Source organism: Liolophura sinensis, chromosome 7 (genome assembly GCF_032854445.1).
Source record: "Liolophura sinensis isolate JHLJ2023 chromosome 7, CUHK_Ljap_v2, whole genome shotgun sequence".
Taxonomy (NCBI): Eukaryota; Metazoa; Mollusca; class Polyplacophora; order Chitonida; family Chitonidae; genus Liolophura; species Liolophura sinensis.
The window spans coordinates 13965020-14037108 of NC_088301.1; the positions used below are offsets into that span (position 1 = coordinate 13965020).

Consider the following 72089-nt stretch of genomic DNA (forward strand, 5'->3'; position numbering starts at 1 on the left):
TGTAGATGGTCCATGTTTTCCTTCTGTTATTCTTTAACTGCCATTTGTATTTGACTCAAAACAATAATAATAGTAGTTTTAAAAAAAAGTTAAAAAAAAACCCAATCGGGCTATAGGAGAGATTGCACGCCCTACGCTTTTACCCATTATTAATTATTATTACACGCTTTGTTAAATATTTAGGCATAAACATCGATTTTGTGTATTAAATAATTCAACACACACTTTTGACGTTTTTTTATCCCTAGGTTATCACTGTGAGTAGATCAATTTTCAAAAATACAAACTTATGCTCCCCCCACACACTTTTGAAAGGGGGGAATGGCACCCTCCTCCCCCCCCCCCTACGCCCCTTTTCTACCCAAAAAGACACTCTGCATGGGATTTATGGCTGTCCACCTATAAAAGACAATTCTTCACAGGCAGCTACTTTATTTACACGTGTTTAAACTTCGAGCTTTGATTATGACGTCATAAACACATCAATGACGTCGCCTTAATTTCTAGCTGTTCTACCTTCATTCCCACATCGGGAAAGACGTGACGTTGGGGAAATACTGGTTTAACGCCTTTGAATTCATTTACTTTGAACAATTGCATTATGGATGCTGTAAGCTGTGGGTAGGGTTAACTAGGAGAATCAACTGCGATGAATGATAATGACAGCTTTTTGGATGAAATATTCCACGAAGCCAGGAGAGGGTTGAGCCCTGAGAGCCTTGATGGAAGAGATCTACAGGTAGAATGTTGTTCGTCTCTTGAAAATTTGAATATATCTGCAAGTGACACATGGCAATGCCAAGACGATGCCTTTAGGGTTGCCTGCCGGAAAATAAAAAACAAAGCCGGTGAGATAGAGAAACGACTAAACAAGATTACGTCTGCTGACATTTTAGCTTCTCTCAACGTGTCCGCTAATGCCAATGGAGTCAACGGAGTCAATCAAGAAGAATTAAAAAAGGAACCAAGCAATAAGAAAAGGGCTCGTTTCTTGTTCTCAGACAGCGATGCCAAGGAATCATCACCCGAAAAAAAGAACAAAGTCGAATCATTATTATGCAGGTAAGTCTAACCTAGATTACCATATGACATATTGTCATACCATTTAAAAACTATCTAAATTTCAGTACGGCAAATAAAAAGTCAAGTGTATTATACAGACCTATAACCACTTGAACACACAAATGTCCCATATCCACTAATCATTTATATATCTGAGTGGTGTTTTAAGCCGGACTTAAGAATATTTCACTTGTACAACGGCGGTCAGCATTATGGTGAAACCAAACCACTAATTACTTTGATTATATACCAATCTTTACATGAAAGAAATTTATAGTTTAGCCTAAAACAGTTTTCTGTAGGGGAACCTGATCTATTTGTCTGAGTGTGTAGGGTGTGAACAAAAGCGTATGCCCCTTGCAGACATGTATTTTGTTGGAGTCTATGTGATACCCTATATGGCATTATCCTACTATGTGTAATACTGAGAAATGTAGGCCTATTACACAATCGAAGAGTCGATGAATTCTTTATATAGGTCTATTCGCCGACATAATGTTATATGATAAATATTTATATTCATTAATAAACATTTTTACAAAAGGCATGTTTATTCGTTAATCATATGACACGCAGACGCATCATACATATAAGTGGTTCTTTATATCTTCAGAATACGTCAATGGCTTCAACCAAACACGGCAACGTACCAGCCACGGACTGACGTTTCCAGAAATAACAAGGTCGGTATGATAACTTTTGTTATTATAGGCACATGCATAAATATCTATCCTTTTCTATACGGCGCCGAAATGGTGATACCTTAACATGCCAAAATACAACCCTTGAAGAGAAACAACATAAACACACATATATTGTTTTCTTCTTAAATTATGTCTTGCACGTGAAATAATTCGGCATTTCTATATATGAACAGTCAACTATCATATAAGTTTATTTAACTGGCCTTCAAGTTTGTTATTCACAGGCTCTTTTATTCTCTTCTTTTCCCTGGTACAGATTTTGAGCGCTTACTGGGATGCCGTTCGAGTTGTTGGTCAAGGACGGGCGAATTCAGAGGTCACTGTGTATAACAACCCTTTTGACCCTAGACTGTAAGTTGTTCCACGTATACGGTGTTTTTATATTTTATATCCACTGTATTACTTGATCATACATCTTAATATACATCTATTCCTTTCAAATACAGTTTTTTTGTACGAAATTTTCGTGACACAGATGTTTATGTATATATGTAGTAAATATCATATCGTATTGTTTTTGCTTAAAGACAGTTCCAGGGTCTGGCTCATCTCGTGATCAGAGCTGATAATCGGCGTGAATTCGAAAACGATCCCGGTGGGAACGCCCTCTTGTGGTTGGATAAAGTCTCAGACATGGTGGACGAATGTTTGCAGAAGTACGCCAAATACCTGAAAGACCTTCGCCAGGAATCTGCTATTCTTCGGGAAGCCTTGCAGAAGACAGAGGTGGCTCGTACTTCAGCTTCCCAAGCGGTGTCTTCTTCATCAGTGGTAATAGGCTGTGAGTTTGGACCATACCACCAAGGGTCCAAAGACCTATCCGCCGACGAAGAGGTGATGATAGGAAAGCTCCGTTCGGTTAAGAAGCTGTGGGAAGAATGTGCAGAATCGCATGGGTCACAAATCCCGCGTCGCATCACTGCAAGAAAACCACCAGTAGCACCTAGACGACGCATGCAGGTGATGTCTGAGGTCAAAACTTTGTCATGGCCGACAGTAACCATACTTGGAAGAGGGGACGTCTGCTCTGCCCATGAAGAAACGACTGAGAACCAAACGCTAAAGAAAAAACCCTCAGTGTCTCCTGACATACCGCTTTCCAAACTGGAGGAGTTCGGAGAAAACGGACGAAAGAGTCCACATGTCTGGCAGCGAATCGCCGAGCAGCACATTGACGAGGAGTCTTTGAAACATTTAAAGAATGCCACGAAGGAAAGAGCCGGGGTCAAAATCATGCGACCGACAGTGACGTCTGCCAGCAAAGACACCACCGTGGCCAAATCGGATTCCTGGGCCGCCCGAGTGAAACAGCATATCTACACTACAGCAACGGCTCACACAAAAGCGATCGGAACAGTCACTCAGATTTCTTCGGGAACAAAGTGTAAAGTGGGCATTTCTACCTCAGATACCCTGACTGTAGTTTCACAGACAAAAGTGTTACAAAACCACTCGGCCAGTAACACAGACAACGCTCTTGTCAGTGAATCATCCAAGGCGACCGATGGCGCGAGTTACAGACATGAATTTACGACTAACAGTGGCGGTTCGACGACAGAAAACAGAGTGCAAGGCATTGATCAGCGTTCAGCTGCGCCAACAAGTGCATGGCAGTCGTTAGTTAACGTAACAGCATCAGCCACAGAAGCTCCTTCTAGAGATCCACTTTATCTAGCAAAGACGTCTTCATTGAATCCCCTCAATTCGTAAGTGTGTCCATATTTATTTTTTTGTTTGTTGTTATACAACGATATCAAGTATTGCAAAATGAATTTATTGGGTGAAAATAAACACCTGTATAATATACTTAATGAAAAATAGCTCATACAATGGCTAACGTGCAAGGTGAAGACGTTTGAAAAGATTTGAAAAGATTTTTGTTAATGATGTTGCTCAAATGGGAAGGAGTCAACTCCCTGATCTTACCGTTGCATATAGCTTCAGTTCAAGAGTGGAGTCGCAAAGGTAGAGGTAACGCAGTATTTTTCTGGGATTTGAACTCAATTTCTATTCCTGCCACTTTCTGGCCTTTACTGATTTTACCTTGCCGCGGACCACACTTTACGTCTGCAGCCACAAATTAAGCAACGCTCCAAATGCGTTCATACAAAAGGATGCGGCGAGGAGAGTAAAATAAGCACCGACAACAGCATGACAGTTGGCAAATGGTCACATCCGGTGAAAACCAACCTCTTGTCATGTCTTTACTAGTGAAGTAACTAAACGTACCAGCAAAGGCACGCTCCATTGCAAGCATCAAAAAGCCACACAAATGAAACTAAAGTAATGCAGGGCTAATATCCGCCAAGTTTTCCTGTGACAGTTATATCTATATCTCTTAATACGTTCTTAGAGAAAATAAAAACATCGAAAAGGCAGTAGAAAAATAAAGATGACGTTGAAAGTATTCCAATAATTTCAAATAGGTAAAAGGGTACAATTTGTAAATTAATGGTTTCTTGAAAAGGAAATAAATTTCAGGATGCGAACCAATGAAAACTTGGTACCAAATGAGTAAAATAAAGTTTGATTCCTTCTGATTTTTGTTTTCAGGTTGTCCATTTCATTTTTAGAACAGTCCGTTTGAAAGACACAAATATAGAACAGATAGTTATTGAATCTGCCGCCAGTCGTGACCAAGCCATTCCTCTTCCACAAAACTATACGGCCTCCACTCCCCTGTTTGATATTTGTTTGGCATATCTTTAATAGATTATCATAGATTCAAGATGTTTTCTTTCCTGTTCTCAATCGTCCGACGCAAGACCCATCTTATGATATTTAAAACATTTCTGTCCATATTCTTTCAGAGCTCCACTGTACGTATAGCTCTTTGAATGAAGGAGACCAAGCTCATTTTCATTATGAGCATGGATGTCAGTGAGAATTAATACGATTACCTATTTCTGATATTCTCATTACTCTATTTTGTGCAACACCAGCTCACCAGAGTGGCTGCGAAAGCTGATAGCCAGATCATCTGCAAAGTTGACGTTCGAAACAAAGACAGCATCCGGGATAAGTGGTATGACAGCTGTGTCCCGAGAAACGAAAGTTCCTGTTTCAACTCCATCGAAAGCAAGGTTTGTTCATGTAATTCTTTGTGAATGTGACGTGACACATCTTGCGATAGATGTATCACAAATCTTAACTCCATTCCAGGCATTGGTATATCACCTGTCAGCTAAGAATGTTAATTCCTAGCAGATAAGAACAACACTAATTTTCAAAATCAACTATTCGGGGCTTCCCTGGCTCAGTTGATTAACGCGCTGGCGCAGCGTAATGACCCAGTAGCCTCTCACCAATGTGGTCGCTGTGAGTTCGTCCAGCTTGTGCTGGCTTCTTATCCGGCCGTACGTGGGAAGGTCTGTCAGCAACATGCGGAAGGTCACAAGTTTCTCCCGGGCTCTGCCCGGTTTCCTCCCATCATAATGCTGGCCGCCATCGTACGAGTGAAATATTCTTGAGTACGGCGTAAAACACCAATCAAATAAATAAATAAATCAATCAATCAAAACAACCATTCTTATGCCTAAAAAAACTAACAAGAGAGAAATAACAATCTTAAACATGTTTCTGGTCACGTGATCTTGTCGTGTTTTAGTGAATACAGACCGCGTGAACAAGGCGGAGATGATGCTCAGCAACAGTCACATGAGACACGTTGCCGAGTTCCTCCTGGTTTTGAAAAGACCGTCTTGGAGACGAATGTTGGTGTAGCACCCCCGCCAGCTCACCAACAGCAGAGGACAGTCCACATACCCACGGCTCAAACATGGCAGGTAAAACAGACACAGGGGTTGAATGGTCTGCCGAACTAAAAGATTTTACTACCGATTCGTATTACTGAAGAAATTGAGCTTTATCCCATATGAGGGATAAGACTATAGCTAAAATCTCTCTCAGCTTTACACTCCTCGTAGCGCTTTCACAAAAAAAAAAAAATGAAAGGGAGTTCGATATTGTAAGAATTAAAATCTTCATGATCACATTTCTTGTTGTTTATGTTCACGTGGCTTGAAAGCCTGGTCCCTTTGCATTGTTTTAGTGTGAATGTGATGACAACACAGCATTCTGAGTACTTAAATAACAAAAAAAAATGAAAATAAATTGCAAATAACATCACTGCAATCTTTTTTCACCTAATTCTGCTTAAGCCATGGTGCTAGGGGACGTGTAAATTGCTACTATTTATGCATTTACATGAACAGTCAGAATAATAATAATATATTTCACCAGTTACACGGTACCATTAGTCAGCTATCACACTGTCGCCACTGCTCTAGTTTTACTCTCTATATACGTGTACGTCTTTAATTATATTGAAGGACAAATGGTGTATTTATTGCCTAAACATTTACTCCTTTAAGGAAGTAATCCAAGCGATCTGTATAATTTTGCTTCACCAACAACATTTCAAGCATGCATGTGATTTAAATAAGACACACTGCATTGAAATGTGTATGCGTTCCACATGCAACTCATCCAGAAGTATTTTTTTTTATTTATATCGGTGGACCTAACAGTTTTCAAGATGTAGATCCGCCTTAAGTCGACGTCTAGAATCTGTTGTGTAACACCTGTCCATTTTATTTAATTTATTTCACAGCAGCCACCTCCCAATGCCATATTTACAGGGATGAATGGGGAAACTTTCATACAACCAACAGCCACATATCAGGCTGCCAGAGTAATCCACCAATTCCAGAGACCCGTGGCTCAGATGGGTAGCAATATTGCCATCTGGCACCCACGGCCTCCCCATGGGGGTTACATGTTAACAGACATGAACGGTAAGGCTGTCGGAGTGGGAATTCCGGGCTGGAACCGGGTGGACATACAAGGAAGACCTCACGTCCTGGTCCACCAGCCTCATATAGCCGCCACAGCGATAAGAGCAACGATGAGACCCTCGCACGTGTTTCCACAAGTACCAACCCCTGCCGCGGCAAACCCAGAAAACTTCGCACAACAGGCGTTTAACGCTCACCAAGTTCCTCATCAGCAAGTTCAGCATGCTCCGTCAGGCAAGATGTCTGAGGCGCCAAACGGTGTGGCGGGTGGTTATGAGAGGGGTGACCACTACAGTGGCTTCGCAGGGGGCATTCAGCATCCGCAGTTGCATTACCAAAGCAGGTTTGTTCCACAATTCGTACCGGGAGTACAACACGCTCCTCCTATGATGCAAGCGGAGTATGCCGTCTTTACAACGCAGTACAAAGCACAAACCTTCGCGAAGCAACATAACATCAACCAAAACAATGGAAACAGTGGTAGCGGTAGTGACAACGGTTCCGTAGCTGATTCTTTGGATGTTCCAATCCTGAACGAGAGCGAGGAGACTTACTGGTCTCGCCCACGGCATGAAACACGAGCGTACAGGGCGTCAAGGGCTGTACACTCCAATCTGATTCAGCTAGCCTAGCCCTGTCGCCATTTCGCTTTACAACACCCCCATTCATGCAAAAGGACACTGTGGTGTGCAAGTCGACGTCTCATCCATGTAAATTGTACAAATGTATGTTTAAATTTCGCGAAAAAATCGTATCATTATTAGGCTTTCAAGTAAGAGTCAAAATATTCTTTTTGCATTTTTTTTTTTAAATATTGTCTTTCAAGTAGCATGGTGATAACAATGTTTCGCACAAAATGACATTTGTAATTGGGCAATATAATGTCCTATTTTGTGTATAATATATATTGGTTTACTCATCCAACTCATGGTTCTTCGTGCCCTATATAACTGTTTGTCGTTGACAGCTCCTTGTACTTTTGTGTTATAAAGAAGAACATTATCAGCGAAAACATGTTTTTGTTAAAAAATAACACAGGATAACCATAAACATCGTCGACTTCCCAATCAAGCAGTGACCTACATGTAGATGACATTTGACGTCACACAGTGACAGTCATGCAGACCCATTCAGAGCCCACTTTTACATAACTTCGTAGGACATATTTCTTGTAACTTTTTTCGTGAAAGACGTTGTTTAGGTTATACTGCCATAAGGCAACCGCATTTAGGAAAAAAAATCATAGGAAAGACTGATTCACGAAGTTTTGTGAAAGAAACCACACGTGAGGCGTCGCATGTCAGCTGCCGGGTTGGTAACGTCAGAGACGGTTTTCACTGCGCTATGTACGTCACAAAAAATATGTTGACCGCAGTACCAAGGTGGAAATTCCATAGTTTGAAACTGTGTAGTTATTTTGGAGGAAGGTCAGAATTAATAGGGGAAAATTATTACATGTAATATAGCTAATGCCGATGTATATACCTATACTTGTTTTTAACAGTTTTAGAAATCCTGATGTTTCCCGTTATGTTTGTTCCAGTATTGAAATTTATGTAGTTTAAGGAACGCAAGATGATATTCTTGCTTCCATAGCTCCAGCGTTGTAACTTTGACCACAATACCGTTTGTTTCCGTGATTAGAAAAAGACTTTTATCTTATTCATTGATTCAGGACTTAACTTTTGAAGCATTTAGATAACATATATTTCTGTGTCTCCTCATGCATGTTTAGGTTGTATAGTTATTATTTGTTGGAACTGCTAAGATTATTCATCAAATGTTAGATGTTGTACTAACAAGTTTTAGTATATTACGTGTACTTCAAGGGATTCTCAAAATTCAGAGTAAGTAAAAAGTTGTTGCCGATGCAAACTATGCCCTTGCGGCTTTGGAGGGTGGCCATGGGCAATTTACGACATACCCGATTGTTGAGTCATCGAAGCGATATCAAAACGTCGGATCGTCAAAGTGCTGAGGCGGCACTGTAATACATGGTGACCACGGCCTTCGGTCTAAGGGTTGGTCATTATTGCAGTCCCAACAGTTATCAATACTTGTATAATATTTTATACATATATTTAATATTTTTGAGAATTCTGTGTTAATTGTTTGGCTTGTTATTCATATTTTCTGTAAACCCAACTGACTACTGCAAGTTAGCGTTGTAAAGAATGAAGCTGATTAAACGAACGAAAACATGTTAATACATAAATTTCACATTTGTATTTAGCCTGTTCAAATGTTGTCCAATGCTTTGAGTTGCATTGAACTTGTACATATACAAATACGTGTTAGGAGAATGGAAAACAATGTACAATGTAAATGAACTCACTTCTTGTTCCTCTGACGTACCTGTGGACATGTACTGCCACATCACGCCTTGTGTACTCGTCAAACATTTTATCTCTGTTTCATGTATTCTGTGCTCACCAATGTGATATTTGACACTCGGGAGGTCCTACATGGTGTACTATTGCCACCAGTGTGTTACATGTATATTTATCTCGACAACTGTTAGGTATAACTTACAGGCAATAATTCTTATACATGTATATATTCTATCTGAAAACCGGATGTTTTGTAATAAAAAAAAAACATTTCTAGAAAGCGAACTAAATGTTCTTGCCTTGGCGTAAGCTAAAACAGTAAAACTGTTATCTCATTCAAACCTGGACAGGAGCTAAATGTGGTTTAAAGTTTCAAGAGTGGGTCACGTCAAACTCTGTCCATCTTCACAAAGCTTGCGTAGTATCAGTTCATTGTAAAATAGCATACATAGATGTGTTGCGATGATACTCGTCGTTATGGTTGAGTTAATATAACCCGTATACGAGAGCCATATATGAATGGCTCGCAGCTCAGGCCGGAAGTCATACCTAAACTCAGGATTGAACCAAGTTTACCGTTCTGTATACAAAGCCATTGCAGTCTAGAAGTCGAATGTAAGTTTATACCATGACAACGGATGTAAATACTTTCTGACGGAAGACCATACCTAGAAACCTGCCAATGAAGGCTTACTGAGCGTAAACTGGATTAATGGTCATTAGTATGAAAATATAAAAATAATATATCACTTCTTTTTTTGTATATAATTATTTTAATATTATAAGCACAAATGCATGTAAGTTAAATGTTGTGAAGACATAACGCAAATCAAAGGATGCATATACAAGCCTTTCTCGGCTGTCGTATATGCCCATTTATGCATGAAGTGTATACATAGACCAATATGGAGTAAGCCATGAAAGCGTTTCTTAATTGGCAAGCGGTGCGAAGCTAGAGCTAGCGGTTTTTCAATAAAATCACCTCTATACAGTGTGTGTGCGTTATAGTTCACCTGTCCATTAACTGGGAGTCTCACAGGTAAACATAAGCCTGTATACATACAGGTAAAATGAAGCTATATGCATTGTATAGCTGCATAGGCTGAAAGTCGAAACCGAGCGAGATTGTGGGGTGATGGAGATTAATAATTGGTAAATAAATATCTACATGATGTTATACATGATGCTGTGTATGTATACACAGACACAGACACGTGATGCGAAGTCTCGATGTCGTTTGTATATAATTCTAGTTCATATCACAATACAAACCGCGCTTATATGAACATATATACACACAGCGCCAAGACAAGCTTGCTCGCATGCGTGCTTTCTTTCTATATATGTAGGCCAGGCATGTGTACTGTACACATGTGCAATGAACGTATCAAAAGTCTATTACCTGCGCTTGACGTATGTATATTTGATGCTCTTTGGTCATTAAATATTATGTGCATGTACGGCCAGGCATATACATTTATAAATACAAAGGTGAAAAATAGTATTCTTTTTGTTTTATTATGGGTTTATTACAATTATTATAAAAGTGTACTAGTGTTCTTTCTAGTTCAATATCTGCATTAAAAAAAAATTCCACGAAGAAAATGCCCGATAAGTGCATACATGTCATTTTGAAGTGCATGGATTGGCATGTAAATCCAGATGGTAAAAGCTAATCTTTTAAATTGTAGGCCTAACAATACAATGTTTTCTGTGTATGGTGGAAATAGATGACATTGCTGTAAAGTACTGACGTGCAGAAGTTCTGTTATTCCAGCATAATACACGTTTGTTGGTGTAACGGGGTATATTGTGTTGCCATAACATTAACCCTATATGTTGCAATAATTCTGGCATCTGAGTATTTGACATTATTATGTTAAATTCAAAATGACTTTATAGCATCTAGAAAGAAAAGGAATACTTAAAAGATAATTGACATTCTCAATTTAGTTTTTAAGAATCGAAAAATATGTATGCATCGCGCAACATACTCGAACATGCATGCATGCCATTTTGTTCACCGGAATGTGCCGTGATTTTACTCCGATAATCTCTTTTTTAAGCTTGTATATACCGACAAATGTACTTGCAGGGTTTATAAACAATAATTAAATAAATCAATAAATCAGGTATCAAGTTCTAGTTTATAGACTTACAGCATAACTTCGGCGTAAGAACATAAATAAAACATAGTCTTTGAAGTAGAATTTTAAAAAGTCGACATTTACACAAATGTAGGCCTATATTTGTAGGCTGTACATACAAATACGCCACCTGTCAAGGTCTACGTGTTTTGCTTTAATTGATTGAGAATTTTATTGATCGAAATTCAATGACAACACATAGTCCGCGTTGAAAATAGTTAATTAAGTCTGTCAGGAATAGCATCATAATAGTGTGCTTTTGTAGCCAGTGTCATGGACGGGTACTATATAGGACACTATATGGTCCAAAAACGACGATCTACACACCCGTTACTGTACTGAGGGCTGTCTGTGCTAAACTTACCGGTACTGACAATAATTTTTAGCTCAAGGTTGTTGAGCAGTGAATCACACTCTTCGTAACAATGCTTTTAAGCGGAATATAATTTAACGGGTGTAAAACACTTACATCACCAACTTGTGACTGAATTTTTCACAGGTGCATTTGTCATGTCGGCTTATAAACATCGCGTCACGTGTGTTTATTTGTCTCACGTCCTTAGCTACTGAGAGGGCGCTCATCGACAATGCGCCTGCGCCTGCGCATTACCGACATTTGAAATTCTCAACGGACCAGGCAACCTGCAGGAAATGCTGAAGCGGCGCACATGAGAATCGTTTAAAAACGACTAGACGTTTGCCTTATATCTCGGATCACACAATAAACTCGCATCGATGATGGACCTGGGAGAAGTCAAAGTCGGTGTAAATGTGGACATCCAGCGCACTGACGGTGAGTGACCGGATGATGTCAGCCAGTGTTGCCTTGACGAAAATGCGAACCTTGGCTTACTCAGCGGTTCCGCTCAGTGTCCGATTGAAGTCTGTGTTTATTGCCGTCATATCACTTTGTCATGATTCATTTTGGGACATAAGCTCCCCTAACCTGATGTGAGGTAACATACCAAGAGAGAGACTTAATGGTTCTTGTAGCATTGATCGCATTACAGCATGGGTCAGTGGCCTTGTTTAAAGTTGAATGAATGTATGACGTACATGCACGCAACAGGGCAAGTGTCAAACCAAAATAAAGCTTTGGAACTTGCGCTGTAATGTCGTCTTCGATTCAAACATAAAAAGTTTTTCGTGCTGAGAAATGTTTTGAAGAGAAGAATTTATACAACTAAGTATTTTGAAATTATGACTTGCTAACATTACATCAGTGCACAATAAGAAAGAAATCAAAAGTTATTGTAACAGATTCCTCAAAAAAATTGATTAATTTGCCATGCACGTGCTAATAATAATCCAAGACTACTATGAGCGTAGTTGGGTACATGTAATTCTGATTTCTTACAAAGAGAAACCTCAGGTTAAAGTGTAGTCCAAAATTAATGTGATGTTAGGTTTGACAAAATGTTGTTCAACCAAGGATGGCCCCAAATGTCAGAGCGCGCTTCAAATAAAAACCTGATGCAGTTACATGCCCTTGTCAAATAGGTTGAGGCTGTTGGCACTGCCGTTCGCTTTGAACAGCACCTAAGAATCTGATGCCCAAGCAGCCTATGAAATAACAAATCGACGTTGTGTTGACGGTAAAAATGACAGACGAAAAGATAAGGAACATAAGTGTCTACAAACTTTAGGCTGTGAAGATGTTTTTGATAGATAATTTTTGTTTCAAATGCGGTGACACACTGCCACGGCAAGTGCACCTAATGTGAGAGCAATTTTGAACTATTATAAGTGGTATTTGACCATGTGGAAAGCTCATTAGAGCCATAGCCCTGGATGACTGTTCACATTTTTTTCTATTTGGACGGTGCTCACATAGTTCACTGCCATTCGCCCATCTAGGATACTCAGTAAAATTTCGGAAAACAGTCAGTTACTCAGTGCAGTTTAGGGTTCTAGACGACGATGAACAGTCGATCATCAGAAAGGTAAATGTTCATCCATACATCATCAGTTTCAACTTCTTTGCTGGCTTCCATCCACTACACAAGAATGGCTGCCCATTATATACACCATCAGGATTTCTTCCTGTTTCTGGGCCACACATTCCCACCGATTGACCGTACGACGTCCGTAAACCAGTGTAATAATAGACAGAAGATAGCTACCATTTGGGGAAATTGGAATCAGCAGACAGATTGAGCTCGCAGAAATATGGATGGACATTTACCGGTGGGATGATCAACAGCTCTGGGGGATATTTCTCAAAAGTGTCTTATCTTTGCGACAGTGTTGGATATTTACGACGGATAAACTGTTTTTACTATGTCGGTTTGTCAAAGCACGTCTTAAATGATTACTCTCTCTGGCGGGTGTAACTTTTGTGATCAATCAGGGACCTGGTTTTGGAGAAAAACTGGAACTCTTCAATGAAAAAAGGTAAAAAATGTACATTTACCGACATAGAGAAGTTATATCACTGACATTTGCTCTGATGTAAGGCAGTTACGTGCGCTATAACTTCTCTGGTCCATTTTCTGTAGAGGGCTACTGAAACATGCATAACGTTTTGACAGGTGCTTATTGCGGTGTCTGGGGGCCACATGGGCAGGTATTTCATTTGTACGACTGACAGATGATGCCTCATCATGGGAGCAAATTTGCGACCTGTCTAGGGCGTAAATTTGTGTTGACAAACAGTGACATCAATTTCATGACTTAAGATGGGTCTAAGTCTAAGACTGTCCCTTTTGAGAAACAACACCCAGGATTTTATCAGTCTGGCGGTCTAGGACCCTAAGCTTTGTAAAAGATTAACTGGACAGGCCATGGAGGTTAGTAATCAACCATTTCCATTTTCAGAAAGTTTACAGTGGAATCTACAGGAGTGAACAGGACCCATCCATGACTATGTGAGCTCTGTCCAAGAACAAAAAAAGCTAACAGTCATCCAGCGCTACAAGAAAACATGACTTTATATAGGGTCACAATAGTTCACCACATCAAAGTCTCCAATGAAATTCGTGGACAATAGGCTGGCAGTGTAATATCCTGTGACCCCACAAACCAGGTGGCAGTTTTAAAACCCGAAAAAAATGAACATAGCTAAGATGTAGTCACAGCTCAGAGCCATCATTCAGCAGGGCAGAATCACCGAATGCCGAGTTTTGCTGTATCACTTTTGGGTAATACCAGACTGGACTCTACGGTTATTAAAAAACGGCATGAAGTAAAATTAATTTAAAAACAGCTGATGCAGCCGAATGCTTCAGTGTATGTCTGTGTGACTTTATGCCACCTTGTAACTTTGACTCGCTTGAATTTGAAACATGTTGTATTCATATTCGGGACTCTGCCTCCAGATTGTCAGAGTTTTTTTTTTTGGAAACAAAAAATGGCTGTTTTACAGAATGCGCTTGATTTTCTTGGACTATTTTTGGTTTGTGGAGTTTCATATTTGGTTACTTAGTGTAAAAAATCTGTACGAAGAGTCACATTTTTGAAATGACTAGAAACCATTCTACAGTATTCAAACTATATGCTTCCAGTGGAGGGATTTGATTCTGCATTTTTTCTGTGATTGGCTTTTTCTACTCTCTTTTTTTCACAGGGCGAGTCCACTCAGCCGTGGTCAGTGGGGTAAATGCCGAGATGAGTGTTGTGACTGTGGAATGGTTTGAGCGAGGTGAAACTAAGGGGAAAGAGGCAAGTATATGTAATAACTTCTCTGATTGATGTATAAAAAGTACATGTATTGTGGTTTTTGTCACAACCTTTGAATTCTATGATCTGAAAATCACTCTCTGGAAAGAGAATCCTGAGGATAAAAATGATTGTATAAAGGGCTCAGCCCTGCTTACTAGTTATTTATTTATTTATTTGATTGGTGTTTTATGCCCCCTGCTTTCTGCCAGAGTCCAAAGCTGCTGATGGGCGTGGGGTTTCCCTGAGCACTGCCGGGTTTCCTACCACCATTATGTTGGCCATGGTTGTATAAGTGAAATATTCTTGAGTCCGTCGTAAAGCATTGATCAAATAGATAAGTACTACCAGAGTTCCACTAAGAGTAACATATCCTTATAACATACCTGTTGTGACGAAGAGAAAAAAAAAAGAGGTAAACAAGTACTTATGTGAACTTCAGTGATCTTTCGAGGAATCAGTGTACTTGCATTACACACACATGTACTTCAGTTTAAGGTTCAGGAATGCTTCCTAGTGTTCCATTGAAGATACCTAAATCCTCAACAAATGTGACCAGTAAAGCAGGTCGAATTTGATAATATTTTTTATAATTTGAAGACTAAAATGTATTAGTAAGGTAGAGGTACATACGAACTTGATAGAAATAAAAAACTGATCTGCTCAGATCAGATGCCATTCCTTCAATAGTTAAGTATTGAAAATGAACAGCAAGACCTAATTTGGGAAAATAAATTTGTTTGCCATTAAGGCAGTATCAACTTGAACGTGTACAGAAAGTTCACTCTGTCTGAGTTTTTTAAGTGACTTTGAATTGTTTTGAGGCTTTTACCGTTCATCACTGACAACTTTGATCTAGCTCAATAACCAGATGTTTCTGCGCAAGGAAAATGTTACTTTGTTAATGATTATGTAGTTGTAATTTTACAAAAGTAAACCATGTTTTTTAAAATTTATTTTGATTGGTGTTTTACACCATATTTCACTAATATGATGGCAGTCAGCATTGTGGTTTTAGGAAACTTGTCAGAGTCTGGGGGAAACCATGACCATTCGTAGGTTGCTGGTAAATCTTCCCATTTTTGGCTGAAGAGGAAGCCAGTATAGGCGGGACTTGATCTAACAGCAGCTGGCACACTTAACCACTTCAGCCACAGAGGCCACATTTGGTTTTGAAGAGGGGACATGATTTGGCTTGGCCACATGTCTGGTTGGTAAAGGTGCATGCCACGGCTAAGTCACTAAAGGCATGGGTTCAAGTGTCACTCATAGACAGGGATTTTCCAAGATTCCCTGACTTCCACCGTTGTTGAGGCCTTGTTAGCGAGAAATGGATGATGGCAGTTTCTTCTGTGGCCTTACATGAAGTTCACTGGAGACGCTTTATGTCCACCAATATGAAAGACATACATGTACATGTATTTCACACAGGGGGAGTTAAGCATTAATTTTAAAAAGGATTTGAGAAAAGCAGCTTTTGTACAGTGTTCTTTAGACATGCGTGTGTTACACGTAGGACATATATGTATTGTAAGCTCAAGTTTCTCAGCTGCATATGAAAAAAGTAAAACCATGCATTTTATCTGTCATCTATCCTTTAACAAAGGTGGGTGATTTATTGCAGCCACCATTGGTTCCTATGCCCTTAAAACTGGCTGACATCGTGTACACGTATTTGAAATATTCTAGAGTATGGCATCTAATCAATACACATACATGTACCTGATTTGGTTTGCATGACATCAAGGGCATTCTTTGGCATGGTTGAATTGTAGTTTTGTATACATGATAAATTACACATCCATTTATGTTCTAATGTCATATTTATTTACTTAAAGCCATATGTACGTGTATGAATGGCTAAAGGAGCTTGAAAGACTAAAAGCTATCTTGAACATATCAACCAAAATAGTCAACCTTCACCTAAACAGAAGAAATGCCATTCATATAATCCTATGTGATCAAGGAGATTTGTCCGGAAATCTTGTGACAACAGCTGGGTGATCAAGGAGAATGTAACGGCAATCAGTGAAATGTACATGTTGTGTTCACATCGGTTTCAGGGGCTCTTGCGAGGGCCATATCCAGAAAAACATCAAAGGTTCTGATCCCATACTTTACTGGTGACGTTGCGACTGTGCATAAAGAATTTTAAAAATGCAACTCAAAATGATGCCAAGAGCTTTTAGGTCTGTGAATGATGAAAGAAATTTATATGAAAACTAACTTTTTATTATTATATTATCATATTTGTGTTTAATTTACTTGTTAGTTTTAATACAGCATGTTTACTTTGGGCAGCCAACAGTTTGGGAGTCCAAATGGTTTCCAGAACCAAAGTGACTCTAGATATGGCCCCGTTTGCATGTATGCTTGAGATCATCATTTACTGCTGTTAAGATTTAAGGTCAAACCTCTCACCACACTTGATTAGAAGGGTGCTGCACCCTGTCCGTTTATTTGTCTTGGTGCAATGTTAATTGATAGGCAGTGGAAATTGCCACCTGTTTTTCGAGGAATGCACCTTTGCACTCTGCCCTTTTTAAGTTTTATCTAGGGTTCTGAAAGTGTAAATTTATGAAATATGTACACGTACAGGTCATGGCTAATTAGATATATTTTTTATTTTCTTTTCATGAGGTTGCATTCACCATTGATGCTAGGATTTATATATGTAGTGATTGTAAAGGTCAAATCCATATATATGATTCATCAGCTGCTCTGCTGTGCAGGAAGACAAAGCTTAGAACTGATTGTACACGTGACTGTGAGTTGGTATATCTGTACACAACACAGACAGCAATATCACATGACTCAGGCACATTGAACAGTAACATGACTAGAAAAAAGTATTTTTTTATAGAACAAAAATAGTTTCTACATCACTGCATTCGATTGATTATGGAAGGGGGCAGCAGGAAATGATCATTTTACGTTCTAGGTATTTAATAGAGATAATGCACTGAAACATGTGATGTAATGTTTTGTTAGACGAATCCCACACACTCGATGTGCTTCTTGTGACATTACTTTTCATTCAATTCTTGGTGAAAACCATTGTGAATGACATCAGAGATGTTAGTTCAGAAAATGTGTGTATATGTCTGCTCTCCGCTCCAGCAAAAAGTATGTGTTTTACAGTGAATATAAACAGCAGATCAAGTGTTGAACAAGTCATGGCATGTCTCGTGATCTTTACAGATTACAGCCTCCTGCTGGCTGTGACTCTGGAAGACTTTTTATCTGCAGGGATGTGGGATTAATAAAGGCGCTGGCTTCCTCTCCGGCCGTAAGTGGGAAGGTCTGTCAGCAACCTGTGGATGGGTTTCCCCAGGGCCCTTTTTCCGGTATCCCCCCACCATAATGCTGGCCTCTGCTGTATAAGTGAAATATTCTTGATCACGGCGTAAAACACCAATCAAATAAATAAATTAATCAAGGCCATGACATCACAAATAACAAATGTTACCAACACACCCACTTGAACAGCATGAGAACTTTGCAGGCCGCCATTTTCAAATCATGTGACTTGTTTGCTGGGGTGGATTCTGCTGCTCTTCCCAAAATGAAGACCATATTTTTTCACAATATAACTGACTATAGATCTTTTCTGTTCATTATTAGCGCACAAATTTAAGTTAAGACTCCAAACAGTTTGTCAGTCGCCCGTTAGAGGGTGTACATCTCATTGGTTTCAATCAAATCATGCCACAAGTCTTCTGGATGATGCCTGGTGCGCTCAACTCCAATTGAAAATGGCGGTTAGCGAAGTTTGGCTTGCCGGCAATGTATAAGATACATTTATGTTAATTGTGACGTTATGGTCTTTATTATTCACGAATAACTAGGTGATATGAAGTAATAATTACTGAAGGATTACAGGAAACATGTCTTTGTAGTGTACAGCTTTGATAGGTTGTAGACAACAGGCTAAAAGACCAAGTTCCACGTTAGTCAGGGGAAGAGTACAGATCTGTTTTTCTGAAAACTAAGCTGGGAAGAATGAAACAGATCTCAGATCTAGGTATAACTATCACATATACATACGTAATTATAAGATGTAAATCATCTATGACGTCCTGAAATTTTCTGCCATTTTCGCCAGCTAACTAATGTAAACCACCCTGCTGAAATCATGCATAAAATTGATGCGATTAACAGTGATGAGTTATAACATCACATGACATTACTCCCAACTAATCACCCGTCTCAGTTCTGGGCCAGCTTGCACAAGAAGATTGTAGCTACAGCCTATTGTAGATCCTTCTCTGAAGTTTACAATTAATTGTGAAAAATAAATTGTGACGCTAGGAGTTGTGAGATTGTAAATTCTTGATTGTAAACTGTTGTACATGTATATAGGTGGCCTGTATAAGTGAAGAACAAATTGGTCAGTAACTTTTTTTGACCTCACTTTCAAAAGAGTTGTACATCATATTGATTCAGCAGCTAACCACAAAAACATGCTCATATCATCTTTTTGAGACAATCACTTTCCATATCTTTGCAAAGCGAGTTGATAATTAATTACTAACATTGTACTGTACACATATTTGTACGTTACATTAAGTTTGGGGCAATTGTTAATAATTACAACAGGATCGCCCCGGTTGTAATTTCTGAGTGTAAGGTACAGCTATTGTAGCTTATAATCCATTTGTACATTAGGGTGTCCATTGTAAACTAAGGCTATGATCAAGATCTTAGTGATTTACAATCAACGTAGACCTACAAATCGTTTGTGCATACAGCCCTCTTGTTCCTTCAGCATTGGAATTTATTTAGTGTAAAATCCAACAAAATTGTAGGTGTTTTATTGTATGTCCATTCTTATGCAGTTAAAGTTAAATTATGAAGCACCTCTTGCAAAGCTCATTGCAAGTTTTTGTTTATGTTAAGAAAAGAAAAAGTTAATTACTTGTAAACCAACCTTTCTATTTAAAATACAATGTTTACACCCTGCCTGTTGAAATGTGCATACAACAGTCTATCCTCTTACGCAAGGCAAAACTTATGCATTAAGTAAAGTGACCTTTCATGAGTCATGTTCCCATTAGGCTTTTGCTTGCCTTTTATTTGTTTTAACATAATGGATGATTTGCTCAAAGATTTTGTCGTTATAATGGGGGTTTAACTTTAAGGCTTTGTAAACTTAGCAATTTATAGCAGTCACAAGTATAATACATGTACATCTTAACATTTGAGTGCCTGCTTTAAAGTGAAAGACAGCACCTGACTAATGTTTATGTCTTTTGAAAGACTACCATTCAAAGTATCTTAAAAAGGCAGTAAATATTTTTTGTTAGATTTTTTTCAACGCAGTAAAAGTTCAGTAAAACTTCGTCTGGACAAAGCTTCAGCATGTCTCCATTATTGATGGCTAGGTGACTCAACATTTACTCTAGCAGTCTAATGTTGAAGGCATTTTCCATATAATAGTCTAAGCAGTAGCCGGTGACAGATAAAAGTTGTGGACTTTGGACGATGAAGGCCCAAGTGACAAATATAGTTTTTTTCGGAAATCGGACATATTGGAAGAATATTTCCACTGCTTGACCTGTTGATACAGTAAGGCCTACAATGTTATTTACAAGGAACTCCAGCGGCACTGTTTCAATAGCCTACCTGCTGTAGTTTTGTTTTATCATATGTCACTTGATGGAGTGAATTTTTAAAGGCTATGTCACATCATAGGCCGTGCCATATGATAGCAACGTGTTTGATTGGATAAAATGCTCAAGATGGCTGCCTCGACTCACACCAGCCATTTGAGCAATATTGTCATTTTGTCCTACATGTTGTTTGGTGAAATCTCATTAAAATAATAAATTATGATACTTTTTAGAAAGCTTGAGTATCCTGCTCTCACTGAAATATGTTCTTTTCAGGTGCTGTCTTGTCCTTTAAAATTCTGTATATTTCATTTGTTTGTTAAGTGCAAGATTTTGTGAGTTTACTGTTATAGTACATTATATGTGGTTAAAGCCAGGTTTGTGGATGAAGAATGTGAAAACATCTGTATGGTGTGGTGGAAACTTAAACTTCCACCTAATGACTCTTACTCATCAAATTGTTAAGTATGACAGAAAAACCTCAAGCATGCATGCATGCATACATACATACATGCTAAACCTTCATGCGGTGGCTTTGTGTAGCTCTCTGAGACTATTAAGCTGTTATGTGTCTTATTTTGGGAGTTTAATCCAGTCCTCTTGTTACTAGGAGTAGTTGATTGGTAATGATGTGTTTGTCTTGTCAAGAGTTGATTGGTAATGATCTGTCTTTGTCTTGTCACGAGTTAATTGGTAATGGTGTGGCTGTCGTGTCAAGAGTTGAGATGATCTGTCTTTATGTTGTCAAGAATTAATTGGTAAATGCTCTGTCTTTATTTTGTCAGGAGTTGATTGGTAATAGTCTGTTTTTTTTCTTGTCTAGAGTTTCTTGGTAATGATCTGTCTTTGTCTTGTCTAGGGTTTCTTAGTAATGATCTGTCTTTGTCTTGTCTAGGGTGTCTTAATAATGATCTGTCTTTATCTTGTATAGAGTTTCTTAGTAATGACCAGTCTTTGTCTTGTCTAGTGTTTCTTAGTAATGATCTGTCTTTGCCTTGTCAGGAGTTTGTTGGTGAATGATCTGTCTGTATTGTCTAGTGTTTCTTAGTAATGATCTGTCTTTGCATTGTCAGGAGTTTGTTGGTGAATGATCTGTCTGTATTGTCTAGTGTTTCTTAGTAATGATCTGTCTTTGCCTTGTCAGGAGTTTGTGGGTGAATGATCTGTCTGTATTGTCTAGTGTTTCTTAGTAATGATCTGTCTTTGCCTTGCCAGGAGTTTGTTGGTGAATGATCTGTCTGTATTGTCTAGTGTTTCTTAGTAATGATCTGTCTTTGCCTTGTCAGGAGTTTGTTGGTGAATGATCTGTGTTTGTTTGTCTTGTCTAGAGTTTCATAGTGATGACCTTTGTTCATCTTTTCAGATTGAGCTAGAGGCCATCTTCCAGCTGAATCCAGAACTGATACCAAAGGAACCAGCAAGGGAAGTAACTACATCCAAGGTGAGTTGAAATGCTTGAAGCAAGCCATAAAAGAATTTAAATTTATCTGGCTTTGTACCTTCATTTATAAGTTCACCACAAGGTATTTGTCGAGACAATATCTAGATATAGTCCCTGCTGTTCCTGTGACATGTTACAGTGTAATGAGGATCCCTGAATGACGTGACCGTCACAGTGAAGTTCAGTAAATTTTTTCACGATAATTCCTTTCTTTAAGCCATTCTATACCTCTTCATACGCGTTTGTGAAAATTATGTGTGAGGAATTACTGACCACTCAGCAAGATTCGTATGTGACTTTGAAAATGTTGAAAGTCCTGGAATTTGAAAATAACTGTTTCATGTGCTGAAAGATTTGGGCTTAGTTGTTCTTGGAATATCCTTGAAATTAAGAATCAACCTGTTTATAGTTTGCTGACCTTCTCTTTAAGTGGGGAAATTTATTACTGAGTGTCTTTGAAATCAATGACTCTCTTGATTCTGGGAGTTCTAATGGGTTTAGAAAGGTATTTTGAGGTACATGGGATAACACCCTTCTGGAAAATTGTCAGTTTTAGCACAAAAGCTTATATAGTGTGACATTTGCCTTTAGAAATGCTCTTTTGTGGGTGAAATTTTAGGTAATCTAGGGTATTTGAAGGACTGTAAGTTAAACTAATTATGACCATTTTGCATTGCTTTAAGTTAGTGTAAGCACTGATTCCAAGTGGGAAAACTGTAAGCCTGCAAAAGCTTTGAAAAAGCCCCTGGAAAATTTTTGAACTCTTTAGTGTGTATAAACCGAGACTGTCTGTCTAGGATGCAGTGCATGTTCTTACAGATTATCTGGCTCATGCTGGAATCATGAAGGTGACAACTGCATTGTATGGTGGCAGGGCATTTTGCCAGAGGTGTACCCTGTATGTGTTAACATAGTGTTGACCTAGATTTCCTTGTGAACTGTTTTGGGTGTACCTGGGTGAAATGCTCAGGCCCCTATGTTTTGACTGGCAGGTGTGCTTTTGATGGAAGAAACTGTATTATCAGGCCATTGAGTTGAGATTTGAGACTGTGCCAAGCCCCTGCAGATGTTATTTTCTCCACACATCTAGTATTAGAGTGAAAAAGTAATGTAGGTTTTAATGCCACACTGGATGTTGTGGCAATCTTGTATTACAATATATGTGTATATGTAGAGAATATGTACCAGTGCATGAAAATATCAGATGTTTCTATGAGAAGTAATAGTTGTGTGAGCAGTGTCAAGTATTTCTTTTTCTACAACACACCATTCCAATCTATAGATTCCATGCTCTTTGAAAGATGCCTGATTTTCTGATATGTGTAAAAAGGGACGTAATCTGTGTCAGCCATTGAACACTTGGTAGAATAAAAATGCTGTAGCAGACCAGTGCTAATTTTCATTGGTCAAAGTGGGGCTCTGTCTTCATTAACATTCACTCAGCATACACAGAGGCATGCTGTCAATAACCGAATCTAGCGTTCTGCCAGCAACCTGCGGATTGTCGTAGGCTTTCCCAGGGCTCAGTCCGTTTTCATCTTACCATAATGCTGGTAGCCGTGGTATAATATGCTTGAGTATGGCATAAAACTCTGATCATATGAATAAATAGTGTTTTTGTCCGGTTGATTTGGGGTGAGGGAGTAACTCCAAATCAGTATTTGATGCTTTTAATGCATCATAGGTTGACCCAAACCACAGCATTATCTAAAGTACCACAGTTTTAAGCTTGATTCCAAAGTATGTGCAAAGTACACATTAATGTATCCACCGGTTCTTTGAAATATTCAAAGTCCCAAGGTGTAAATCCATGCTTAGCTCAGATTTATACATGTCGATGGTTAATTGAAGGTGAGATCCGGATGTTTTTTTTTTTCATTTTTCTTTTCTTTTTTTTTTTTTCGTTTTTCTTTCAATTTAGCAACCCGTTGAAGTGGAGGTAGGCATGATAGTGATCTCCGTTTGTAATGTACATTTGCTGTGTGTTAATATAGTTACACTAGGAAACATTTCTGTGAAGCCATTCTAGGCCTGTACTGTCATTTACCCATAAGTTGTCTCCCTTGATTTGTTGTACATACACAATCTCCAAGCTTTTTTTTGTTTGAATTTTATAGAAAAGTTCTGATTTAATGATATGTATGTGTGTCAAGGAAGGTAATGGTACGGTATGTGTGGAGGACCGTGATGGGCAGGAGGGTTCTGAAAATGGGGTAGATGATGATGACATTGACGAGGAAGCTGAGGAGAATGATAACAGTACCAATTGTCGTTACCAAGCTGGCGGGGCGAGCAGCAATGGCCGCACCGGGGCCAAGGTACATACATAAATGTACTAGATCACAGTGGCAGATCCACGGCAGTTTCCGAAGCACAAGATCCATAGCAGCATGTTTGGTGTTTCACCCACCCCTCTAGCCCCTCCTCCCTCCCTGCGTTTGGGGTTTTGATCTTGCACCAAGTTTCACATTGCATGACTAATGGTGTGTCTTCTGTTATGGTCTGATCATGTTTTATTCTTCTGTCTTTTATCAGCCCTTCACATTTTTTGTTTTTATAATGTAGTGCTGTGGTTTGTTTCTGAACTTTTGAAGTACATGTTTTTTTCCTTGTGGTTTTGTGCTCTGTTTGCGTAGCTTTTGGGAGTATGTCGATCATATAAATATGGGGTCTATCATGTTTCTTTCTCCCATTTCTTAATACATTGCATCAAGTCATTAGTTTAAATTAACATCTCTCCCCTTTGATTTTATGGTGATATGGACACTCTGTGTGAATTCCTGTTAGGCTGGAACATGTACATGTAGTTAGATTATTAACTTTCTGTTTATAATGGCACTTGATAGAGATTAACCTCTGTTTTTTTTTTCCATCCATTAAACGGATTGCCGTCATACAAGTTTAAACAATTTTGAGTACATCTATAGCGGTTTATGATTGAAAATGAAGTGAGTGTAAGATAAAAAAAAAAGAATGTCAACCGCCCGTGACGTCTTTTATGATTGCCTTTAAAGCTTGGCAGACTTGCAAATTTGGCAGTTTTGTTTCAATAGACATTTAAAATAATACACAAAAATTCCATTTGTCGACAGCTGGATGAATTGCATAATGGCTTTGGTACAGTAATTCACCAGTGACGTGGAGAGATTCTGTCAGATGCACGATGATTGGTCGTATTATGTAGTGAATTTATTTAAGCAGCGTACTGCTTTCATTGAGCCTCGTGTTTTTCTACCCAAGTTGTATTAAAAAGTAAAGTGGAAGTTTGCTTCCATTATCTTTATATAGAGCAACACAACCAGCAGAGAAAGTTCAAGACAAGGGAAGCAAGGTAAGAGAACATTTTAACATTGAACGAACTGAACCAAATTATTGTATTCCAGAAAAAGATGTGTTTGATGTACATGTATAATATGTCCTTTATTTTTGTGGGGTGAATAGCATGTATCCGTAATATACTTTGCTAAGGCCAGTTCTTAAAAGAAAGTTGTTAGTGGGGCATAACTTGACCCTTTGAGATAAAATGCTGTTGGTCATTTTGGAATTGTTCTTACCAACGCATAACCTTTGCTGATGAGAAATTAATCATAGTTCACTGAAAAATGAAAGTGGATAAACCATTCAGAATCAGGCAGCATTGGTCACTTGAAAATTGTTAATCTTTAGGTGAATTACAGTATTTGCGCCATTAGACAATTAAAAAAAAAAGGAGAGCAAGTTGAGTGTGCTCTCTAAAGGATGTAGCCATGTTGTTTTGTGACAAAAAACATATACATTTCACTTGAAGAAACAAGCCTGGCCCTTTTTCACAAAACTTCACGAAACAATTTTTCGTAAACTTTCCATGTAAATGACATCGCCTTATGGCACGGTTATAAGCTAGACAACATCTTTTATGAAAAAAGTTATGAGAAATATGACTTATAAAGTTTTGTAAGTTGTCTGTTTTTGAGAGGGCTGTGTACTGTAATTCTTCAACCTTTTGGTATGTGTGCATGGTGTTTGCTCAAGCATAATTTGAAGGCATCATTCTGTATAGACTGATAAAACTATACATTTTGTGAAGAGCTGAAACTGGCCCATCCAACCAGTGTTTTGTCTCCAAAATGAAGTCAAAATATGGGACATAAATTGCACTTAAAGTTTCTCTTTTATATCTGAAAAGGTTAAGGAATTAATATAATCGGGACTGGTTTAGATGAGATAGTGAATAACTTTGACAAGACATTGCACCCAGAAGATGTACACATGTATGTTGATGCGAATCCTGTTTTGTATGCTTTGTAATATATGTGTAGATTTTAAAAAATATGATTGGCTGACTTGTTAGCACATGCTCTGCACTACAGAAGCCTGGACGAATGATGTTGATTGACTGATTTGATGTTACAGTGTCCTCTGCTCGCTCCAGACCTAGCTATGTACAGAAACCACAGCAGAATGGACAGGTGGAAAACTCCATTTCCGCTCAAGACTTCAAGAAACCTCAGTCTGCGCAGGCTCCTTCCATGCAAGGTTTGTCAGTGTACATAACACATTCAACAAGAATAACAACACACTATTCATTGGTTTTTGTCTGCAACTTCTGTGCGTCTTTTTTTTTGCAGCTTGCTTTCTAACCCAGTTCAGCATGTCTTCAGCCATTTGTTTAGTTATCCTGGCCTGGAAAAAGTGTAGGTTAAATCACTGCACAAGTCTCAGAAAGTGGGTGTGATTTTACTCAGAGTGAAGGCAGTTTTATGATGAACATATTCATCACACTGTGCAGAATATTTTGCATTTGACACACATGTAAAGTTTGTAAGTGGTCAACCCAGTCTCTGAGTTTAAAGCCAGCTCATGCTAGCATCCTAGCATCATGTCTGGTCATACCCAGTCCACCATCATGCATGTCCAGGGGAATCTTCAGACAGCACAATGGCTACATGGGGAGGGTGGGGGGGCACAGCATGAACGGTGATCAGCATAGATCAGGGTGGATCAGGAAGCAACTATAAAACATATTTGTCGTATATGCTGAGAATCGCATGGCATCCAAGGCCAGACCAGTATGTGCTATATTCCTGAGTATTTTTGTTTTCTTTTGATGATTGATAATAATTACTGTTATAGTTAGCTAGTTGTAGTGTGTGTAATATCCAAATGGCTATTGGAGCCATCACCGTCCTTGTCTGATAAAATGGTTTCGTCCACCGGGCGAAATGGTATAACCAATGACACGAGGGAATGTCAACGATGACCAGCGCAAAGGAAAGTGGGAGTTTAAATTCAGTGCACATTGAATGTCTCTTTTCTCTGCCTACCGCTTGCTCAACAAGAGCAAAATACATGTCCGACGAAGGCCGCCAGCCAGAACGTGTAAATAACAAAGGAGACATGTAGTGCACATGCTCACGGAGGGAGAATGTGGCTGAAAGTCAAATAGTACTTTCTTAGCCACAATTTCACTTACCTGTTGTTTATTGGGGCCCAGTTGGTTTGTGTGCCAGAAGCCTCTCACCAGTTTGGTCACTGTGAGTTCGTGTCCAGCTCTTGATGGCTTCCACTGCGTAGGCCTGCCAGCATCCTGCTCTGCCTGGTTTTCTTCCCACCATAATGCTGGCCGCCATCATATAAGCAAAATATTCTGGAGTAATACACCAATCAATCAATCTATCAATCATTGTTGTTATTAAACTTGTGCGGTAAATTGTCCAGGGCTGTGTTAATCAGTCTACCGGTTCATTACTGACTGTAGCCGTTTTGCTGCTATGTCTGCAAAAAAAATTTTAAAAGCATTTATATGTCATGCATAACTGTATAATTGGGATACATGTGAGAAATCTGCAATGTAGTCCATTGTTGTGGCTTGCAAGGTGTAAGTCCTTAGCAAAGTAAAATGGCTTGTTGTGTTAATTTTGATGTTGTCTTCACAGGCCGGCGGAAATCCAACTGTGTGAAGGAAGTGGAGAGGATAAAACAGCGACGAGAAGAAAGGCGGGCGGCCCAAGTGGCCATACGAGAAGTCAACGAGACAGAATACGACACATCGCAGCCTAACTGGGAATTTGGGGCAATGATAAAGTATGTATTATATTTACTGTACCCCCACGTTATGGGCACTTGCACGATGCCAGCTGTTCCTGTTTTTTTTATACTTTGCTGCAGACGTTCCATTGACTTAATTAAATACACTACCTTGACCCATTTACAAGTTGTAGGTCATCCAATGAAGTGTCTCAGCTCATAGTTACAGTCACAGTTGTGTGACCTGCCCACTTTAGATGGACACACTGATTGATCACAAAAGCCCCATTGCTCTGGCACTTCATTGGTGAAAACACAGTACATGTATTTAAACTGAACTAGAATTACCCACCGAAGATGCCGTAGTCAGCCACGAAGTGATGAAGGGTTGACCTCTTGTACAACTAGAATGCAGTATGGGAAGCACTTGCTTGCTCCTGATCAGTAAGGTTGCAATTTAGAATCCAGCAATTCCTGGCATGGTTGTCCTGTACCTGTCAAAGGGTTCTGTGTGGTTTTCTGTCCATTAACCTTACTACCCTTGTACAAAGATGTCACTGAACATTTCTTGAATACAGCTGTCAGGTTAATACATAGAGGAAGATACATGCTGATGATTGTGGATATGGACTATAAAGATGAACCGTTCTTGTTTCAGTCAGTATAGGGGGAATCTAGATATGGACTATAAAGATGAACCGTTCTTGTTTCAGTCAGTATAGGGGGAATCTAGATATGGACTATAAAGATGAACCGTTCTTGTTTCAGTCAGTATAGGGGGAATCTTGATATGGACTATAAAGATGAACCGTTCTTGTTTCAGTCAGTATAGGGGGAATCTTGATATGGACTATAAAGATGAACCGTTCTTGTTTCAGTCAGTATAGGGGGAATCTAGATATGGACTATAAAGATGAACCGTTCTTGTTTCAGTCAGTATAGGGGGAATCTTGATATGGACTATAAAGATGAACCGTTCTTGTTTCAGTCAGTATAGGGGGAATCTTGATATGGACTATAAAGATGAACCGTTCTTGTTTCAGTCGGTATAGGGGGAATCTAGATATGGACTATAAAGATGAACCGTTCTTGTTTCAGTCAGTATAGGGGGAATCTAGAGTATCGACCTATAACAGCCTCGGACCCCATAGAAGATCACCAAATTTGTGTGTGTGTGAGAAAGAGGCCACTAAGCAAAAAAGGTGTGTTTAGCCGTGGTTCTGTATTAGCTCCGTGTTGGAGTAGGTCACCTGTGAAAAGTTTATTTTCAACAGGCTTTCATTTTCTGAAATTTACATCAAATATTTATTTTCTGAAATTTACACCAAATATTGTTCCTTCTTGGTTCATATTTGTTTTTTTGCAATCAGCTTGTAGTCCAGTTTCAGTAATCAGGTTGAATTTGATACTCTGTGACATTGTCGTGTTACCAAGGGACTTAATAGCTATTATAGAATTTTAAAGGATATATGACACAATTGTTTTTGTCTTACGTCTTAATACGTAGTATATGATTTGGCCCAACATATAAAAGTACCAAAGAGCGTCTAGGGTCTCTTCTTAAGCTACTAAGTTTGTCCAGTGTTTCCAGTATTTCATCAGTGACGTAAATTCTGAATATTTCTGACTGTTGCAAAATATGTAGAAAATAGAGGTGCTATTAAGAAATATAAAATGTGCCTCAGAAGAGAAATTTTTTTTCTTTTTTTTGGGGCAGTGTTTTTCATAATCCTTAAAACCATACTCTTTGTATTATAGTACCTTGTATCCTTTATGATTAAATCCCGAAGATATTGTGTTCGCGTTTGCTTCACTTGCATTCTTTCATGTTACTACCCTTGTCAACTATAGCAGAAACCCTATAGGTTTATTCCATTTGCCCCTTTCTTCAGTCAAGGATTTTTTCTTTTCTTTCATCTGTTTCATTGCATTCCTGCTGTTTCTCCATTTGACACATATTCAGTTCAGTGCTGAAATGCTGTCTGAAATAATAGAAGAATTACTGTAATTCCCCAATTTATTTGTTTCAGAAACAAACAGAAAAGAGACAGACGTTGTGACAGTGCCAAATAAGGACAATGTGATTGTCCATGAACCCAGAACCAAAGTCGACCTTACCAAATACTTGGAAAACCAACAGTTCAGATTTGATTACGCTTTTGATGAGAATGTGAAAAATGAGGTTGTTTACAGGTAGGATATTTCTCTATCATCTGTCTGTATATTTCTCTATCATCTGTAATAATCATCTATCTCTGTCTATTTCTCTATCATCTGTAAAAATCATCTATCTCTATCTATTTCTCTATCATCTGTAATAATCATCTGTCTGCATATTTCTTTATCATCTGTAATAATCATCTATCTCTGTCTATTTCTCTATCATCTGTAAAAATCATCTATCTCTATCTATTTCTCTATCATCTGTAATAATCATCTGTGTATCTATTTCTCTATCACCTTTAATAATGATCTATCTGTCTATTTGTCTATCATCTGTAATAATCATCTACCCCTGTTTATTTCTCTACCATCTGTAAAAATTATCTAACCCTGTCTGTTTCTCTGTAAAAATCATCTATCTAGGTCTGTGGCTCTATCATCTGTAAAAATCATTTATCTCTATTTCTCTATCATCTGTAAAAATCATTTATCTCTATCTGTATCTCTGTCATCTGTAAAAATCATCTGTCTCTATCTACTTCTCTATCATCTGGCCAACATTAGGGTAACAATGGCAGTGTTCAAACTATTTGTTTAATCTCAATTGAAGTTTTCAGGACTGAAAAGTGATGAAGAAGTTTGACGTTTATTTTTTGTACATTGATATCGATGTCTCGTATTTTTTTTCCCCAGATATACAGCAAAGCCTTTGGTAGACTGTATATTTGAGAAGGGGATGGCTACATGCTTTGCTTATGGCCAAACAGGAAGTGGGAAAACACATGTAAGAAATAAAGTGGGGCTCATTTTTGTGTCAAAAGTGTCAGTGGTATTTATGTCCATGTACGTTACTGTAAATGCCTTTTTATTCGCGGGATTAACTTTTGCGGATTTGGCAAGAAGACAAATTCGCGGGAATCAACTCTGGCAGATCTTTGGACAACTGATAAACGAAAGTCAAACTTCAACACAGAAACGTCGAAACAATTTAAGATTTCAAGTAACAGTTTTGTCATTTAAACTTGCTTGTACCTGTATGATGTGACAAAAATTCTATACAGTACAGTAACTTGATCAGACAAAGGAAGTTAGTCCTCCTTTTAATCTTTTGAAGACGAAGCCCTTATACGTTGTGTGAGCTAATGTATGTGTCACTCACTCCAGGAGACAACGAAGGATTAAATGTAATATAAATAAATCCCACAGTTTAATTCTTATGCATCAGCAGTGTGAGTGAAACTTTGAGTGAACTTGGACAGATTTGAGAAAATTTCTCAAATCATTATGAAAAGGAAGTTTGAAGTGCGGCAACCCCCAAGCGATCTATCGAAAGGTGATCTGACTGGAAGGCAAGAACAGTGGACACGAAAACAGCTGCATATCACGTACACAAGCCTAGTATAAATTATCGATTTGTATGTCTTTAACAACAACAACAATGTCGCATTGTAGCTGTACCTAGACAGAGCTAAGCCTCCTTAAAAGAAAGCAAGATTAACTGACGATCAATTAAGCTGGATTTGTGAAAGCCTGAATACATTCTAGTGAGGCATTTCTAATTACCGTTTTTGAAAAAGTGTTAGAACTGTAGTGCTTGTTAACGAATTTATAACTGTAATGCATGCTACATTAATAAATTACTTACATGTATTTTTTATCCGATGGCACTTATTTTTCGCGGAAACGTGTTTGCCATGAAATCCGTGAGTGTTGGTACCACGTGAATAGAAAGGCATTTACAGTATTTCTTGTCCATGTATGTTTATAATTCATGTGCATGCGTAAAAGATTTATAAAATAATTTGATGCAGCAGAAAAACAGTAAAATCTATCAACATTAAAATGTAAATTGTGTTCTATACCAAAGTGGTGTAACGTCTGTCTGTATTTGAACAAAACAAAACAATACAAATGCTCAGGTCAAAAGTTAAATAAAATTAAATATTACATGTATGTCGATGAATATAGTGTTACACTGTTTTTTTAATGTTGATATCATTAAACATTGATTCTTTGAAAACCTAGACTGAAAAGTTCATAACTGTATATATTTTTAAATGTTACAGATAGAAAGGATGTAGAAATTATTTCATGAGTGTTTTGGTGTTTCTGTTGTCTCTTCAGACAATGGGAGGGGATTTTTCAGGGAAGGGACAACAAGACTGCACAAAAGGAATCTACTTTCTGGCGGCCAGGGATGTCTTTCGCCTTCTTCATTCTAAATATAAGAAATTGGACCTAAATGTGGGGGCAAGCTTCTTTGAAATATATAGTGGAAAGGTTTGTACCATTTGCAGTTCAAAATATTGATTCTGCTGTTCAGTGCTCATTTGAGAAAGCAGTCATAAATCAGTTTTGGTCATAGCTCTGACAAAGATGCAAATATGATGAAAGCTTGAAATACAAACATTATGAGTTAATTCTTTTGAAATTTCCTTGTGGCAAAAATTTCTCTAGCCCAGAATATTTGTTTCCCACATATAAATCTTTCCGCAAATAATTTTATGTACTAAACCTTTGTGTTTCAGGTATTTGACCTCCTGAACAAAAAACAGAAGTTGCGAGTGCTGGAAGACGGGAAGCAGCAGGTTCAGGTGGTAGGGCTGAAGGAGGAGACGGTGGAGTGTGTGGAGGATGTGATAGGTCTTATACAGCACGGCAACAATGTTAGGTAAGGAACTGTAGCTCATACAACACAGCAGCAATGTTAGGTAAGGAACTGTAGCTCATACAACACAGCAACAATGTTAGGTAAGGAACTGTAGCTCATACAGCATGGCAACAATGTTAGGTAAGAAAGTGTACCTCATGCAACATGGCAACACTGTTAGGTAAGGAACTGTAACTCATACTACACAGCAACAATGTTGGGTAAGGAACTAGCTCATACAACACAGCGACAATGTTTGGTAAGGAACTGTAGCTCATACAACACAGCAACAATTTAGGTAAGAAAGTGTACCTCATGCAACATGGCAACACTGTTCGGTAAAGAACTATAGCTCTTACAACACGACAACAATGTTAGGTAAGAAAGTGTACCTCATGCAACATGGCAACACACTTAGGTAAAGAACTATAGCTCCTACAACAAGGCAACAATGTTCGGTAAGGAACTGTACCTCATGCAATACAGCAACAATGTTAGGTAAAGAACTATAGCTCATGCGACTTGGCAACAATGTTAGGTAAGGAACTGTAGCTCATACAACATGGCAACAATGTTAGGTAAGAAAGTGTACCTCATGCAACATGGCAACACTGTTAGGTAAGGAACTGTAACTCATACTACACAGCAACAATGTTGGGTAAGGAACTAGCTCATACAACACAGCGACAATGTTTGGTAAGGAACTGTAGCTCATACAACACAGCAACAATTTAGGTAAGAAAGTGTACCTCATGCAACATGGCAACACTGTTCGGTAAAGAACTATAGCTCTTACAACACGACAACAATGTTAGGTAAGAAAGTGTACCTCATGCAACATGGCAACACACTTAGGTAAAGAACTATAGCTCCTACAACAAGGCAACAATGTTCGGTAAGGAACTGTACCTCATGCAATACAGCAACAATGTTAGGTAAAGAACTATAGCTCATGCGACTTGGCAACAATGTTAGGTAAGGAACTGTACCTCATCCAACACGGCAACAATGTTAGGTAAAGAACTGTAGCTCATGCAACACGGCAACAATGTTCGGTAAGGAACTGTACCTCATGCAACACGCCAACAATGTTAGGTAAAGAACTGTACCTCATGCAACACGGCAACAATGTTAGGTAAGGAACTGTAGCTCATACAACACAGCAACAATGTTAGGTAAGAAACTAGTTCATACAAAGGGCAACAATGATAGGTAAGGAACTATGGCCCATACAACACAGCAACAATGATAGGCGAGGAAATGTAACTTCTATAACAGGGCAACAATGATAGGTCAGGAACTGTGGCTCATACAACACAGCAACAGTGTTAGGTAAGGAACTGTGGCTCATACAACACGGCAACACTGTTAAGGTTCATACAACACGGCAACAATGTTAGGTAAGGAACTGTACCTCCTACAACACGGTAACAATGTAAGGTAAGGAACTGTGCTCCTACAACACGGCAACAATGTTAGGTATGGAACTGTGACTTATACAGCCCGTCAACAATGTTAGGTAAGGAACTGTAGCTCATACAACACACCATCAATGTTAGGTAAGGAACTGTAGCTCATACAGCACTGCAACTTAGGTAAGGAACTATAGCTCATACAACAATGATGGGTAAGAAACTGTAGCTCTTACAGCCCTCAACAATACTAGGTAAGGAACTGTAACTTGCACAACTCGGCAATTGTGTTAGGTAAAGAACTGGAACTCATACAACACGGCAACAATGTTAGATAAGGGACTGAAGCTCATACAGCACGGCAACAATGTTAGGTAAGGAACTGTTGCTTATACAACACGGAAACACTAAGAGGAGCGCGTTTGATGAATTACACAGCAAGGGTTGTAGTCATGTGGGAGGATACACCACAGATTTCTGGCAAAAACATCAATCAGCACAAATCCAGGTGAATTTTTTGGTATTAATTAAGAATGGCCCAGATAATCACCTTTCACTGAATATCAGCCTCACCTGTATGCATGTTCCCAATCGGTAATAAAGTTTAAATAATTTATAATGCAATTCACTTTATAACTTTTGCAAAATTTAAAATAATTTTAACATTATAAATGGTACAGGTACAAGGCTTATCATTGGTAAGCTTATGCTTAAAAGAATAGATTTGATTAGTGTATACAGATTTTTTCCCCAAAATCTCAAAAAATACAGCTAGTTCAACTATAGCAATAGACAGCAAAGTTTGTGACTGATTTTTGCCAAGCTATGAAAATGGTTCAAGCTTTAATTTAGAAATTTTCTCCTCAGAACTTCAGGAACAACCTCTGCTAATATGCATTCATCTAGATCCCATGCTGTTTTCCAAATCATACTAAGACGGAGGTAAGTGTTGCAACCTTTTCTAACCATTCCAGTTTGCAGCGTTGAGGCATTTGTCCTGTGAACTATTAATGCAAATTTTGTATCCTTATTGTCTGTTTGTGAACATTTATTTCCTAGATTGGTTCATTGCAAGAGCGTTGGAGCTATGCTGCTGTTTCCCCTTGGTCATGCGCTAAAATTGCAGTGTAGAGACTTTCACCAGATAATTTCAGAACTTGGCTGCGTGTATTGGGACGGGAGTGTGGCTCATGTGAATATTAATATCTGTACTGGCGTCTACCCACTCGGAGGTCTAGTGGGCGAGGGGGTTAGCATGCCAGCATAGTGCAATGGCCCTGGAGCCTCTCACCAACGCGGTTGCTGTGAGTTCAAGTCTAGTTCATGCTGGCGTCCTCTCCGGCTGAAAGTGTGTGAAGTCTGGCCGCCCTTCACTGTCTCACTCCCCAGCTCTCATCGTAATCCTGGCTGCCTTCATATAAGCGAAGTATTCTTGAGTATTGTGTAAAACACCAATCAAAACACAAAGTTTACCTACCCTCTTTTTTACGGTTTCAGGAATACAAAGAAACTCTATGGGAAGTTTTCTCTGATAGATTTAGCAGGTATGTTTGTCTTTTATCTTTTTGCTCCTCTTAAGCTTTACCTCTAAAAAATCCTGATGTACACTGCTGGTATTTACGACCATCAGGAAAGATTATACAAACAAAGCAAAACACTTTTGATATTCCAATACACAGGGAGAATCAAGTTTATGTTTTCTGGACATTTGTCATCAGGAATATCCTCATGTAGTATGGAAATTGAAAGTGGTGTTTTCTGATTTTACAAAGTTTAGAAAAGTAGCTTTACGTTGTTGTTTTTTTTTTCAGTAGATAGCATTGAAGGAAATTTGACAAGCAGTTTGTGAGTCACAGTAGCTGAAAGTAGCGGTGAATTCAAAGACAGGCCTGACGCTTTGTGTTACTAAGTTCTGTTGTTGACAGGCTTACACATCTCAGTTGAACTAAGAATTGGTTGTTTTATTTTTTGATCTTATTACCATTTATGTGAGAAATAAAACTTGATCCCTCCATATGAAATTTTGGGCTTGAACATGTCTGATGTAAATATGCATGTATTATTGTTATGATTTGAGAGTTTCTTGGTTATCTCTGCGTGACAGGTAATGAGCGTGGGGCTGACACCTCCAGTGATGATCGACAGACTAGGATGGAAGGGGCAGAGATCAATAAAAGTCTGCTGGCACTCAAGGTAAATAGTAGTACAGCCAATAGGTAGAGATAGATGTAGGCTTTTTTTTCCAACCATTTTTTCAGTATTGCCCTAAAAAAAAACAATAAAGAAAACTACAGTTTTGTCGTACAGGCCAGGACCCATTTTCACAAAGTGGCATGCAACATTTTTTTATCATACATTTTGTCGCATTGTTACCGTACCATTGTCATTTGTGTGCGATTGCTGTACATGTTAAACATCTTTGTGAAACTGGACCCAGGTGGACTGGTAAGATATTGGAATCTTCGTTGCCAGGACCCATGCTGTGTATGTGATTGCCATATATGGCTTATGAGGGGCCTCCTTGGCTGAAGTGGTTAGCATGCCAGCAGGGCGCAGTTGCCCAGGAGCCTCTCACCAATGCTTTCGCTGTGAATTCCAAATCCAGCTCATGCTGGCTTCCTCTCCGGCTGTAGGCGAGAAGGTCTTTCAGCAACCTGCGGATGGTCGTGGGTTTCCTCAGGGATCTGCCCAGTTTCCTTCCGCCATAATGTTGGCAGCTGTGGTATAAGTGATATATTCTTGAGTAAGGTGTAAAACACCAATCAAATAAATAAATAAAAATTTATGGCTTACGCTCTTCAGAGACCATATCTCCTTGATTAATGTTCCGGCTTTCTTTAGTCCAGCTTCAGTATCCGCTCAGTGATAATTCCCACTGTTGTCATGGAAGCATGCTCGAGTTCAATGCAGTCAAATAAAAAAAACACAAAAAAAACTGTGGCTCTCAGTGTGCAAAGCTCTGTTTTATCTTAATGTACAAATGTCCTCAGTGCAGGTAAAGGGTCAAGGGTTAAGAGTTTTCGTAATCTGGATCTTGTTACTGATCACAATCAAACTTCAACCCCCAAGTGCACAATATTTTCTCCATATTCCTGCGTTACTACTGTCAATTTTCAACGTTTTCAACCACAACCTTTTTTCAGTAGAATTTATGCATACGATTAATATGAAAATGATGTAAAAATGTTTTTCCTGTGTCCTTACAGATTCAAGCTTCACAAAACTATGCAAATTTTTTCTCTACCACCCATAGTTCTCTCAGAATGTTTCAAAATATTGGTGGCAGAGGTAGTTGAAAAGGTTGAAGAATTAAGGTGTTTAGGTAAAATTACTGACAACCTGTTAGCTGGGCTGATGAATGTTCATTTGTTTCCTTACAGGAGTGCATCCGTGCTCTGGGAAGGAAGGGAGCCCATTTGCCATTCCGTGTGAGCAAACTTACACAGGTGTTGAGGGACTCCTTTATTGGTGACAACTCAAGGACTTGTATGGTGAGTTTGCCGGGTGAAATTGTTGACTTCAACTGGAAACATGATAGACCCCGAATGGTTGCTACATGATAGGAACAGATGTGGGTCTAAGACGAATGTCTCATTGTTTAATTACAAATCCGGTGAAGTGCTAGTTTTATAGAGAAGGTGTCAAACGTCAAACATTTAAGACCATGGTGATGTTATGTTATACTCTTTTTGGAAAAGAGGCCCCATCCAGGAGCCTCTCACCAAAGTGGTTGCTCTGTGTTCAAGAACAACTAATGCTGGCTTCCTCTCTGGCTGTGCATGGGAAGATCGGCCAGCCACCTGTGGAAGTTTGTGGGTTCCCCCGGGCTCTGCCTGGTGTCCTCGCGCCATGATGCTGGCAACGGTTGTGTAAGTGAACTAGTCTTGAGGCGTAAAACACCTCTCAAATAAATAAATAAAAGTGGACCCAGGCTGTTGAACTATTTCCTTAGAATTGAGTTCAGCAGAGCCTCAGCTGGACTGTAGACAGAGACTGGTGTATTTATGTTATTACCACCTGTGTGTGTCTCTGTTGTTTCAGATCGCCATGATATCACCTGGTATGAACTCCTGTGAACACACACTCAACACTCTGCGGTATGCAGACAGGTATGTAGTTAAGGTTAGACACCTCTTGAAATCATTCGGATCATTATTGCATGTATTATTATTATTATTCTTGGTCAAGTTGTTGAATTGTAATATCTCCAAAACTGGCAAAGGTAGAAGATCCAAACTTTGGAGTCTTAAAAAGAAACATATGAAGCAGCTTTTGATCTTTTCTGCTGTTTTACCAGTCACATGATTTAGCTGCCATTTTGAATTATACTGATAAGGTAGAAAAAATTTTCTCCAAAACTTCTTGTTTACAGTTTTTAGGAGGATTGCCCTACCCATACTGTAAAAAAACTTTCAGTTTGGTATGCAAATAAGGCCAAAATTGACCAATGAACTTGGCTCAAAAGTGGGTCGATTTTTGATTTTAACAAACACACTGTTTGGTGCAATTGACGTCACAATTAGAAATCTGCAAGAATTATTTTTGTACTTTGTGTTGTTTTCACCAAAAAAACAATAAAAATTGGACAATATTGTCCTATGTAAATAACATGGGAACTTCGTGCTAGACTGCATGAAACCATTGACTTCAGTTTACAGTGGGACGGGTCATCAGCTCTGCAACAATGTATTCTTTCTGTCTTCTGTTTTGGGGCACCAACTTCACAACAATATATTTTTTGTGTGTTTTGCCCTCTAGTATCAGCAGAAGATCAAAGTGACCTAGTCTCTATTCTAGTCTTCAGCACTTGGCCAATTGTAAATGATGTTTTGCAGCATAGGATTCAACTCCAGTACATTTCCTTTACATTTCTCTCATGTTTTTTACCATTATCATGAACTTTATAGACATCAGGCTACCAGAGGTGGTAAAAGTCTAGTCGCGTGGTCCCCGGCAACATTGGATAACAGCTTTAATTTGATTCTGAATCTTCAGGGTTCAGAAAATTACAGCTCTTGCTGGTTTCCTCTCCGGTTGTACATGGGAAGGTCTGTCGGCAACCTGCAGATGGTTGTGGGTTTCCCAGGGGCTGTGTCTGGTTTCCTTTCACCGTATGCTGGCCGCTGCCGTATAAGTGAAATATTCTTGAGTACGGCGTAAGACACCAATCAAATAAATAAGTAAATGAATCATAAAAATTATACCCCATGAATACCTGGTGGGAGATTTACTTTTTCGACGGGATACCCCAATACATCAAAGACAAGGGAACCTATAAACACTGGAAACAAAAAAAAAAACATATATATTATTTATTAACTGACTACTATGATCGGTACCTGTCTGAAGAAATAGGTATTTGTCTCTGATGTAGCTTACATTTTATCACTTATTTGCTTTGAAAAATATGTTAAGAACCAAATTGAATACACTGGAATTAAGTTCCCACTTTCTGTGAGACAAATTTATGGGCATCTGCCTTGATTCTAGGAAAAATAAACCCTGCTGGAAATGTGTGTCCATACAGATGTGGTGTGCAAAATTTTTTTTTACACTGTGAAGATGCAGTGTGGGTAATTAATCTTCATTGACTTCACTGAAGGGCGTGTGTGTGTGTTTGCTGTTCCAGGGTGAAGGAGCTTGGACCTGGGGGACCAGTGGAAGGGAAGCCAGCAGATGTAGCCCCTCCTAACAATGTCGATATTGGGACCATGTCTCCGCAGAACAGCGACTTGGCAATGCTGAAAACATCAAATGTAAGATTACCCGAATTTTTCAACCTTTTCAATCACATTTGCAACCAATATTTTAAAACATTCTGAGAGAACTATGGGGTGTAGAGAAATAATTTGCACTGTTTTATGAGGCATGCATCTGTAGTGATGCAAACAGATTATTTTTAGCCTCATTTTCATAATAATTGTATGCAGAAATTCCATTGAAAAAAGTGCTTAGTGGTTGAAAAGGTTGAAGATTTATAGTAATCAACTCTCTTTATGTTACTTCATGTTTTGCTGTATCTGTTTTTATTTTTTTTCTTCGGTGACACAGCTGTTGTTCAATATTCTGAACAACAATGCTGCTGAACTGTTGCACATACAATATACTAAATTTCATTTTTCAGGCCTTCCATATCTCTCATAGTAAACAGTGCTCTTCCACTGCAACTCTCAAGCCCTTCACAATCACGTTGCATATTCAGATCCAGCTCTGGTGGCCTAATGGTTAGAGCGTCCCCCTGAGACCTGGGATCACATCCATTGGTCATGTCATACCAGAGACTTAATAAGTGGTACTTGTTGTTGACTCACTTGTCACTCAGCACTGAAAGGTTAGAGCAAGGGAACAGGACTGGTTGGCATCAGTATAATGCGACTGGGTTGGGTATCATGTCTGGTGTGTTCAGCATGATACTTCAGTGGCCTCAGCATTTCGGCGGCATGCCACAAGAAGACACAGTATATGTACACGCACCTAATGACTCGTCGTTGTCATATGACTGAAAAGCTGTTAAGTGTTACATAAAAGTAAAACAATATGCATTCATCAGATTGCTGCTTTATTTGTCAGGAAGTTTGTCAGGAAGTACCTAGGCCAGCGGTTTACTCCAGTTTCCCCATAAACCAATCAAATAAAAAAAATTGAATCAAACATGGTGTCCATGCACGTGTAGGGAAAGTTGAGATTTAAATACAGCCAGTAACGATATTAAGCTTTTGTTCAGTAAGGTGATGTTGTTGTTGTTTCAGCAAGAGGAGGTGTCTGATGAACTGCTGACATTTCACGAGGCTGTCAATCACATGCAGGAGTTAGAGGAGCAGGTGGTGGACAGCCACCGCAGTTTGCTTGAGGTTAGTGTATAATGAAGTGAACAGGTCAACCTCTAAGAAGGCTCCAGAGCTGATGGGGCAATTGGGAAAGACGTTTTTAAATTTGCTGTGTAGATGCGCACATGAGGTATATTTTAATTTGAAAATTTTGTTTGAAAGTTCATTTTACCTGAAAGTGAAGCTGTTTAACTTTAAAGCTTTTGTGTTTGATAAATGGGGTATAATTTATGACACATAAATGGATTTTATAAGTGAGTAGCTTTAGCTGCTTCTTTATGTATGAAAAAAAAAATGTTCATGAAGTTGTTGGAAAATTAATGATTATTTTTTGTTTTTTTTTTGGTTCATGTTTGATCAGCAATCTCAAAAGTGGTTAGCTGAGGACCGAAAACTGCTCAAGATGACAGATGAAGTAGATTATGATACAGAAGGTATATACCTCCTCAAACAGGAGCCCTTTTCATAGTCACCTTCATATGTATGCCAACTATCGTGGACAAAAGATCAAAGCACAACTCTAATGGTTAGAGCACCCGCCTCGAGGCCAGGAGACAAATCAAACATGCATCGGGCATACCAAAGACTTTAAAAAATGGTACTTGCTGCTGCTTCACTTGGTGCTCAGGTTGGCCCGGTGTCAGTATAATGTGACTGGGTGGGGTGTCATGTCTGGTGTCTTTGGCATGATACTTAAGAGGTGGCAGCACTTTGGCGGCATGGATTCGCCCTGCAACAAAAAGACACAGTGTGTATACACACCGAATGACTCATTGTCAGATGACGGAAATGAAAACTTCTAGAGTAGAACATAAAACTCCAATCAGATTAATAAAATTCTTACATTCATTGACAGTCCATGGATGTCTAAAAAAAAAAAAAAAAGCGCAGATTTTAACTTGTGGCACTCCCACTCCTGGCAATCAAACTCACCTCCTCTGCTCATTTCTGTGTCATTTTCCGGTTGAATCTTGAATACTATCTTGTTAATGTACTACCTTCACCAATTAAACGAATTAACATGGTGTCTTGTGGTTAATTGCTAGAACTCGACAGTACTGAGTGCCTGGCCATCAACAGCCTTTTGGAAATGTCATATGACCTACTTGTGATTTGAAAAAAGCATTGATATCCGCTAGAAAACTGAAAGGTACAGCTTCAGTCTTAATGATCAAATGATTTTCAAATTCCGAGCTATTTTCAATTGAGCACTGAAACAGCATCTGTTACAGTTCTGATCAGCCATGACTGAAAAGTTTAGCATCACAGAACATGTGCTTTTCACTGAAGAGCATCAGCGACACCTGTCTTGTTCGGGACGCTGGTGTACAATGCATGGCGAGTATTACTAATCTAATAGCACGTATCGTATTTATACATTTACATGATTTTTTGTCTGGCACGTACCACTATAGTTGAAACTTTGATCCCTTGTGTGCCCCGTGTACATGAAGCACACACAACCCTCCCTCCCCTCCCCCCTACGAACGTACATACTTTAGGGGCCGCGTCAATGTGCACAGGGATGTATGAGGATGTAGAGGCATTGATGGGACTCAATGTTTCGATAAATGTCAGAATTTTTAAAGGAAAAGACCTCAGAAAAGTAGATCACTTAAAACATAATATACATAAATATACCTAAATTTTTTTTTTTTGATTTTTGTGAAAAGAGTTAAGGGTGCTCAAACATTAGACTTCTAAGGTAGGCTTGAAGGGCCATACTGTCAGAGATTAGGAACTCTAGTGTCACAGGAAGTTTTTTCAACTCTGATCACGACACTGAATGTCATGATAACTCTTTTCACCCATGAGTGAAAGATTACTGAAATGATGTTACCTTTTGGTGACTATCAGGAAAAAAATTTGATGTGACGTCAGAGTTCTCAGATATCAACATTATGGCTCATAAAGCCGACCATTGTTTTCAAATATTTGAATGCCTTTCAACACTCTTAAAAAAACCTGAAAAAATAATTGTAAGTATTTTTACGCATAGTTTTCAGTTGTTAGTAAGATGATCCCTGCTTCATATGTCAAATTTCTTTTACTTTAAAAAGCACAAATGGACTACCTCCATCCATAAAATTGACAATGATTGTGTAAAAGGGAAAAACTCTGGGGTGTATATCATCAAGCAGCAGACAAATAAGTAGATTAAATCTGGACTCGTATGACTGAAGAATAATTCGTCTCCAAACTCACCTTCTAAGTAATGAAACAACAGACCTTCTCTTATTTTCATTTGACTATTGGCATGGGATAAATTGTATTGTGAACATGGCTTTACTGAAATCATACTAAAATACGACTGTTTTACTTACAGCCTATGCACGCCAGCTGGACGCATTGCTGGCCAGTAAGATTGAAGCGTACACTGCTCTGAGAGGTAAGAATTTTTCATGAGCTGCCACAATGCAAATATCTCACTATTTAATCAGCAATAATGGATGTTATTTGTGTCAAACATTGTATGAATGCAGCAGTGCACTTATACTTAAGTCGATATATTTTATGACCTCGCAGTGGGTTTTTGAAAGTTTGGTTTACATTTTAGATTCTATTTATAGGTAGGAAAGAACATTTTTTGGTCTGTTACTGACAACTTTCTTTGCATTAATGAATCAACTGTTTTGTGGTCATATTAAATTCTTCTAGTTGACTCACCAGTGTACACCAAAAGTACAGGAGTGTGTCTTGTTCAGTATCCAAAATCTCCAGTGTTTTCACTAAAATCAGAGAACACTATCAAAATTGAAAAGTACATGACTAAATTGGAAGTAATTTTGGATTAAGTATGATTTTAGTTTTTATTTTTTTGTTTTTTTTGGAAAAACCGTGAAGCTTTATATAAATTCACGCCATGAACACAAGTGATTTTGTTGCAGAACAACTGACGGCATTCCGACAGGAATTGAAGGAAGAGGAATCGCTAAGCCGGAAGATCAAACGTCATCCGAGACGAAACTGATCTTCTGTTGTGAAAAAAAAAAAAAAAGGAAGGAAAAGTAGAAATAACTATTTATTTTGCATTGATATGTGAGGCTGTGGCTAAGTGCTAAACAGCCGTGGCTGTGTTCATGAGGTGATAAGTCATGGAAACTGACATCTGATATTAATATGTCTTGCCCACCAATTTTAAAAAAAAAACAAAAAAAAAAAACACTCCAGTGTAAGACCTGATTTTTTCAGAAGGTAGCAGACTGATGTTCTGTTATTGTTTATATCTGTGTTGATTTCGTGCTAAACATTTTGTGAAGGGCCCATACACAAGGGCACAGGGAATTGATTACTTACTGTGCTGGGTGTGACACCAGTATTATAAAGCAGGTGACTGGACAGTAGAGGTCATATCACAGTTAAGTGAGGGGGGAAGTCTCCACGGCTTGATATCTTTAGGGGGGAAGCGCACTATTGTGTGTTCTTATATGTGAAGGTAAATCCCAAAAGTTTGTTACCTCCTGGAGAATATGCACTATTGTGTGTGAAAGGGAATCTCCAAGGCTTGATATCTCTGTGGGGAAAGTACACTATTGTATGTGAAAGGGAATCCCCAAAGCCTGTTTTCTTCAGAAGAAATCCCAAAACTTGATATCTCTCGAGGAATTTGCATGATTGTGCATTAAGGGGAATCCCCAAGTCTTGATATCTCTGAGGGGAAAGTGCACTATTGTGTGTGAAGGGGAAATCCCCAAGCTTGATATCTCACTGAGAAGTGCCAACTGAAGCCGAGTTCCAGTCATCCTTTGTCTTGATGAAAAATTGTACTATATTACAGTTACAGGTTGTCAGTGTCTTCAGACAATGGTTGTAGAGTAGACATATGGTTATGCTGGTAATTATTAGACCAAGCACAAGATTTTCCTGAACGACTTAGCACATCGCTTTTCTGCAAACTTAATGTTTCCGATGGTAAAGTGCAAGCCTCACTTTTTATAGGGAACAAGAGACATGGCAGGCAGACCGACACGACTGTTTAGTATGTTATCTGTTGTGTTATTAAGCCTGATGTTGTTTCCTGAAACTGTTCGCAGAAGTACCAAACCATCGTACAATTTTTTTTTTTTTTTGATTTTTTAATCAGGGCATGCTTTAATTTTTTTAATGCCCTCGAGATTTACTTACTTGCATCAGTGGTATCAAGTTTTATTACTTATCTTTTATTGCGTGACTTCCATCATAGAATTCTGAGGTTCATGATTTTCAAAACATAAATGTGAGGAGAGGAGGTTGCCAGTTTTATTGTTTGTTATTTCCGCATATGAAAGAATTCCAGCCCACATGTACAAGAATTGTCTTCTGAAAGTGCTGTAGATTTATTTTTGGGGGAGTGGGGGGGGATTATCGTCACATAAGTCTCAATGTTTTTGTTTTGTTTGTTGGTGGGCGTGGTGTTTGAAAGAGAGTGAGAGTAATATTTTTATCATGTACTGAAGCAATATTGACCACATATCTGTTATACAGGTGTGTGGAAAAGCTCTGGTCAATTAACAACAAGCCTGTGACAGGTATTTTGCCCATCATCTTCAAATCTGAGGGTTTGATTTCACACATGTAGGTCTTTAGGTGAAACGTATGTAATAGTCTACAGGAAATAACCTGTGAATAGCAGAGCTTTGCTGGGAGATATGCTCTTGGCTGAACTATAATTCAGTAGCTAATTTAATCATTTTTCCTGTGCTTTGTATTTTTTCTTTTTATATTTTCCTTTCTTTTTATGCATTTGTGTGTTGTAAATTGTAAAACTCCTTTTTCGCTTTACATATTGTTAACTTGTTGTTCATTCACTCTCAGTATGTGTACTCATTCTTTGAGTTATTGTGTGTTTGACTGGAAAAGATTAACGTGTGTGGTTTGCAGTCTCTCTAGTGCCGAGAAGCTGTACATTTCTAGGTTTGCACACTCTAGGTTAGCAACTTCATTCACTTGAAGAATGAGTGTATGAACTTTTAAATCTTTCCAGTTACAGGTACTTAAATCTACATGTTCTGTCTGTTCAGTGCTTCCCTGGTTTCCTAACAAAGTTCACGACCTTCACTCTGCTTGGCCATCTGGTGAAACAGCTGATAAATCCTGATACAGTGACATGCAGAGAATTAATTAACATAATCTGAGCTGTCCAATGAAAAGGAATGAAATCAGTTGTATCCAATCATTGTGTTTGTAAAGCTACTGTGACAGTGACTGGTAGCAAAATGATTTCTCTTCTCCTGTCCTGGACATAAAAAAACATTTTTCTGTGAAGTAGTGTATACTTTGATATTTTGAAAGTGACAAGATTTAATGTGAACATGCGATGGTATAGATGAACTTTGTTCAGCATTTCCTTCGCATTTTGAGCCTGAACAGCTGGTGTGATTTGCTTATGCTCTGTGATGTTCCAATGAAACTGCCTACACTGGCTGAAGTTGTATACAGTTAAACCTGCCTACTGTAATTTTTCAACCTTTTCACATCTTTGCAAGTTGTTTATTCAAGCATATTCTGATGGCATTTATTCAACATTAATGGATAAAATTACCCCTTTTGTGAAGCCCAGAAACCGGCCAGTTCAACCAATGTAGTTTTGTCTCCAAATCAAGTGCACAAATTGCACTGAAAGTCGCTCTTTCATATGTGAAAAGGTTGAATAATTAGGGTGTATATTTGATCCAGTTTTTGCTTACGGTAGCTAAACTTTGTGATAATTTCTGTCAACCGCTATGTATGTCCATGTAAATAGTTACCCTTGTAAATACGAATATAGATAGACAGATAGTCTCACCCAGACAGAATGTTTTGCCTCAGTATTAGTCGTGATTAGGGCACAAAGGATGTGTACAGAGGGAACCTTGTGAAGGTGTTGGCATTTGTAGTCCTGTATAGGTAAATCACACCCAGAAATATCTTGAACTCACACCTGGAAATATTTAAAATTCACGCCAGGAATTTCTAATTTCTGCCCCCAAATAAGTCTTTATTATTGCCCAATTACTTTATGTCTATCTCTAGCTGTTGTGATTACCAAAGGCAAAATCTTACACAGTTTACAGAGAAGCTGAAATGGTTGACTGGTGCAACTTCCATGACAGTATATTATCACCATATTTAACATCTACTTCACGAGGCATTATGTTTACTTTCTGAAATAATTTTTCTTAAGGAGAGAGAGAGAGAGAGAACAAAAAAGACTTCTAAGTATCAACCAAAGCTTCAATTTTGCTGTCTGTGAACAGAGGTGTGCATGTAGGTTTTGAAAATGTTGTGTGCATATACTTGCAAGGAAATGTCATTACTTGGTAGAATCATGGCATATGTGGAAAGACATAGTTGCTCATAAATGTGTTGTGGTTGAGTGATGCTTGCCCGCACAGGGACATTTCAGCTGCTGTGAGATGGGTGAAGAATTCAGGTAAATAACATGCCCAAAATCTTGGCCATTCACCCTGAATTGCTGTCACTTTTAAACTTAAATAAATAGCATCAGAACCATATATAAAACATATTTATAATTTTCATGCATATTTATTTACATGAGAGTTCCACCAGGGCTTTAGAGTTACAAGTTCCGGTCTGTATTTTCTTTTTTTTCTTTGGCGATTGTGTTTGGCTTTCACTCTGGGTAAGTAACATTCCCCTTTTGACATTCCTTGGCATTTCGTAGGGGCTGTTTCTTACATGGAGGAACAGTATAAAATTGATGTTAATAGCACATTTTCACAAAACTTGTCAGCATATATCGTTTTGAGCTGGACCCAAAAAAGGTTATCTGGAAGGAGATAAATAGGTACAAAATTAATTTGACCGTGGCCTATGGAGACATGTGACTAACTTGTATCCATTTTCTCATGAATTGCTGATGCTGTTGCAGATAGCTGTATGTTAGTTTGCACGGTAATATTCATTATCATAATAGTGCTGTTTGTGTGCGTTTTGTGTGATGTTTGCTGGCCAATAGGCCATTTCTGTCCATATGAAGCTGAACTACACAACACAAGAACCTGTGATATTAAGGATGCTTTTGTCTAAACTCGCTCATATCTTCGTAGCTCCCCCCCTCCCCCCCTAAAAAAACAAAAAAAAAAATACAAAAAGAAATGATAATGATAATTAAAATGGAAATTTCAGAATGTAAATGGGAAGTTAACTTGTGTGTTCTGCTGAACATGTACTTAAAAATAGTTTGTTTATATTTTGAGAAATCCAGTTTGTGTGAGGTTTTTAGCTAGAGCATCTTTCAACTGCTGCTGTTATTTACTACTTGTGTTGTGACTTTTTTTAATCCTTGACAGCTTTCCTGATATGTGGTGCATATGAAAATCTCTATTCTTTGTTTTGTCAGTCTTGCAAGTTTTGTCCATTAATTATCGTCATCATGTGGTAACTTGCCATCTCTTGTCCCTCGGGTTTAGAGTGTTGTAAAGATTCTGAGGCATGTTAAGCAGGGAAGTTTGGAGTTGGAACTCTTTTGTCATCAAAGGTCAAAACAGCCCTCCTGTGTCGAGGGAATGGTGAAAAATGTTAGACAACCTTTGTTGACATTAATTTACTGATCACCTCTCTCTCCATTTTCCAGAGGCACAAATGACACCTCTTTGCTGTAGGAACTTCTCAAGTTCACAAACATTAATATTCTCAATCTTCTCTATCATTCCTCTACTCTAAATTGCTTTTTATAACATTTTTTTCCTATGCCCATGTTATAGTGAATGGGATCAAAAATGATTGCCTAACATTTTTGACAGGTCACATGATACAGTTGGACTTTCCTGCTTTCAACAAGAAAAAAGTTCGAACTCAAAACTCCTATATTGTTCCTCATTCATTCACCAGTTTTATTTCTTTTGTGCACTCCATTAAGTTTTTAGCAGTCATTGATGTAGTCGTTTTGTATTAACCACCATTTACTGTCAGTTTACTTACCTGTATCAGTGTCTGAAACGGAAAACTTTTTTTTTTTTTAGGCCAAATCCAATATATGCACTCCCATAGTACGGTTTTATGTTTGTTTCAACTTGTCATAGTTTTTCCTGCATCTCAAACTTACATGAGTATACTTTGAAGATTTACACCTCTTAACCTTTCAAATCAGAAATAATATATGAATTTAGGAGTAAATACCAGGTTTTGATCTTCTTGACTTCAACTGTTTGAATCAGATGGCGAGTGAATCTAGGCTGCCATTTAAAGCACAAATCTTCAAGCTACCAGGTTTCTCATAACCCGTGTTAGAGTTTCTTTTCCTTCAAGCATATCTTCTTCAGTTTTTGTTAATGAAAACCATTGAAGGATGTAAACATTTTCTAACTTGTTCTGGAAAATGTTGCTATTTATTAATGTAGACATGTTAACTTTTCTTTGCAATATTGTCTAATGTACGGAAGTCCTAATAAAAGATATGTTGACCATTAATTATCAATCCAAGCTAACGTTCAGAAAGATTTTCACGCCTGCTTGCCATTTCATGTGAATATTTTGGCTCGCACTGTAAATAGTTACGGTGCATTAATTTAAATGTCTTGATCGTTCCATCAGTCTTAAGCTTTCTTACATTTTCTATTCAAATGTCTGTTGCTTTTGAAAAAATATACAAGTCTCAGAATTAATCACGTATGAAGTGGTGAAACAAATAAAACAAATCAGGAGGCTGATTGCCCTTGCCTCTGTTGTTATTCTGAGCAAACTAGTAATTAGTGTGTGCATTTTTTTTTGATATGCAACTTTACATGATGGGTTATTATTTGAAAGGGAGGAAATAAAAAATTTCTCATGAAATTTGTATGACATCCACAGCACCACAGAAGACAGTATAAAGTTAACTCAATTCAATGTACAAAGCCTTTCCCTCGTTCGTCTCCTAAAACTTTCTTTCCACACTTGTAAATATTTTTAGTGTACATGTACTAGATTTTGTTAATGCACCATTTCCTGGATTGATGGAAATGTTATGATACAATGTGATATCGTAACTTTCTGCAATTGCCTGATTGTACCTGATGCTCATTTACTTTGAAAACATGAAAAATGAATAAACTTTTGAAAGTTATCTTTCAAAAATTGTGCAATTCTGTGTTAAATGGTATTACTTGGTAGTTTGTTTATTTATTTTGATCGGAGTTTCACGACATAGTCAAGAATTTCACACCTATTAGACGGTGGCCAGCATTATGGTGGGTGGAAACAGAGTAGAGCCTGGGGGGAAACCCATTACCATCCACAGATTGATGACCTCATGTACGTCCGGAGAGGAAGCCAGCATGGGGTGGACTTGTACTCACAGCGAACGCATTGGTGAGAGGCTCCAGGGTCATTGCGCCATGCTGGACTATGTAGTTAATGTTGTAGGCCTTGTTATCAACTGTTTTTTGTGGGAATATCCCACACACTGTATATATGGCCATCGTTAAAAATGTGTCTGTTGAGTATAACTGGACTGACCCTTCAAAAAAGACTTTACTCCAAGGTTTTCTTGGGATTGTATTTATGAATTCCTTCTCTCTGTGCTAATTTTTTTTAAAATCCCTTCTCCAGGGACCAAAACAAGCAAAAAAAAAAAAACCCTTCCTACCAAACGTCCAGTTTTTTCTATGTTGGGTTACGTCCATTATAGAATTTTTAAGAATGACCTATATAATCCTACAAACATCATACGAGCAGGTGTGGCTGGGTGGAAAGATGTGCGATTCTCAATGTGATACCCCCAGAAGTCTGAAGTGGGACGTATTACGTCATTTCAGTGATGCTGGACATTAACAATGCGACATCACAGTGGGTAGACCAAATATGTCACATGATGAAACCGCAGCACACAACATGTTTCACTTTGCGCAACAAAAGACCTGCGACGTGCAAGTCCTATGTCACACTCACGCCACCTTTTGTGAGGAGAAAAATCTGCCAGTACCAAACTGCTGATACACAAGGTTTGAGTTCCTTCCAGGCCTTGGACAGATTTCCCACTATCATTTTGATTGTTTGTAAGACCGTGGTGACAATCAGTGATTGGCAAGGCTTACGGAGCTTTTTCTTGAACCGTACTGTCAGTGAAGTAACTTTTCTTTGTGACATTGAAGTCAGTATGTCACATGTGGAGAAAATTTGTCAAAGATTGATGACTTCCTGAGAACTTTGCTTTCCTCCTTACATAAATCTCTGTTTTTATAAGTGAAAATATGTACATTAAACCAGCTAGGATCATATGAATATTTCAGTTTTAATGAAGACAGCTCTGCATTGATTTGTGTTGAGCTTTAACCCATATATTGTAGGATGTGGACAGGTATGAGCGATGCCAAATTGAAATTTAATCATACATGTAGATGATGTGGCTTAATTTTATACCAGACTATAAACCGAAAACTTGGTGCCCAAATAATGAGTCAACAAGAGATTCAACATTATTGAGTTACACTGCTTGTGTACTATGAAATGGCTAGTATAGTACAAATTGTTAGAGAATTTTTTCTCTAACTTGGGATTAAGATAGATGATTAAGATAATCCCAGCACAAACTAATCAATCGGTGTGAACAGACTCTGAAAAAATTCAGTAGTATTTTTGAAACCAGTAGGCCTACATATGCTGATTGAAAGTGGCATCTTCACAACTGAAACATAAATTTGGTCAGTCTCAGTAAAGGATTTTTGTTTGGAACTAAATTTTAACTTCATGTGAAAATACAGTAGGTCCACCATCTTATGACCGCTGACACTTTTTATCTCCCCTCGAAGAAGTCTTTAGATAAAGGAGGTGAGTTCTCAGGGCGGCTATCTGTAAACAATCTTTTTCTTTTTTCTGTATGATTTATTTGATTCCTTAAACCAGTATATCGGCTGTGACACATACTTCTATGGCAACGAACGATGTACAAAATGATGGGGCAGACGAACCCAACAAGCTTTTCCAAACAGTGGCCTCAAAAGTTGCTTTTGCCGAAATTTGTGGACTGTTGGAACTGATCACAAGAACTCAAGGAAATGACAAAAAGAAACGCATTCTGAAGGACTTTGTGGACAAGTGGCGAGAATTCCACAAGACTCTTCACAAAAACAACACAGACGTGGTTTGTACCTCATGTCAAATGCTTGAGAAAATGAATGAACACTGATCAAAGATTACGATATTTTGTGACGAAAACTGGACCCATAATAGTCACCTGTGATTTTCCGATTCCTGAGGCGTGAGCTATGAAGCAGTCGCAAGCTGCGCCTGGTGCGATTTCCATGACAACGTACAGTGAAGATACTTCACCATTGTAAATGCGCTTGAGGCATCGTTGCGACAGCTTTGTAGAACGGGCCCAGAAAACTGATCTCATTGTATCACCCTTTACAAGCCATTCAGACAGTAGGAAGTCACAGAAAGGCAGTAGATAACCTTTGTTTCTCGATCATTATCACAGCAGCTCTAGCCTAAACAACCGAGCCGTCCATGAATTGCTGTTTGTTTACTGACAATGCTAGTGCATCTGGACAGTCCATAGGCTGATTCACTTCTCAGTTGAAAAGTCACTGCACTCTGTCACTGTCATATTTGAGACCATGAACATTCAGGCATTTACAGTTTTACTTGCACCAACACCCGTACTCACTTATGCACGGCGAGAAAAATATTTTCAAAATAACATAGGTAATATAGTTAATGTAAAACCCTGTTTCAAGGCCAAGTCCAACACCAGGTTGTGTTGATGTTAACAATTTATATACGCTGTCACATTGTTCTATTGTCTTACATATTATATTTTCTGGTTATTATCAGCCGTACTTCTCTGAATATTGTCCACTGTTGTTCATTTCCCTACAACCTCCCATGTTATCTTTCACCCCATCATTTGCCTCGTACCAGTAAAGTGCCTGGATATCCATGGTCTCATATTGTTCTGTCTGTATTGGTTGCTTCACAATGATCATGAAATAAAGGTTCTTTATTCCAGTTCTTGATTTCTTTTCAACAATTGTTTGAACAGCTTGTAAAGTGAGATAATTTGGAGTGCCTATGGTTTTAGACACAGTAGGTTGAGAAATATTTGTATACGCCATGATTTTTGTATAAAATCATGGCTGTTCAACCTCCAGTCAGAGATCCCATACTTTGAGGAAGTGTTGGTTAAGAGATTAAAGTGAGAATATTCAATTTACATAGTCTACATTCTCCTGAGAAATCATACATGATTTGGGACGTGACCAGCTTGTGGGATGTTAATTGTTTATTTGCTCTGCAGTCTGTTCAACAACACTTAAGAGAATGGCATGGTCTCTGACAAGAGGTTGAACCTTGTCTTTTAATGATTCATTACAAGCCTTGGACAGGAAGTTGTCAAGATTTCCCTGCCTCCTTCGACTGGTAGCTTTAGTTCAATTAAATTAAATGCTAATTAAATTAAAGTATACTGCTATTCGACAAACTGATATTTCACTGCTACATCAAAATCATTGATCTCCAGCCACCTAGTATCTCAGAGCTTCCGGGGGCCTTGGCAGCCCCAATATCTTCGTTCCTTGTAATGGGATAGTCGACCCCCTGTTAACAATTTCTGGGGATGCGTATGTGTCATTGGCTTTTATGACAGATTGGCCTACATGGCAGGTTAACCTATGTTACAGGTTAGTCATATATGTGGCGACTTGTTAATCTTTGTGGTAAACTGCCTCAAGTTTTGTCCATTACTCCTTTGTTCTTATTTGCAGGAGGACTCTTTTTACCCAGCAATGAGACTGCTACTTCCACATTTGGAGAAGGAACGAGTTGCATATGGAATAAAGGAGGTATGGCAAAATGACTGGTGATCAAAATCTAAACACCCTGGAATCGACACCTTTCCATGGTGTACATAGTTTTCTGTATTTTTTCATCTTTTTTTGACGTGCTTGGTATCTCAATAAATCAATTATTAATGTGGAATTAATGTAGCTTAATGGAACTTACGTAGCCATTAAAGGTGCCATGTTAACCGGAAACAGGATGTTGTGTGATTCATACTACAAGCGCATGTAGTTAAAAGGTAAATCAGGGTTTGGGTGACATTACAGCTGTCAGCTGCATTCTCAGGTTATAGAGAGACACTTGTAACCCAAACCTGATTGATAAAAATTGATAATATAGCGACACTTTAGATTTTTTCACTGTGTCCAGTTTTGTTTATTTTGAAACTGTGATATCTCACTTATGCATCATCACAAAGACAAAGAGTTATGTTTTCTAAAATACAAGAAAATAGGAGACATATTTTCTAATCTTTGTTCTGTATATGTTATAGAACATGCTGGCCAAACTGCTGATTGAGGTGTTGTGCTTGGGGAAGGATAGCCCAGATGCGCAGAAACTTCTCCACTATAAAGCGCCCAAAAATGCTAAAGGGGTGAGTACAGGGAGCAAAGTGAATTGCCTTTCTTTAAGATCTGGCCAGATTGTGGTTCAGAATCAAAGGATATTCTTTTAGTTTGGATGGATCGCTTTCACAGCTTGAGGATCCATGGTGACAATAACTGGTGGACTTTTGCGCTGTCTAAAGCATTTGTTGAAGACCATGAGGCTGTACATATCTGTATGTCACATGTGGGAAAGGTCATCTGTAATATAATTTCCAAAGGGCATTTCCTCGGGAATTCCAGTTTCCTCAGTATATGAGGGAAAAATTTGTGAGCATGGTATTAAGCAACAGTGCAATAAATTAGTAAAAATACTTTGGTTTATCAGGAGAACATCAATAATTTGGCTGAATTGTTCTCCTAGCCTTTCAGCAGCCATTCATGTAGATACAAAGTTCATCATGTATAAGATTCTTTATAAGATTCTTTCTGGCAAGTTTCACTTCATACAGGTGACGAATATTCCGTTCTAATCTTATCACAGCAGAAGGTGTCCATTGGCTTGCTGTACTTTAAACCTTTTGATACTGCATTGCAGCTGTTGATAAATATACCAGAAGTCACCAGGGCCTGCTTGTACAAAGGCTTCCTAATGCTAAAAGCAGGTAATTACCATGGTAACCAACAATGTAGGCATTACATTGCCATGGCCGTTACAGTCTTGTAATGTTAAGTGGGCTTCTTACATTAGAACCCAGATTGCCTGCAGCATATCAATTAATGAGGGAAAGTCTGTGACTTTAATTTCGATAGTTTGGAGATTTTGCCGAATAGATATTACCATTGATATTTCGTTTTTAAACCAGGATGCTGGAGATTTTGCCAGCGTGGCTTATTTTGTGCTTAAAAATCGCTGTCCAGAGAAAGGTAGCTTGACGATTCAAGAGGTGAATGAATGCCTGGATGGTATAGCCAGGAACAATGCAGCCAAGAACAAGGAAATGGTGCGGAAAAACATCCTCCATCTTCTCAAGAATCTGTCGGCTGTCGAGCAGAAATGGTTGATCCGTATGATTGTGAAAGAGATGAAGATTGGCTTGAGCCAGGCGTCCGTGTTATCTGTCTACCATCCGGATGCAGAGGATTTCTACAATGTCAACAACAACATGGAGAAGGTAAAACATCTGCACTTTTTAAATTAAGGTAGTAAAGGTAATATAGGTTTTCTCTTTCTTTGCTTGCTTGGACATGCATTTAGTTTTGAGTATAAATTGTTTTGGAGTGTTGTATTTCACCTAAAGTTTAGCATTTTTCAAAGTGCATATTTTGCTTGATTCTGATCGATTTACCCACCTCATATGGCACTTAAAAAAGTTGGGGGAAATTTGATACGTATATGTTATCTTACACAGGTGTGTCGTTTGCTACGAGATCTGAAGACCCGTGTTCACGAGATAGGTGTCACAGTTTTCTCCCCTTTCTCGCCCATGTTAGGAGAACGGGGCGCACCTGACAAGGTAGGGCAGCTTTGATAACAGATAATATACAGTCCTACTCCTTAACCCTATACCCCACCCATATCTGTCACCCCCACCCCTCACACACAGCCATAAAAAAAAAGAAAAATATTTTCTTGAAACAGGGCTTTGTAGGAATTTTTCCTTCCAAATTCAGTTTTCACACCAGGCTTATTTATCTGTCTAGATTCCCTTCTCAAAGCCTGTGCACAGGTAGTTCTTATTCTTTTATATTGCAGTCATCCCGTATTCAAGGGCAAATCTGTTCACACATTAGGATAGATATGAAGATCTCCCCACCTGAAGATTTCTGATTTGTTTGTCTTTTACCTGTGATACTTTTTCTGTATGGTTCCTAGAACAGCAGAGATATTCAGGTATATGCAAGCCATGCACTGTACACAAAGTCTGATATGTTTATTTTTACTGTAAACGTTTTTCAACCTCTAAGGCACTTTTTTCTAAATTCAGTGAAATTTGTGCTTACAATTATTATTAAAATGATACTAAAATATTTCTTTTGTGTCACTAATAATGCAAGTTCCGTGAAAGTGTGCAAATGATTTCTTTACAAGCAACAGCTCTCTAAGAATGTTTGAAAATATTAGTTCAGAGGTGGTTGAAGAGGCTGACGAATTAGCATTATTATTATTAGTATTCCCCATTTCCTCAACCTTTTCAGTTATGAAAGGGCAACTTTCAATGTCATATATTCACCTTTTTAAGTTGATTTTGTAGACAAGACTGCCTTGGTTGGGTGTATTTGTCAGGTTGAGAAGCTGATGGAAGGAAAACCCTATTTCATCGAGACCAAGTATGACGGTGAGAGAATGTTATTACATAAGGACGAAGGAGAATACAAGTATTTCTCAAGAAGGTCAGTTTTTATTTGCTGGAACTTTACGAAAATAATCATTTCTGAGCTGAGATATGGGTAGTAAAATTTATATTTCAAAGACATCAATCCTCTGTATGTGTTTGTGAATTATAGAAGCTTGTTCAGAAATGTAGCAGTAAACATTGTATGTTTTCTGACGTACTATTACCATGCTCAGCTCAAAAACGAAAACAATTTCTCTAGTTTGATGTCATGGTTTTTTACAAATGTACTAAACTTTTTATGAACTTATAGTTAAATTTAATTTGGGTGAAGAGGAATTGTGATGATTATGTGCACAATATTATAAATGTTTTTTTTTCTTGAATGTGACAATGAAATAAATAAGTAAATAAATAAATGAAGAAATCAATAAATATGATTGTCTTTTTACAGTGGTAATGATTACACCAGTGTCTTTGGTAGCAATTCATTTGATGGAACTTTCACACCATATATTGTGAACTGCTTCAAGCCAGAAGTGAAAACTTGCATACTTGATGGGGAGATGTTGGGGTATGACGCCGCAACTAAAACATTTGGTGCGTACACTGCCTTCTTCATGTGATAAAAGCGTGTACTGAACACTCTTGTTGTTTTGTGATTTTAACATGGACATCACTTGCATGTGTTTTTAGTTACCGTAATTCTTCAATCTGTTTGCATATTTGCAAGGTGTTTATTTACGTATATTCGGAAGGCATTTTTCTGTGCTAACTGATAAAATTATACTTTTTGTGAAGCCTTAAAACTGGCCAATCTGGCCAATGTAGTTTTGTCTCTAAAATGAAATCAAAAATGTGCATAAATTTCACTGAAAGTTGCTCTTTCATATGCAAAAACGGTGAAGAATTATTGTAGTGATAAATGTGAAAAGACATAACCTCATTATCAAATGAAACTTAATAGTCAACAAGACAAGACAGTAGCATTAAGCCTCTTTGGATCATGTATGCAGCATAAAAGTGGCTTATGCCGTGTAAAGAATATGTGATGAACAAACAGCTTTTTATGTTATACTACAAACTTTAGAATCTCACAAAGTGATGATAGAGGGCCTGCATGGCTTATTTATGCACTCATGACGTCGTGGGTCATATGTAGATCCTGCTGCTCTCACAACTTTTGGAGCCTTGGTGGCAATAAGCGGTCAACAACGCTCGTATTACTGTTTGTGTTGTCTAATGACCACTTGTCTTCCACCATATCTGTATGTTTCATATGGGAATGCTTGTAAGTAAGTTGCCAAAGATCTATGATTTTCTCAAGGCACTCAGGTTTTCTCAAGGCACTCAGGTTTTCTCAGGGCACTCAGGCTTTCTCCACTCTTGAAACTTATGACCAGCATGTAAGTGACAAATTTGTTTGGCACAACAATGAATCCAAGAAATAAATCAATAAATTATCAGTATAACTGCTAAGGTTGTCGTGTCTTATTGTCAGTCTTCTATTACACGTATATTTGGACACACCTATCAGTTCTCAAGTCTTATCTATGCTTTCAGGCTCTGATATGTTATCGCCATGAGAAACTGACAGTATGACATTCATTCATTCATTCCTGCAGCTATTCATTAATGCATTCGTTCATGCATTCGCCCATCTTACCCTCCAGGTACAAAAGGTGAGAGGTTTGACATCAAATCAGCAGCTGAGTCTGGCACCTATCAGCCATGTCTGCATGTATTTGACATCCTCCTGTTTAATGGCAAGGTCCTGACTAATCTGCCCCTGAGGGAGAGGGTCAAGTACCTGGAGCGGGTGTTCAACCCTGCGGAGGGGAGACTACTCATCAGCCAGGTGAAGGAGGGACGCACCAAGTGAGTAGAGTGATCGGAAAATGGGTACTTTAATTCCTCAACCTTTTCGCATATGAAAGAGCAGCTTTAAGTGCAATTTATGCACATTTTTAATTTGATTTTGTAGACAAAACTACATTGGTTGAGTAGGCCAAATAATGTTATTTTGTCAGTCTACACAGATTAATGCCTTCGAAATATGCTTGAATAAACTACTTGCAAACATGTGAAAAAGTTGAAGAGTTTATACAGTTTGGTAAATGTTTTGTTTGAAGGAATGCCTTACTGAGGCAGTTCATAGGTATAAATTAATGTAAGTTTGTCAAGAGCAACATATGTCTAATTTAAAAATCATTTTTGTGTCTAATTTTTATTGACTTGTTTCTGTGTAGATACACCTCTCCGTCATTACAGTGGTGTTGTTTGGCAAAAAATCAATTGCACAATATGAACTTTGTAAGCCGCCGATAGCTGGTGATGCAGAAATAATATCCTACATGAGACAAAATACTCTGGTTTTCATTGGACAACATCAGTCATGTGTGGGACATGTATATTCCTGCATGCTCAGCTGATGCCATTTACATGACATCTTCTGAATATGCTATCTTCCGTTTGTTTGGTTGTGAAACAGTGATGTTGCCGAAGGTAAATGTATTTGCGGATACATCAGTCGTCTGAGCTGAAGTGATGTTTTTTGTTTTTTTTTTAAATTAAATATACAGCATAGAACAAGAATCAAATAAATAAATCTTTTGCAGGATGAACTGGGGCCTCCATGGCTGAGGGGGTTTGCACTGCAGAACGGTGCTCTAACCCAGAAGCCTCTTCCTAATACAGTGGCTTTGAGTTCAAGCCCAGCTCATACTGGCTTCCTCTGAGTGTGTGCGTGGAAAGGTCTCCCAGCAGTCTGAGGATAGTCATGGGTTTCTCCCCAAGCTCTGCCCGGTTTCCTCCCAGCATAATGGTTTTTTTTTTTAACTCAGACTTTTGAAAGTATATTCACAGGTTTGCAACAATGGCTGAAAGGATTAGTGTACAGATTTATTATTTATTCATAATTAGCTACCCCAGTATGTTAAATTGATTGTAAAAAAAATGTTGAAAAAAAGGTACATTAATCTGAGTAATATGGCTCTTAAAATCACTAGATAATTAGGCTGGTTTTATGCATTTTTCCGGCTAACACCTGTTAGTCTCCGCCGAGTTACATCATACAAGTCAAACCTTTACAAACTGTCAGAGCTTCACCATTTAGTTCGGTGTTAAAAAAGCTACAAGAGTAACAACAAGCTTGTCACATTTTTCCGTTCTGCATACGGCTGTAAACAGAGGTGGTTGAAGAACCCTGGAGCTAGTTTTTCAAGTTTCTGGATGATTTGACTCTCACGGAGGCGTGGATTCACTGCACAAGATGGAGAGATTTTGTGAGCACCGAAAACGGCCGTTTCGGCTCTTGTCAGTACATAGCTGAAAGCTACGAGAGAAATACAGCTGAATTTCTACAACAACACCTGCATACAGTGGTTATAACATACTTTTAACTGAACTGAAAACTGATTGGGGCTAAATTTGTGTACACTAACCGCAATGTCCACATTGTACATGTATTTATATTGTACACGAGCGTATGCCCCTATAGACATAAGCTATTTGGAATGCCAAAAATAACATGTTTAGTAGAATTGTTGTTGTCGTTGAATACAGGTATGAATTTAGAATCCCTCGGAAAATAGGGGGATATTTATTGTGAAGTAGACAGAGGGTGAAAACAGTCTATTGTTTTTGGTGGATTTAAAGCCATTATTACTTTTCTCTGAAGTCTTCCCGGTAATATACTGTTTAAACAGATTATAATCTTTATTAATTTGGACCAGTAAAATAATCTGGACACTGATACTTTAATGAAAAATTTGGGGCACATTGTGAACATGTTATATTAAATAAGGGAGAGCTGTATATGGAAGGCCATGAGCTGAGTGTGTTGTCTCCCCTTGTTCAGCCAGGACTGTGTAGATGCACTGAATGAGGCTATAGACAGTCGTGAGGAGGGCATCATGGTGAAGAACCCTGACACCGTGTACCGGCCCAACACCAGGAAGGGCGGCTGGTTCAAGATCAAGCCCGAATACATCAGCGGACTGATGGATGAACTGGACGTGCTGATCGTGGGAGGGTACTTTGGGGTGGGGCATCGGGGTGGGATGATGTCACACTTTCTGTGTGGAGTGGCTGTGCCTCCAGAGGATGGGGGAGAGCCTCAGGTCTTCTACTCCTTCTGCAAGGTAAAGGCGTCGCTCTCTCTCTCTCTCTCTCTCTGTCAGAACTATGGATTTTAAGAAATACATGTGTTGTACCTGTATTATTTATAGCATTAAAATGATTCTAAAATTTGGAAACTTTATAAAACGACCTACATCATAAATTTTAGGAACTTTAATACTAGGTTTTGAACAGTAGGAGATAGGCTGATATTTTATGAAAGGTAATTATATGGGCAATTTTAAAATAATAATAAAAGTTCAGTTGGTGGGTCTGCTGATCAAGTTTTTACCGAAAATCACTGGCATAGTTGTTTTAAAGTTACCTAAAATGAAATAAAGAATTTCTGTGCCTCACATGAAAGACAAGGAAAAACTGTGTTCAGAAATACTCTATATTATTTTTTGATATTTTTTTTCCTTATTAAGAAATGGCACAAAGGAACTCTCAGGTGGTTTCTTGAGACCATTTTCCAAATGTTTGTCACATTATTTTGTGCACCTGGAAACCATTAAACTTCTTTGAATGATTGTAACAAACTTCATCATAGATTGTTCCACAGAAATTAACTAATCAAACAATGAAAAATAGTTTCGGGGACAGTTTTACCTTCATACATATAGGAAAAAAATACTATAATTCTTCAACACTTTATTTAAGCATATTCTGAGGGCATTATTCTGTGTAGATTGGTAAAATTATACCTTCTGTGAATCCCAGAACTTAACCAATGTAGTTTGCCTCCAACATCAAATTGAAGAATATGGCATAAAACACCATTAAAATAAATAAATCAGTAAATTGAAGAAAAGGCTCATTGCACTGCAGCTTGATCTTTCATGTGTGAAAAGGTTGAGGTAATAATTTTGTTCACATGCCTTCAGGTTGGCTCTGGCTATAGTAAGAAGGAGCTGAGCGAATACAACAGGCGGATGGTGGACCACTGGCAGGTGTATGACAAAAAGAACCCACCATCTGCCCTTGTGCTTGCCGCGGGCTTTAAGGAGAAGCCTGACGCCTGGATAGAGCCCTCAAAGTCTTTTATATTACAGGTAATCCTGTGTTCTGGATGTAGATACCAGCACACTGGCAGTTCTGATTGTTTGGTTTATTACCTACCTGGCACATCTCCAACATAAATGCAAATATATGCATTCATAGTGGCAAAAATGATTTGAAATGAGTCAGTCGTTGAAATGGTGTTTTTTTCATTGTCGTTATGATGTTGAACTTGTTCTGATTCATGGCTCACAGAAAACTTCTGCAATTATTGTTAAGAAAGCAATCATTGTTAATATGCATTAATGATGAGTCAGAAGTCAATCATTGTAAATATGCATTAATGATGAGTCAAAAGTCAATCATTGTAAATATGCATAAATGATGAGTCAGAAGTCAATCATTGTAAATATGCAGTAATGATGAGTCAAAAGTCAATGCAGTGCCCGCAATGTTAAGATCAGCATTAACGTCATGAAATCATCAAAAGTACAAAGGTGATATCCCTTGGTACATTGGACTAGTAGTTGTCCATTGCCTGTCATCAAATATGTCGATAGTTTCATTTACAACATTCAGGGACATTTTCATGTGTTTATTGAGTGAACAGGAAGTACAGATGTTTATTGTGAAGAAAGAAAGAAATAATAATGGCTGCATCTGAAAACAATGTATTGTTAATTACCTAAATTTTCGTCCAAAATAATGCATTGTTAGAGGCAAATTAATGCCATAAAATATTGCTTTTGGTGCTTACAGCAAAATTTTACACAAGGATATCCCATCTACTGTCCCCCCGAAAAATCTAAAATCAATAGAATTCTCAAAGTAAGGCAAGGTGCGCAGCTTAGTCCTGAGTGAAAGTTTAAGTCATGTTAACACCATGTGTGTTTTCCCTATTATTTGTAGATCAAGGCAGCCGAAATTATTGAGAGTGACCGTTTTAAAACAGGTTGCACCCTGCGGTTCCCCAGGGTGGAGAAGATTCGTGATGATAAGCTATGGTCAGAGTGCATGACAACACTGGATATCGATGACCTCAAACAGGTTAGAGCAATGTTTTCATGCATAGGGAGTGGGCAGAGGTCTAGGGGTTAGAGGGTGGCACTTGCCATTCAGATGCTAAAACCCATGAGGACTCAAAACCAACCTTGGACAGCAATATATACAGGTAGATCCCTCTGCTTTCCTTTTGGGGCCAGGGTGACGATAAGTGACGGGAAAACTCATCAGTACATTTCCTTATGCCACTAAATGTTGCTTTAATCTCTAACCTATTGTGGTACATATACTATAAGATTTTTCTTCATTTATTTTCGTGATTTGTATGAAGACATCCTACTGGAAAAAAGGAACTTTCAGCAACCAAAGCTATAATTCATGGCATTTGGAGTAAAATGTTAGCTCATTTAACATGTCAATAAGATCTTTGCTGGATGCAATGATTTGTTGTCGTGGTTATAGAAGTCTGGTGGGAAGTTGTCTGGGAAAAGACTGGAGCTTGGTGACCAGGAGGAGGTGCCTGTCAAGAAGAGGAGGAAGGTCGTGTCCCGGGTCGTCAAGCCGACCATTGGGTCGCAGTTCAGAAAGGCCGATGTCTCAGGTGTGCAGAAGGTGAGCTGCAGCTGTAGGTGCAATGTCAGTGCATATGCACTATACTTCCATCCACAGGGTACCCTCCACTCTTGCTGCTTGTGGCACCCTGGCCATTTTTGCCATCTAACATTCATTGAAGGCTACTTATCTTTCACAAGAATGGTGTAGGCAGTTATTTGTATGTGGGAAAGTAATTTTTTGGTTCGTTTTTGATCATTATAAACTTGGCAGGTTCTATCAGTACTTCTTTTGTTATAACTCTATCCAGCAAGGTACTTCAGGTTTGTAGTACCCCTTGTTCAAATTTGTAGTGATGACAAGGCTGACACAGCCAGCTGTGTTAAATTTGTTGAAATACACAATGGAAACAGGTTGAGAGTGCTTTACATGAATCTCCCAACAGTTACAGATATTGATGTTACAAACACATTTGCATATCATCTGTTGATGTAGTACATATGGGATTGATGGTGATGATGATCATTTCTGTTGTTTTAGGCGGTCCCGTCTCCTTGACGTGTTACAATGTAATATCTTGTTTGTATTTTTCAGATTTCAGAGATTTTTGCTGGTAAAGAGTTCTGTATCATCAATGGGCCATCAAGATTTCCAAAGCCAGAGCTAGAGAAGAAAGTGGTGGAGTTTGGAGGATCAGTGGTTCAAAACCCAGGTGTATATACATGTGTATACAATCACTGGAGGTAGAGCCTTTCTGGCCAAGTGTTGTAGGGTGAAGCGTGTGGGTACATGTATTAATAAGGCCCCACTAGATTTGGTTGTGACTTGACACAGAGAAGCTTGTCAGGTTGTTAGTTGTCCAGAACTTCTGGTATCATTTCAAGGGTTTCATGTACTCCTGAACATGTATTTTGCTTGGCAAAATTTTAGGTGTAAAACGGGAATTGGGAGTGGTATTTTTGTTGACAGTTTTGTTTGTACCAAAACATTTTGAAAGAAATTAATAAAAGATTAATATCATGCTAGTCATCTACACATACTTATATTTCCTGTTATCTGTCTGTACAAATAGGTTCTGATACGTTTTGTGTGCTTGCGGAAAAAGTGGCCATCCGTGTGAAAAATCTTATCAGCCGGAATATTTATGACATTGTCAGGGTAGATTGGTTCCTGCGATGTGTGGAGAGTTCCAAGTGGATTCCATGGTTTGTATGAAGATATTACTCAAGGACTGTTCTGTTAACTGAACATGTCCACTGTAATCATAACTGAGACTCCAGATTTAATGACTTTTTATTACATACATTATGACTGTAAGAATTTTTTTGATCATTTGTTGTTTTTGATACATGTACATGTATCACAGTATGAGTTTGTCTTTATTTGTTTTTCTCCAGATTAAATTAAATTTAGTTAACTAACGGGGCCTAAGCTTGCCCAGAAAATTTAATTTCATGTGAATTATTTGCTTCAATGGATATTTTTGAGTACAGCATAAAACACCAATCAAATCAAATCAAATATTTCAATATTTGCTGCAGTGGTGTCTGTGGTTGATATGTGATACAGTGTTGAGAATATAGGACAGTCTTAGATCTTGGCTGTGATTGGTTGATTTGTCCAGGTCTCCATCTGACATGCTACACACATCCCCAAAGACAGAAGCCAGGCTGAAGCTGGACTATGATGAGTTTGGGGACAGCTACACAGAGGGAACCACCTGCGGACAGCTGCAAGCAGTGTTTGACAAGATGAAACCGCAACAGGTAGGAACACTGCATATGACAATAGCTAAAATTTGGTCAGAGAATAAATGAGATTTCTGCTTTTTACACCCTACTCCACTCCTGTCCTCTCCCAAAACACACATTTTGCAGAGCTTTTAGCATCTGTGCCTAAAATGAGTTAGATGTGACACGTGTGTTAGGACAACACATTACAGATTGATAAACTTTTAATTAAAATATTCTCCAGATTATGTGTTAAATATTAAAGTAATAGGTTAAACCTTCTCTCTGTTAGCCTTCTAGTTATATTCTATATTTGACATCATCCTCAGTGTTTCTTGCTGAGCAATAATGCTGATGACATAACAACAAACCCCAAACATTGCTTTTTTTCTGTTTCTGTTTTATCTAGGATTTCTGTCCTTTGACTACTGAGGACATCGCTGAAGTAGAGGACAGATATTTCCCTGATGACTCCCCATATGGTCTGTTCAGAACATGCAGGTAACTAGGAAAGTCTTTGATGTATAACCATTGGTGGCTTGCTTTTCAATAACCAGCTTTTGACCAAAGTTCAAAATTGGTTGAAGTGAGGTTGACTATGCTGACTATGTGTTTATGTTGTTTATGAACAAGTTGTTGTTTCCTCATCCATTTGTTATGGGTGAGTCATGTCTACGTGGTTAAAATAACTCTCCTTTTCAATCCCATCTTTGGGCAAGACATTTTAACATTACACTACATTCAATATTTTCTAGGTCTTTTGATTGTCAAAAATGACTTTAAACTCTGAGCACCTGCCATCATTACAGGCCATTCTCTCAGCGCCATTCATTACAGCCCCTTAATTACATGGAATCCATAACAGGGCATTCATTACATGGAATCCATTACGGGGCATTCATTACAACCCATTCATTACAAGCCATCCATTACAGGGCATTTATTACAAGCCATCCATTACAGGGCATTCATTACAAGCCATACATTACAGGGCATTCATTACAAGCCACCCATTACAGGGCATTCATTACAAGCCATACATTACAGGGTATTCATTACAAGCCATCCATTACAGGGCATTCATTACAAGCCATCCATTACAGGGCATTCATTACATATCATTTTCTCAAGGTTTTCATTGTTATGTTCCATCACTAGCTCATTCAGCTAATGTGTTGTTTCTTCCCTCACAGGCCCATTCAGCTAAAGTGTTGTTTGTTCATCACCAGCTCATCCAGCTAAAGTGTTGTTTGTTCCCTCACCAGCTAATCCAGCTAAAGTGTTGTTTGTTCTCTCACTAGCTTATCCAGCTAAAGTGTTGTTTATCCTCACTAGCTCATCCAGCTAAAGTGTTCTTCACAGCAACTGACTGGCTCTTGACCAGTGGAGATGCAGGTTCGAATTTAGCTCTTACTGATGTGGCTGATAATTTAACTGAAATTTTTTTGGAAGAGAGGTGAAAACTTTTAATGGGGAATTTTTACGAAGTCATGGGATGCGACGTGTAAGAGAAAACGCCAACATTTATGTCATGGCAATCGTACCCCATGGTTAAATGATTAAAACCCAAAACACATTTCGGGTGACAGAGGAAACAGCTGTGTCCTCAGATTAAATATGTCTGATTGGTTAAAACTTATAATATGGCGGTGCTTTCAATTGTCTCAATGTGCGCAATTTTACTTACTTTGATCCGCAGTATTACGGTTGTGCTACGTTACAAAAACAAAATGTTGTGCTTTTTAAACTTTCTGTGGGATATTTATTTATATATTTATTTGATTGGTGTTTTACGCTGTACTCAAGAATACTTCACTTATACGACAGCAGCCATCATTATGGTGGGAGGAAACCGGGCAGAGCCCGAATGAAACCCACGACCATCTGCAGGTTGCTGGCAGACCTTTCCACGTACGGCCAGAGAGGAAGCCAGGATGAGCTGGACTTGAACTCACAGCGACTGCATGGGTGATTCTGTGGGATAACTTTATTCATGTTTGTGTGCATTTGGTCTTGTGTTGCATCTTCTTTCAAGTCAGTAGAAAAATGCGTTTTTGCAGAAATGTTTCCCCTTAGGAAGGCATGATTTACGCACTTTCCATTTAACAACTGAAAGCTACGAGAGGAATGCGGCTGAATTTTCACAACGTCACCAGCACACGATAGTTACAACTACACAACTACAAGCCCCTATAGGCATAGGCTATTCAGAATTACACAATGACGTGTACTGGTAGTTGTCATAGTTGTGGGTATAAATTTAGAATCTCTCAAGGGAACAGAATGATATTTATTGTGAAGCGAGCAAAGGGAAAGAATAGTATATAAATATCAAATCTTAATATATACCTATACACATGTGAAATGTACAGTGTAACACAGGGTAATGCTCTAGCTTACCAGTCCATGTTGCCAGTGCAATTGGAAATGCCTGGACAAGGATCAGATTCAACATCTGAAAACTCGGGATCTGAGGTCTGACGAGAGATGTCAGTGTCATAAATCGGAACTTCAACGCTGTCTACTATGGGTTCAGTTTGATATGGGAGTATTTTTTTGCTTTTGTAGCTAGAATCCATCTCGAAAATGACATCCTTTTGATTCGAATTGCTATATAATTTAGGCCGGCTGGACTTGGGTTGGCCAGCTATGGCGTCACCCGCTGAGCTGTAGTCATTTTATTCCTGTTTTACTGTATGTTTTGTGTTTTTCTCAGGGTTTACCTGGATTCTCACCTGGTTGTTGGAGACCCCAGCACGCACCTTAAAGACTGTCACCTAGACTTGCTGGCTCTTGAACTCAGGTTTTTTGGAGCGACATTGACAGAAACTCTGGAAGAAAATGTGTCTCATGTCCTTGTTGATGAAAGGTAATCAAAGTTGTTTAGTGCTTCAAATAGGTTTTTTAACCTGCGAATTGTTGTGGCTCTGCTCGGTTTCCTCCTTCCATAATGATGGCCGCCATCATATAAGTGAAATATTCTTGAGTACCTTGCATGAATATCTTATCAAATAAATAAATAAATCCAAATTTTGTTTTTTGCTTTTTACTTTTTACTTTTTTTTTTATTAATTCTTTTGTCAAGTATTGCTAAGATGCATTTTTGTCCGTCCATTCTTTATGATGATGTCTCTTAAATGAATTAACAAGGAATCATCAGACCTTTATTGTACATGGATAGTGTTTCTAAGGATTGGCGGGAGGCCTATGTAAATATTTCAAACTGAATTTACACAGTTATGCCCCTTCTCAGTTTCCTCTTCTCTCTTTGAGGACAAACAAAATTATCAACCTTTATAAATAAGACTCAGTTAAGGAGTGATAAACTCCTGTTTCTTTTTCATGACCTAAACTTAATAACACACTTATTGAATTTGGGAATGCTGTCAAAAATTGTATAATCTTAAATAATGAAGATACTGTTAGACATTTGTTGTTTACCTATCTGCAGTCAAACCGTTAACTATTTACTGCTCTTCAGAGTGATGACTTCACCCAGTGTTCTTTATAATGTGTGAAATATATCAGATTCTATTCAAACCATTGCTAAACAGCATAGAAGTGGATGAAATAAAAAAATACCTCATAGCCTACTTGTACGTGTCTGAAATCATTACTGTTCGCATGACAGTAAAGACCTGGACTCAGTTTGTGGTCATCAATTTTATCTTGAGATTTTAAAAAAAAAAAGAGTGAACAACCAAACATTTTGACCTCTTTTTTTATGTACTGATAATCTGTCATCAATTCTTGTGCACCTTTTTTGCCTGTTTTCAGTGATTTATCTCGTCTGGATGACCTGAAGAAACGCAGACGAGCGAGGACTCGCAAGTTTTATATTGTGACGGAGGAGTGGGTGCGACAGTGTATCGAGGAAGGGGAGTTGTGCAAAGAGAGAGACTACGAACCAGTTCTACCTTGAGGCAACTTTGGGCACAAAACATATTTCTTTTTAAGTGTGTAACTCAAGCTGTTACTAAATAATATAAAATATTATTATTGTTTTTTAAAGTACTACTTGGTAGTAGAATTTTGAACCACACAATCACAGATAAAATGTTATTTCAGTCACGAGTTAAAAAAAAAAAAAAAGTTTGAATGTGATGTTTGAATGGTGATCCATGTACATGCAATTTTAAAATCATTTTAAATTGGATTCATTTGTGTAGTTTATTTAAGGACTGACATCATAAAAAAGAAATCAAATCTTCTGTACCAATCATCAGTGAATACTGAGCACCATTTCTTGAATATTTGCTGCTGTTATTTTAGTCATAACATTTCATGGGACATGACACATGTTGTTGGTTGTCATTGGTGAGGAGTGCATTCTTAGAACAGCTGGTTACCTCCCTTGAATAACCAAATAACTCTCCTTGCTGTCACAGTTCTTCAATACTGCCTGCTGCAACAGTTTTTTTACAAATATTTTAGCTCAGAGTCGTTTTACATTTTATCCAATATTACATCTTATTTTAGTCTTTAACATCAATCAAATATCATGTCTGCTGAAATTTTTAAATCAAATGCTGGTTGATATCTGTGATATTTGTTCCATGGACTGCCCATCCATTGTTTTATCAGTTATACAATCAGGCTTATTTAGTTACACGGGACATTGTATGAATAGTAAAAGCAGAATCTGAAAGATTTTAGTTTTAAAAGTATGAAAAGTATTTAGAACAGGTTACTAAGTCATAATTGTCATTTTCATAGTTGTACACTTTCTTAGTTTTTTTTTATAGCAATTTTCAATCATCAGTGTCATTTTTTTTTCTATAAAACATGCATGTAATATTTGGACAGGATAATCTGCCTACAGTTTTAGAAGTCAAAGGCTCAAAAATACACTCAGATGTAAGCCTGCGTCAACTTTTGACTGGAATAAAGTTCCATTTGAAAGTTACTGGTGTTTACATGTATTTTATTTATTTGATTGGTGTTTTACGCCATACTCAAGAATATTTCACTTATATGACGGTGGCCAGCATTATGTGGGGAGCAAACCTGAGAGAGCTCAAATAAAAGCTACGACCATCCTCAGGTTGCTGGCAGACCTTCCCACATATGAAGAGAGGAAGCCAGCATGAGCTGGACTTGAACTCACAGAATGAACCGAGCCACAGAGGACTCTGTTTACATGTAGATTAGCCTATTTCTTCAAGCTTTTCAACCTCCTCTGCAACCAGTATTTTGCAACATTCTGAGAGAACTATGGGGAGTAGAGAAGTAATGTGCATAGTTTTATGAAGCTTGCATCTTTAAGAACACGAACAAATCTGTTTCAGGGACATTTTTACAATATTGATATGCATAAATTCCTCTGGAAAAAGTGCTTTGTGGTTGAAAAGATTTACAGTATGTGTAGCATCACACGGTGCAAATAAGTGGTCAATTCTGTCATTGTTTTCATACTTCAAATACTTTCTTCATCTTAATGGATTCATAGAAAGTAAAATGGAAATCAAAGATCTACGCTGTTTAGGTCTGCGGGCTTAGCATAATGACATACAACCGACGACCGAATACTGCAACATGTACGACTTTAATTGACTGGTGTACTCGCCACTTCATCAAGTGCCCTTGGGTCACAATGAAATTGTGGATCTAGATCATGCACATGGACATATCCATAACATACACTGTGGGTGAAATGAAGAAAAGTAGGCCACGGAATATTTTTTCCTTTTTATGGGATATATTTTACATCTCTTCATTGCTGCGCTGTTTTATTCATATTTTCCATTAATGGTGGGAAATGGTATTCACAGTGATTGTATTCAGCAGAATGAACATGGTGCCCCCACTCAAACTCATTCCTCACAGATTTGCCTTGACAGTTATCACCACTGACGTCCCCACACCCCTCACCTCTCACCTAAGCCTTATTAATTTCCAAACTGACCACTGGGCCTGAGGAAGATTATGGTTTAATTTAAAAGAAGAAGAAGTTTTATTATGGTTTTATGTGTTAGGACACATCTTAAGCTGCATATTTAGAAAATTACTTTCATATTTATATATTTGATTGGTGCTTTACACCAGACTCAAGAATATTTCACTTATACAAAAGCAACCAGCATTAAGGTGAGAGCTAACGGGGAGAGCCTGGAGGAAACCCACAACATCCACAGACTGCTGGAAGAACTTCCCTTAGACAGCTGGAAAGGAAGCTAGCATGAGCTGGAGTTGAACTTACAATGACCACATTGGTGAGAGGCTCCTGGGTCATTCCACCGCACGCTAACCGCCTTGGCTACAGAGAACCCATATTTAGAATAAATAAAAACCATATTTCATGAATCTTTTAACAGTTGAAGCAAAAAGTGTAGGTTACATGTACATTGGTCAGCATATGCGAAAGTCTGCAAATATTTTTAGAACTGTCTAATTGAAAGTTTCTGTGCATAGACTGTTTGTACATAATATATGGATAGGCTTGTAAAAAGTTGAAATATACAGATGTAACACCCCTGGTATTTGTTCCATTCTCATTTAGGTGACATCAGTTTTATTTTGTGTTTTACAGGCGAGTTGTCACTAAAATACCTACAAATATAATAAAAATAAAATTGAAAACCCATCTTATTTTGTTCAGTCTCAGTGTTTTTTTTTTATGATTTTCCTCTTTTTTTTTTTTTTCTTTTTTTTTTTCTCAAGGCTTTCTTATCACATTAATACGTTTTCAACAGCACAAATGGCTAGGGCACTTCACATTTCCTGCAAATTAGAGGATTTTTTTCGTTTTTATTTTTATACCCTCCGATGACACTGGAAAAAGTTCATTCTACTTGTCAAACAAAACTTTAAATTGGTGTGGCCTTACTGACTTTTTTTAAAGCCTGGTTTTGGTATATAAGTGACAAATTATGCATCAAACTGCATTTGAATTTTATTTATTTATTTCATTGGTGTTTTATGCTGTACTCAAGAATATTTCACTTTTACGCTGGTGAGCAGCAATATGGTGGGAGAAGACTCCAGTGAGGCAGCACTGTAAATGTTTTGGCACAGGAAGACACTGTTGTGCTATAATAATTGATATAACTGAAAAAGACATTAACTCTCTGCAAAAGAACAAACAAATGTGATGAGCCAAGTCTGCATTTCAGAAGTCTCGCGAGTTCATGCAAATATTGACGGGACAAACTAATGGGAGCTTTTAAGGTACTTGCTAGACTGAACATACATCTTGCCAGGTCTGAGCCGGTAGCAGCTCCCGTAAAATCACATATTTTAGCAGCAGTATGCGTGAGAG

General features: G+C 38.3%; 2 protein-coding genes across 2 annotated transcripts; both read left to right on the forward strand.

The window, feature by feature from the left end:
• The first annotated feature begins 11667 nt into the window (after positions 1-11667).
• Positions 11668-45128, forward strand: LOC135470663 (kinesin-like protein KIF2A). The gene is made up of 22 exons (XM_064749698.1): positions 11668-11832; positions 14605-14699; positions 21672-21749; positions 23867-24067; positions 25038-25080; positions 26142-26264; positions 27665-27812; positions 28854-28957; positions 29786-29948; positions 30612-30702; positions 32043-32198; positions 32447-32589; positions 34848-34922; positions 35478-35524; positions 36085-36173; positions 37361-37471; positions 38022-38089; positions 39610-39736; positions 40730-40831; positions 41169-41241; positions 43134-43196; positions 43696-45128. Exons 1-22 carry the CDS (start codon positions 11775-11777, stop codon positions 43776-43778), a joined length of 2241 nt encoding a protein of 746 aa, XP_064605768.1. The 5' UTR covers positions 11668-11774; the 3' UTR covers positions 43779-45128.
• A 6434-nt stretch (positions 45129-51562) lies between these two features.
• Positions 51563-69859, forward strand: LOC135470407 (DNA ligase 4-like). Its single transcript, XM_064749329.1, has 18 exons — positions 51563-51848; positions 53473-53550; positions 54042-54143; positions 54960-55268; positions 55506-55610; positions 56381-56487; positions 56884-57029; positions 58103-58307; positions 60289-60571; positions 61433-61600; positions 62457-62594; positions 63012-63161; positions 63696-63813; positions 64174-64306; positions 64726-64867; positions 65241-65332; positions 67548-67700; positions 68609-69859. Exons 1-18 carry the CDS (start codon positions 51636-51638, stop codon positions 68751-68753), a joined length of 2787 nt encoding a protein of 928 aa, XP_064605399.1. The 5' UTR covers positions 51563-51635; the 3' UTR covers positions 68754-69859.
• The last annotated feature ends 2230 nt before the right edge of the window (positions 69860-72089 follow it).

What these genes read in the sequence shown, in the direction of transcription:
- LOC135470663 (XM_064749698.1), top strand. Translation starts at nt 11,775, where the DNA reads ATGATGGACCTGGGAGAAGTCAAAGTCGGTGTAAATGTGGACATCCAG. An exon ending in GGACATCCAGCGCACTGACG is followed by an intron (nt 11,833 to 14,604) that starts GTGAGTGACCGG and finishes TTTTTTTCACAG; the next exon opens with GGCGAGTCCACTCAGCCGTG. An exon ending in GCCACCGCAGTTTGCTTGAG is followed by an intron (nt 40,832 to 41,168) that starts GTTAGTGTATAA and finishes ATGTTTGATCAG; the next exon opens with CAATCTCAAAAGTGGTTAGC.
- LOC135470407 (XM_064749329.1), top strand. Translation starts at nt 51,636, where the DNA reads ATGGCAACGAACGATGTACAAAATGATGGGGCAGACGAACCCAACAAG. An exon ending in AACGGGGCGCACCTGACAAG is followed by an intron (nt 55,611 to 56,380) that starts GTAGGGCAGCTT and finishes TGTATTTGTCAG; the next exon opens with GTTGAGAAGCTGATGGAAGG. An exon ending in AGTTCCAAGTGGATTCCATG is followed by an intron (nt 64,307 to 64,725) that starts GTTTGTATGAAG and finishes TGATTTGTCCAG; the next exon opens with GTCTCCATCTGACATGCTAC.